The sequence below is a fragment of the Corylus avellana genome, chromosome 10 (genome assembly GCF_965113065.1).
Source record: "Corylus avellana chromosome 10, dhCorAvel1.hap1.2, whole genome shotgun sequence".
NCBI lineage: Eukaryota > Viridiplantae > Streptophyta > Magnoliopsida > Fagales > Betulaceae > Corylus > Corylus avellana.
In genome coordinates, this window is record NC_142499.1 from 12427163 (window position 1) to 12499251 (window position 72089).

Below are 72089 nucleotides of genomic sequence, written 5' to 3' on the forward strand. Positions count from 1 at the left end.
GTATTCCCGGTGGCAATTGCTTAAGTATTTTAATGCGGAAAAACTAATGATTTGTAGGTCGTAACTACCATGTATGGTTTACTTGAGATATTACCCCTTCTCAGCAGGGTTGGCACTATTTCAAGGGACTTGTAATACAATACCGGCGCCTTGATCATTGTACGCTACTGTCCATAACACTATTAGTCCGGCTGACTCCAACCTTGGGTGGCTCATGCTACTAATGACGTATGTCCTGTAGTGGCTGCCCGTTATGGCTACGCTGGTCACGAAACAACCATTGGATCCAAGTCTCATATATCACACACACTTTTGACTATAGAATCAAGTCTATATAGTAAGCCCATGGCCTTTATACTACACGTACCGGAGTACCACGTCATACAATGCATCTTATCAATAAGTTATTAAAGCAATTACCATGTTATTACAAAAAGTAGACATGTTCATATCATATGCGTGGTCAGTTAATTGACATATCCCACATTTTTAAAGAAAGTGCTCGTAAGTGTTTACTTACCTCGTTCGCTCGCTTAAGTCCTCCGACATCACCAAACCCTCCTATAATGAAATAAAAAACATCATTACGCGCAATACTAGAGGACTTCTACGAGTATGATACCAAGCCTTATCAAAAAAAGGGTATTGGACCCTAGGTTTGCATAAGTGGAACCAAGGGCCAGTGCCCTGCTCTCTGGTCATACGTACGGCCTCGAGAGTGTACGTTTGGCTAGTGAGTTCAGTATTCCAGCCAACAGCTCCAAACTGGGATTTGAGGCTCCTATTCAGTCTAAGGGTTGATACATCTCATCCTAAGCTTCCAAGTAAACACACGCGTCGTAAGAAAACTCAATATCTTGCAACACAAAGGATCAAAGAGGTGCTTTAAACTCTTTTGAAAACATTTCTTTGGTTTTAGGAATAGGAATACAAAAGCTTAACATAGTGTTTTTAATATGCGTAACATTAGGAAAGCAGTAAGAATAACATGAAAGCTATGGAAATGGGCAAAGGGTTACCTTGGATGATAGCCAACTCCTCGAAGCTCTTCCTCCCTTTACAGAAATCACTCATCACACTATATTAGGGTTTTCTGGGGGTGGGAGAGGCTTAAGAGATGAATGGGGTGTTATATAGGGGGTGTGAGGCATGGCATGCTCTGAAAAAGTGGATAATGGGTTAAAACTGTCTTTCAGGGTTTCAACGTACGTACAGGTACTATTACACATTGGGTAACAGAGTTCAGGTGTACGTTATGGGGTATTGCCTACTGGGTCAAAGACTGGTCAACGTACATACAGGTTGTCTCCTAGCGTACGTTTTCACTGAAGACAAGTGCGTACGTAAGGGTGATATTGGGCCTACGTACAGCCAGAAAGGGTTGAATTAGTTTTTGCTTCAAGGCTTTCTAGAAAATCTTGGTTATGTGTGAGGGCTTAGGTCTTTTGTTTTAAGACAATGTTTTCATGAAATTTTAACCATAATGAGTCTTTAATAAACCCAATTGTTTTGATCGGGGTATTACACTCCTTATAAGAATTTTGTCCTCGAAATTACTAGTTTTGAGGAACAAAGTCGCTCCATGTGGGGAGGGTTTTTAAAATAGTTTAGGGTATAAAAAGAGATTTTTGGAAGGAAACACTTAAAATAATAATAAAATTGAAACATGCACACCAAGTCCTATCACTACCGCATACATGTCAAAATAAATGCAAAGCATAATATGTCTAAAACACATCATGCACATCAAAATTGCCACCACCGAGGTGGACTTATAATGTAGCAAAATAGATGCAATCCTAACCAAAAAGTCTACGCCTATGAATGTAATGACCCCAATGGACAAGTCAATTAACTAGTAATTGATCCCACGGTTCGTCTCCTAGCCCTATCCCTCACGAGACAAGATTCAGGGATTTTAACCTCTCATAGACGAGAGGCGGAAGACTTTCTAAACTATAGGAATAGAGAGCATTACATACATAACCACACATTCATACACCAGAGTAAACAAAATACCTCATAATATAAAGATAATCATCAAATGTACTACTCATCAGTCCATCATCAAATAAGGTTACAACCCATAATATAATTGTCTTAACAAAAGATCACAGATGAAATTTTAAGTTTAAGCAAAGCTAAAGAGATAAGAATCTTGATCATGTCTACTCGGGTGGTTCCTCCATCAGTCCACATAGAATGTAACCAAACTGGATCCATATCCTCAAAAATGACTCGAATCAAATCCTGCGCAATCACCCACGTCTACTCCAAAGGCATCTTCATCTAAGCTAGCTAAACTGCGCAATTATTCGTAATGGAGGAGGAAAAACATAAAATAAAGGGGAAAGTCTAAAGACTTAGTGAATGTTAATGCATATAATGTCCATTCCTGCTTTTTTAATGAACTCTGGTTTTTATAAAGTATGCAACAATTCCATCATGATAGTTTTCCATAGATGTGATATAGATATATGATATATGCATATGATATAAGGTAAAAGTCATAGTTCAACAGTATGGTCTACCTGAGATATTACCTATTCTCAGCAGGGTTGGCAATGTCTCAATGGACTTGTAATACAATGTCAGGGCCCCAATCATTGTACGCTACCGAACATAACACTAGCGGCACGACCGAGTTCGACCTCGGGTAGCCCACACTGCTAATGATGTTTGTCTTGTAGTGACCATCCATTACGGATGTGCCGGCCACAAAACAACCATTGGATCCAAGGCCCATATAATCACAAACATTTGACCATAAAGCTAGCAGGTACAGTAAGCCATGGCCATTATACCACACGTACCAGTGTATCATGTCATACGATGCAATTTATCTTGCAACAAGTGTAAATTGTGAGAGTTGCAAATATGCATGTTTTGGTACAAAAAATAAACGTCCAGTCATGGAAAATAACAACGAGCATTATGTGAGTTAAAACTCACCGGGGTCGATTAAGTCCTTCGAGTACTTCTTCAACAAGTTCGGATCCTCCAAATCTGTGGAAAACCTTTTATTAGTCCTAGGTCTGACTAAAACAACCCTAGAGCATGAAAACAAGAGCTATCGGACGGCCAACCAAAATAGCGTTCCCTGTAATGCTTTTGACCGTACGTCTGCCCATAAGGTTTCAGGTAGAACCTTATTTTTTCCATTCGTCCCCCTAATCTCCCAAATCAATTTCTAAGGCTACCAAAAGGCTTTCTAAGACTACCTATCTCAAAATAATGTCTGCATGCAATAGAAAACACAATGGAATGCTAAGCCCAACTCTAAACAAGATCAATGGTATAACATGTCTAAAGTTTCAAACTAACATTTGAGCTGCTCAAGAAAGCATTAAAAGAGCATAACAACTTAGAAAGAAAAGTTAAGCGCAGAGGGTTACCTCATAGAAGCAACCTTTGAGAAAACACCTCTCATTCTCCATAAAACACACAATCTCACAAGAGCGCACTCAAAAAAAGGTTTCTGGGAGCCTGGTGGTGAGGTTGAAGGTGGAAAGGGCGAGGGTAGGGTTAGTATTTATAGAGGAGAAAAGCTAGAGACGCTCACCAACTCTTTTGAAAAGAACCGGACATCTGGTACTATTTACTCAGAGGTCCAAAGGCCGTATCGTATGTCTAGGTATTATCCAGAGGTTTTCCAAAAAGTAGCGTACCTCTGGTGGTCCCCCATCGTATGTCCTTGTACTTTTTACAGGCGTACGTACAATGGTCCCCCCCACATACTTCCTCTACTAACGATAGAAGTGTACGTCTGGTAACCTTAGTGTACGTCCGGTCAAAAAGTCTAAAATACCCAAAGTGCCCTTCTATCTGTTCCTAGTGACCCAAAACCCAAATTAACCCTATAACTAAGCTACCTAAGCTTAAGTAATTATTTGGGTCATTACATTTTCCCCTCCTTATAAAAATTTCATCCTCCTTATAATGTTATGCAAGTGCGAGGTCGAACCAACAGGAAATTGTGTTTTTGAAAGAGCAATTTATATCTAAGCTAATTAAATCCTAATCTAGTTCCAAAAGGGTTTTGATTTTTGAATTTTGAAAATTAAAGGATAAACATAAACTAAATAAAATAAACAAAGATATAAAATACTAAGGTTTGAGAATTCACACTCACCGAATCATAACAACATACTTCCATGTTTATCAATATTAATCTAAAGTTCTCACAATTAAAATCTTAGATATGTTTTACTATGCTTCAAACAATTAATCAAAAGCATCCCATGTATCTATTCATTGCACAAATCACAAATGGAATCCAATATCAATTAAATCATCAGATGTATCTGTAAATCACAAAAGATATCCAATCTTAATTGAAACACCAAATGTATCCGTAGAACAAATCACAAGGGATATCCAATTATTTAGGCAAATAAAATCAAGCAATCAATTATGTGAAATTATCTTAAATTATCAAGTGTATCCTTGAATCACAAAAGATACCAAAGAATCACTCCACACATTGAAAAGAAGTAAAACAATTGAAATATTAAACCCAATAAAATAAAATAAATAAAGACTTACATGAAAGTATTGATGTTCTTCATCGGTGAGGCTTCATCCCCAACCTTAGTTGGGAATTTAGCTCCACATAAAAATAAAACCCAAATCTAAAGAAAACCTAAACTAAAAAGAGAAAAACTATAGAATTTTGCTCTCTGGAATTCTATATCTTTTCTTGAATGCAAAGAGGTCTATTTATAGGCTTAGAAAAGTCCTAAAAGCCCTATTAAACCTAGATAATTTGGAGGTCTGTCTCCCAGTCAAAATAGAAGTCTAAAATCGGAATAGGATTTGTCCAAATTTGTGTCCTTTAATTATGAGGCGATTTTGGCACAGTAACGTCCGAATTTGGAAAATCCTATTTCACAATGAATTGTAATATTTTGAGTTAGATTTCCAATGCGGTTTGAATCACTTTAATCCTATATTTGAATAGAAAGTTATGGTCAAAATACTGAGACGTGTGCAGAATCTGAATTTGAATCAAATGAAATTTTATCCAATCTGATCTTTAATCCGATTTAACATTTTCTTGGATTTGGTTAGATTTAACCACATCATCTAGGTCTTCTCAAAGTATGCTTTCTTCCAAACTTTGCATTTTTCCCTTTAAAGTTGTAGTTTTTCTTTATTGACCTACAAAACATTAAAAACACAAAACTAACACAAAATATTAAATAACGACACAGCTAAAGGATTAACTAATGTAAATAAAGGGGTCCAAGTATGCAATATTTGACACTTATCACGTAGTATCATCAACAACATGCTCAATAGGTTCTTGGGCTATCTCTTCCCATCCATTAGCTGGCACTTCATCATCCTGAACAACTGCGGAAAATCACCTCGCAAGTCATCTAGCGTGTCATACTCAATGTTACCAATGCTATACCAGTTGTCATCAATCTCTATTCCTAAATCCATCAACTCACAAAATGAGTAGTTCCACATCCAGTCTTGGTCGATTGGCATAGGTGCCATGATCATGTAGAGAAAAGCAAACTCTTTCTTAATCAACTATTCCATTACTCAAAACAAAAATAGGTATACTATCCAAGTATAATCTTGAAGAAAAGACAATCACTCAAACAAATGCGGATACTCTGCATGTCTTTCTCCGCCTCCTATGATGCATCCTTAACACCATGGCTATGCCACAATATCTTAACGATAGGAATCGTTTTGGTACGTAATACTTGCTCCTTCTTGACCACAATCTTTGTCGGCTCCTCGACATAGGTCAATCCCTCCTGGATTCCTAACAGCTCGTATTCCACAATTACATCGGTGTTAGTGATGTACTTCTTCAGCATCGAGACATGAAAAACATCATGCGTCCCGACCAAATCTGGGGCAAGGCGACTTTGTACGCTAGCCTCCCTACTCTTTAGGGTGATCTCAAACGGTCCAATAAATCAAGGGCTAAGCTTCCCCTTCTTCCCAAATCACATCACTCCCCTCATGGGTGATATCTTGAGAAATACACGATCCCCCACTTCAAATTCCAACAGTCGTCTCCGGTTATCGACATAGCTCTTTTGCCTACTCTGAGCTGCACTCATCCTTTCCCTAATGATGAATACCTTGTCGCGAGTATCTTGAATCATCTCCAGCCTCAACGTCTACCTCTCACCAACATTGTCCCAAAACAAGGGTGATTGACACTTATGTCCATAAAGCGCTTCACAAGGCAGCATTCCAATAGTCACCTGATAGTTGTTGTTGTAGGCAAACTCAATCAAAGGTAGGTATTGGACCCAACTACCCTTGAAATCCAACACGCAAGCTCGTAGCATGTCTTCCAAAATTTGGTTAGTCCGCTCCGACTAACCATCTGTCTGGGAGTGAAAAGCGGTACTAAACTTCAGCTCCATTCCCATCTCCTTCTGTAGACTTTGCCAAAATCTTGAAGTAAAGTGAGAGTCTTTATTTGATACAATTGCCGATGGTCGGACTATATTCTGAACATATAGTCTAACCAACTTATCCATCGGATCCTTAACCTTCATGGGAATGAAGTGAGCACTCTTTGTGAGATGATTGACTACTACCCAAATGGAATCTTCTCCAGTGGGTGTCTTGGGTAACCCCAAAATAAAATCCATAGCGATCTCATCCTATTTCCACTTAGGTATAAGCAAGGGCTTGAGTGTCCCTGCTGGCCTCTGATGCTCTGCTTTAACCTGTTGGCAGGTTGAGCATTGTTCCACAAATCTTGAGATATCCCGCTTTATATTGTTCCACCAATATGATCCTTTCACGTCCCTATACATCTTAGTACCACCAGGATGTACAGTGTACTAGAAAAGATGAGCCTCGTTCATTATCTCCTTCCTTAATCCTCCGCCTTCTGGCACATATACTTGCTTGAAATGGGTGAGCAACCCATCGTCCTTAAGATAGAATTCCTTTGCCTTCCCTTCTTCAAGCAACTGCTTGATCTTGGCACACTCAGGGTCCTCTAATTTAGCGGCTTTGATTCTTGTAAGTGGCACTAACTGAACCACCAAATTAGCCAGATGTGCAGGCGCGCCTTCGCCTATTACTTCCAATCCCATCCCAGTGAACTTCCTGATCAACTGTGGTTGAGAAATTCCAAGAGCGGCAAGCTCCACCATTGATTTCCTGCTCAATGCGTCTACTACAACATTAGCCTTGCCACAGTGACAATTGATCTCACAATCATAGTCTTTGATCAGTTCCAACCACCTTCTCTATCTCATGTCAAGCTCATTCAGAGTAAAGAAGTACTTCAAGCTCTTATGGTCCGTGTAGATCTCGCACTTCTCATCATACAAGTAGTGCTTCCAGATCTTTAAAGCAAACACAACTGTTGCAAACTCCAAGTCGTCCGTAGGCTAGTTTTGCTCAGAAACCTTCAGTTGGCATGAAGCGTACGCAATAACATTGTCGTTCTGCATAAGTACACACCCAAATCTGTTCTTAGAGGCATCGCTATACACTACGAAATTGCCAGATCCCGTAGGTAATGCCAACACTGGAGCGGTTATCAAGCGCTTCTACAGGTCTTGAAAGCTCTTCTCATACTCGTCCGCCCAAACATAACGAGCGCTCCTCTTAGTCAAAGCAGTAAGTGGTCTTGATAGCTTCGAGAAACCCTCGATGAAGTGTCGGTAGTAACCAACAAGTCCTAAGAAACTTCAGATCTTGAATACACTGGTTGGCCTAGTCCACTCCACCACTGCCTTTACCTTCTCTGGGTCAACTGCTACACCTTCTCCAAAAATCACGTGTCCGAGGAAAGACACGTTGTCCAACTAGAACTTGCACTTCTCAAGTTTAGCATAGAGCTGCTTCATTCGAAGCCTCTCTAATGCCTTCCGAAGATGCTCCCCGCCGATGTCTTCAAGTAGATTAGGATATCGTCAATGAAGACCATGGTGAATTGGTTCAGATTGTTATGAAAGACTTAGTTCATCGTGTTCATGAAGGCAACTGGTGAGTTAGTTAGTCCGAAAGACATAACTAAAAACTCGTAATGCCCATAACGAGTCCTAATGTGGTATTTTTGTGTCCAAAAATATCAATAATAAAAGTAACCACTTACAATAGGACGAATCTCGTAGGATAGGGATATATTGAGGGTGTCGAACCTCAAGGACTGCAAGGGTTTCGTTGTCAAATTTATGAGATAAAAAATAACTTAATTAAAAAGAGATTGATTTTGTTTGTGAAATTAAAGTGCATGAAATTAAAAGAGATTTAAAATAAAAGAGAGTGTAGGGTATTGACTTTACCTCTATCCGCACATGGCTAATCATATTTAATCCCATAAATTCATCTATGCGTGTTCTAAATAAACAAGAAACTACCTTATTAAAGAATAAGCATAATTTATCTTCGGTTGGCACGAATCGTCCACCTAACCACTAAAATGCGGTACGACCCGTCTTTCCTAGGTATAAATTATCAAATTCTTTAACAGGATACATACAATCAATGAATAAGTGTAACCCATCTTTGGTTGGCACGGACTGTCTACCTAAATTACACTAAACTAGGGTGTAGTACAATCCGTATTCCCTAGGCATGGCCCATCAAATCCTATTAATCATATGTCAATTAAACCCATTGTATAACCATCGTCTTCATAATCACAGAAAACAAGAGTGATTTGAGATCAACAAAAGTAAAATACTTTCTAAGACAAAAGAAGAATTTCACAAATATTGATTTTGGAATTTAAGAACAATTACATTTAATAATTAAGAATAGAATCAAAAGGTGGCAATTCTCAAAGTTATACAATCAACATGCATAAACTACAAATCAAGAAATTAAATACAATCAAGCCATTGTTGTTGGATAGGGTTACACCAACACCCCACGAAAGGGTTTAGCCGCTCATGACTCCGCTAAGCCTCCAAGATGATTTTTGAATCTAAAACTAAGCACACCTTTCTCTTGAAGTTTAAGGCCAATTTATAGGGAGCAAACAAGTCCTAGAAGCTCTAGGAAACCCATAAAAATTGTAATTCAATCTCCTAGTCAAATTAGGAAGTAATCCTATTACAAATCGGAATAGAATTCGTCCAGATTTGTGTTCTTTTATTACAGAACAATTTTGGCATAGCAAACGTCCAAATTTGGAAAATCCTATTTCACATTATTTATAGCATTGTGAGTTAGCTTTCTTATGCTGCTAGAATCACCTCAATCTGACACTTGAGCAGAAAGTTATGGTCAAAATACTGAGATGTATACAGAATCCAAATTTGAATCCAATCCAATTTTGACTCCAATCCAATTTTGACTCCAATTAGAGAAATTCTAATTTAATCCTTTCTTGTATTTGATTAAACTCAGCACATCATATAGGTCCTCTATTACGATTGGTTAAGCTTAATCATATCTTCTAGGTCTTTTCGAAGTGTGCTTTTAAGCCCAAAATCAATGGAATTAATTGCATCTTTATTTTAAACCTGAAAACTATAAAACAACACAAAATCAGACAAATAACAATGTTAAGGAATTAACATATGCGAGTTAAGGGGCTCGAATGTGCAACATTTGACACTTACCATACCCCCAAACTTACATATTGCTAGTCCCTTAGCAATACAAAACAGGAATAACACTGAAAGACAAAAACAAAAAGATAAGTCCATCTTTCGTGGGATGTACGATTCCATTTAGCATATACAACAAGCCTTTTAAAACCCTAGGCATTCCCTAGAGGACGAGTGAAGTCTCGTGAGAGTTTTCCAGGAATGATACCCACAAACATTGTCATCATTATGTCATTCAAAAGAATAAAGCATCACAAAAGTAATGGTTCTCATTCATTAGCAAGCTTAAAATTATAAACTCCATCTTCAAAATTCCAAGAAATTTACAAGTCAAATTACTTACAACTAGCAGATTGAGATACATAAATTTTAATTAGTGCAAAGTGAACTAACACATAATTATGAAGCTTCAAAATAATTCCAATATAAATAAATCAACATCTCAGAATTTATTGAACTTCCTATCAAACGAAACAACCAAGGCAAAATTTATTTATTTATTTTTTCCTGTAGGCTTTGCAATGCTTAACTCCCTTAAGCTTTCTAATTGACCCATGTATCGAGTGTTAAGCCAATGACTCTTAAACCAAATGGTTTTAGGGCATTAGGTGTAAAGACACCCCTAAGAACTTACTAACTCGAGTCAATAAGGTTACGAAGCAAAGCTAGCCATTTTATTAATCAACACAAAAATTTCACTTTTTGACGTGAACACTCACTGCTTACTGAGGCAAGAGATCCGGTTACTCAACAAAAAATTCAAGCTTGATTTTTTTTTATATATAAATATATTTACTAGCATGCCAAGGTTATTCATCCAATACGTCACCCAACAAAATTCAAGATAATGAAAACAAACATAATTGGTCAAAAATTTCGTACCTCACAGATATGTGCTAGTGTGCTCAAGATAAATTTAAATTGAAACAAGAAGCATAGCATGTTGCCAAAAGTAAGTAACAAGACTCAAAATCCCTAAGTCATATGATCATGTGTTCACAACTTTAAGCCTACCAAAGAAATTCAACCCAAAATCAAAGCTCAACCATATGCTTAAGAATGACATAACAACAATAATGGACCGTGTTTTGTTTTTCCATACCCTCAAACTTGAATCATACATTGTCCCCAATGTATATATAGAACTAAAGAATAAGATCAAGAGTATAGGAATACCTGAATGAGCAAATGTGGGCATATCATACTCCCAAACTTGAATGCAAAAACACATATCCTGAAAAACAAAGTGATACTCCAACCAAATACCAATCACATGCACACATTGTTGTAAAAATATAATCAAAGAATGAAGCAACAATGGATAAAATAAACCTAGATGGAGATCATATACCCTGGTGGAGTGAGGAGTCGAGCGCACAGGGCCTGCGCTCGATCCTATGAGGTATTTCTCAATGTAATTCAGTGTCCCGAAGGATTTTACCTCGATCCTTTAGAAGTCCAATGAAGCTCTTCTATCCCTTCTTCTTTATGATCATGTAGCACTCCACAAGGAAGAGGACTCCTCTTAATGTCCCAAAATTGCTTCTCTCAGCTAAAAAGTCCTGATGCTCCCTATGACGATACTCAGGGTGTTTTTTCCGAACTGGTTTCATAATTAACCTCCTCCTATCTCTATGGGGCTTCTCAAAAACTGGGGCAGCCAGGGAACTTGCCAAAAAAATTGTCCACCACAATGAAGTCCACTTTAGTAACTTCTGAATGAAATATGTCCCTAGTGGGGTTGTCATCAGGTGATGGAGTACTTAAAGTGAGAGGCATAGGCTCTGGTGGGTTTCTCCATGATGGGGCTTCAGATAGAGGATCAGGAGGTCGGTTTTCAGCAGTTTCTCCAATGTCATCCAAGAAAAAACATGTATTCTAATCAGGTGCATTCTAGAAGGCATTGAAAATGTTCAGTCTAGTCTTTATATTCCCAAAGGAGATCTTCTTTATTCTGGCCTGACAATTGATACATGCATTGGCTGTAGCGTGTAAAGGATGCCCAAGGATGACAGGAATTTGCTTCTTTGGATTTGGAACCGGTTCTGTGTCCAAAACTATAAAGTCAACTAGATAGTAGAACTTGTCCACCTTGATAATGACACCTTCTACAATCCCACAGGGTTTCTTGATAGATTGGCCAGCCAATTGCAAGACAGTACCTTTGTCAGTTTCAATTCCCCTAAGCCTAGTTGCTGATATACCGAGTATGGAGGCAAATTAACAATAGCACCTCAGTCAAGGAGAGCTCTCCCAATCTCGGTGCTTCCAATGATACATGAAATTGTAGGCGCTCCAGGGTCCTTGAACTTTGGAGGAGTGTTATGTTGAATCAAAGAGCTCACTTGCTCAGTAAGAATGACCTTCTTGGGGATGTGTTTCCGAATCTTCCTCTTCTGAGTGCACAAATCCTTGAGAAATTTTGCATTTTCTGGGATTTGGTTGATGGCGTCAAGGAGTGGGATGTTGACTTTGACCTGCTTGAAGACCTCCATCATGTCTTGTATCTTTTCTCCTTGCTTACCAAACTGTGAAGGTGCCTTGAGGCGCTCGAGGAATGGGACCTTAGGTTCATATGGTACCTCCGGAGTGGGGGCAGATGATGAAGATGCCTCGGTGCTTACTTGCTTACCCTTGTTTTGATGCAGATTCTGTGGGGCCTCAATTTGCTCATCCTTCTTTCCTCCACATGATTGTCAACCAGTCTTCCACTTCGCAATGTGGTGACGGCTTGAACTTGCTTCAGATGAGAAGTGCTTTCTTCTACCATGTATAGTCCCCTAGGTTTGGTCATCGATTGACTTGGAAGCTTTCCTTCGTCCCTCCTGTTGAGGGCATTGGCAAGTTGTCCGACTTGAGCTTCTAATTTGGTTATCCTGCCGATTCGGGCTTCTTTATTGGCGATGGACTGAGAGTGAGAATTCACTGTCTAAGTCAACTCGCCCACCTTGCCAGTTATCTCGCCCATTTTCCAGTCAAATTGCTCATCGTTTGCAGCATCCGATCCTCAAAGTTATAATCTGACCAAGGAGGTGGTGTGGAATGGTATTGCTGTTGTGGGGGGCAATATATGGAAGGAGGTTGGTAGGGCTACCTATTGGATTGAGCTTGATTTCTCCATCCCAAGTTGTAAGTATTGGAATACGAATCATTACTCGGTTGTGAGAAAGCTGCATTGACCTGCTCATTAGAAATATCAGCATAATTTCCAGCAGTAGGGCAGTCATTTATATGATGCATATGACTAGAACAAAACGAGCATGGTTCAGGTTGTGTGTGCATGTGAGCGGAATTAGGAGCAAGGCCAGCAACCAATAATTTATCTAAATTCCTAATTATACAATCAAGAGTTTGGGTAGCGCCATCCGGAGAATGTGCTACTTCACAAAGACCATTAGCCTTTGATGCTTTAGGTGCAGGTGCCTTACGTCTAGTGGAGGCATGATGAACAGAATTGCTACTCAAATTTTCAAACAAGGCCCATGCTTCATCCTCACTTTTTAACATAAATGTCCCCCCACTGGATGCATCTACCATTTGTCTATGAGGCTCGGTCAAGCCATCATAGAAGCTTTGCACAAGCTGCCATTTCGAAACAGCGTGGTGTGGGCATGTTCTAAGAAGGTCCCTCAGTCTCTCCCAAGTCTCATGGAATTGCTGACTCTCATATTGGGAGATACTAATGATAGCTTTCCTAATGTCATTGGTCTTTCCTATGGGGAAGTACTTCTTTAGAAATTCTTGTTGCAATTCAGCCTAAGAAGCAATGGAGTTTGGTGCTAAGGAATTAAACCAATGTTTGGCTCTTTCCTTGAGTGAGAAAGGTAAGAGACGCATCCTTAGAGCATCCTTAGTGAATCTAGTCAATTTAATTGTAAAATAGATTGCTAACAATTCATTGAAGAAGTCATAAGGATTTTCATTGCTAAGTCCTAGAAAAGATGGTAGACTTTGTTTAATGCTATTCTTAATCTCATAGTGGGCTGCCGTAATGTCCGGCAACCTGAGACATGTGGGGGCAGTGTGTGTGGTAGGGAGATAGTGGTCTCTCAAAGCCACAGGGTCACCCATGGTCTCAGTGGGACGCTCTCCTAGCAAATTAGAATTCCTTTCGACTCTAAATTGTCTAAGAGTGCATTCAATTTTGAGGTCGCAAGTAATTAATGGCAAAGACAAAGAATGGTGACCTAACATAATCTAAAAAGAAAATAAAAACAAAAACAAACATAAAAACAAACTAAGACAAAAAATTAAAGCTCACAAACGGCCTGAAGATGGAACTTTGGCTGCAGGCTGCTGCTAATGCACTCGATCGCATGGCAGGGTGCCCTCAAGCGTATTGCCACAGATGGGTGCGAGCATAGGCTTGGGAAGGCTCAAGCGTGGCTGGCTGAATTAGTGCTGGAGTGCGTACTTGTGCTCGATCGTACTCGACCTGGGCTCGATCGCAGTCACATAGCCTTCCATTCGTTATCATACAGGATCACACTAAGCGTAGGCTCTTTCCAGATCTGATCTAGCCGAAGAGCTCTCCCCTTATCATACTGAACTTGAATAAGGCAGTAGGAGGCCAGTTCGAGATCGGTAATAGGGGAATCCTTGAGTACTCCTTTAAGTGACTAGTGGGAAACCTATTGAACGTTCAGCCAAAGAGCTAGGGTTGGGGTTTTAGGGCTATTTTTCAAATTAAGTTTTTCAAAAGGTTAAAAAGGGGTTTTTTATAAGTTCAAGTGAACGGCCATTTTTAATAAATTCTTTTTGGTATTTTAGGGCATCACAAGTTTGCTTATTAAGTCTTAGACAAACGTAGTATTTGCAGCTTGTCAAGTTAAATGTGTTAAGCGGACTTTTAAAGGAAAGAAGTCTAAAGTCTATTGTACATATACCAGGTTTGGTTAGAATAACTGTATTTTGATTATTATCTCCCAGTCTATGATTAATGATAGTACATGTTTGCCTTATGATTTTTAGATATCTTAGATCTGTCATTTTCACCTTCCATTTCAATTACTCTAAGTATGCTTGATGGGTGATCCCTTCAGTTAGTTACCAGTTAACTGAATTGGAGGATTTGCAAGTAACAATACTAAAATGGTGAAGGCCAGTTTTGGGAGCGTTACACCTTTTTTGGAGGTGGTTCGTGCTTAATTCCACACTGCTCAACCCCACACATTATATGCGTCACCATACATAGGATGCAAAAGTAGTGTCGCGCGCATGGCAAAAAGATGCATGTGTAGCGATAGCAACATCAAGTTACTTACGGCAACAATGTTGCACATTGGTAGCGATGCTTTGAAGGTTGTAGCAACGTCATGCGTGCACAGGCAGTAGCGTCGTATACAATGGTAGCGTCGCAACGGCAATAGCACTATCTACGCAAAATGACAATAGCAACCCCATGTGTGCAAAAATGGTGGTAGCATTGTGTGTGCAAGGGGTAGTGTCGTGTTTGTTATGGCGTACGCAGCTGCTGCACAGTGCAAATATGTGGGCAGTGTACGCAGCAGTCCCAGTAGCGCCTCGCAAACTACACCTAGCAGCTTCCTACCGTAGTCAGTGGTAGAGATATAATGGAAGTGTTTATCATGTTTGTTAGGTTTTTTGTGTTGGCAAATTCAGTGCTGAAACATATTTGGTTGTAAGTTTTGGTTTAGGATTAAGCCGGTGAAAAAGTTAATCCAAGTCATGTTTATTAAAGTTTGTGTATATTGTCAATATTGACCTAGTCGGACTAAAATGGTTATAACTTCTGACTTTGAGCTCCAATTGAAGCCAACTTGATGGTGTTGGAAAGGTGACTCAAAATTATATAAATTTACCGGGTCAAAACGGGTTGTGAATAGAAGCACGAAAATCTGCACGTTTTTGGAACCGACTTTGTGGTTGTAGGGCCACTTTATCAAGTCTAACTAATGTCCTTTGGAGAATGAATTTTGCAAGGATTGAGGCAATATGTCAAGAAAAAAAAAAAAAGGCTATTCCTTTATGTGCTAAGAGAGAAAAAAAAATATTTTTGTGCTTTCAATTGCTTCTCTCTTAGAATCTTTATTGTAAACCACAATCGTTAATAAACAACAACTAAAGCCTATGGGAGTTTCGGTAAAGGAGATCAAATAGAAGAATTGTTTCAGACGTTCTATGAAGGGCTCCTACGGTAAAAGTCAAGTGGGTCACTGTCTTATGCAAGAGATGTAATACCCCAATGAAATCAATTAATTGATAATTGACTCCATGGTTCGCCTCCCAATCTTACTCCACGAGGAACAAAACTCAAGGATCTCATCTTCTCCGAAGAGAGTCTGTAGCGGAAGATTTTTCATTTGTAAATAGAGATAGTCATAATTTAAATCCACAATAAACAAAAAGAGTAAGTCATCGTAACATAGATAAGTTTCCAAATGTCGCAGTCAAATATCAGTCACCAAAATAGGCTACACAATTACAAACCGAATCTAATTGTTCTGAAAACATAATCAAGCCTACATTTAACAAGATCAAGCATAAAGAAAATCTCAGTATGTCCTGGTGAGAGGCTCCGTTAGTGTCCCACATATACTTGAGTCACATGGGATTTAAGTCCTAAAAAATCATCTGAATCAAGTCCTTTACAATAACCAGATGCTTCCCGAGATCCATCTTCAGCTAAACTATCTATAACACTATATATATATATATATATATAAGAGTAATTCCACAACTTAGTAAGTATAAATGCACATGATGTACATGTCATTATATGATTAACTCAGTTTTTTTATAAATTACATGCAATAGTTTGAGGTCACAGTTCATCATTTGATAATATGATCATGAATGCAATATAGATATAGTACATGATGTAATATGATAATCATGTCATAGTTCAACTCCATGTGGTCTATCCAAGCCCTTAACTCCTTCTTGGTAGGGTTGGAGTTGTCCCGAGGGACCTATAATACAATACTGGTGCCCTAAATATCATACACATATCGTCTGATTACTAGCAACCACATCGAGTCTGACCTCGGGTGACCTACTCTACTAATGACATTCATCTATAGCAACCACCATACAAACATGACTGCGTCGGTCACAAACAACCATTGGATCCAAGGCTAAACATAAACAATAAACATATTTTGAGCATAGGGCTAACCCTTATAATTTTATCCCTTCGACGAATTGTGTTTTGTCATATTTTGACCATTGTTAGATCATGTCTCTTTTTTCTTTTTTATCCCTTCGACGAATTGTGTTTTGCCAGAGAGACTTGTTTAGAAAGATTCTCCATAAATAATTAGCTCATGTAGTCCCTATTTATCGTGTTTTAGTCACCTTTCAATGGCTCCCTTAATTATGTTTGAATAATTGCCCTCTTGAGTAATGGGAAGTGGGCTAGTCCCCGAAAATGCTCGTTCCTTCATTGTTGGGGCTTACAATTCACCTCATGACTCATTCCTTTGATCAAGCATTCTTTAGATGTCGATCAATCTATCACAGTCATGCTGGGAGAGTTGAAGATTGAAGATATGTTGCACAAAGACACCGTAATCATCGAACATTGATCTCAATTGCTTAGGAATGGCAAGTGACTTAGTAACCTAGTTTAATGACACACATTGTTTTAAAAGAAGAATAAGCACAAAGTGAGCAGAAGGTGTGATGTCCCGAAATATCAAAAAGGATTTATTAAAAACAATCGTTTATTTGAAACTCATAAACACCTCATTAATCTTTGGGGAAACTTCACTTTGGCCCCCTGAACTTCCACCCGATTTTACAAACCCTCCTTGAACTTTCAAATCTGTCATTTCGGACCCCTGAACTTTCAATTACTCTCAATTAGAACCCTTCCGTTAATTTTAGTCATTAAAAATACAAAAAAAAAAGACCAAAATGTCCTTGATTTTCATTTTTTTTTAAAAAAAAACAAAACAAAACATTTTGGAAGTTGAAATTTTATACAAAAGTAAAAGGTATGAACGTCATGTAACGTTTAAAATTTGATAGGGGGTCCACATTCAAAGTAATTGAAAGTTCAGGGGTCCAAAATGAGAGATTTGGAAGTTCAGGGGTGTTTGTAAAATCGAGTGGAAGTTTAGGGGGCCAAAGTAAAGTTTCCCCTTAATCTTTTAAAAAGCTTCTGAAGTGCCAATCCTTTTGATAAAATTTCACTTGAAAAATAGCCCTAAAAACTCAATTTCAACTTTTTGGCCAAACATTTGTTGGGGGACCACCAAACATTCATACCTAACCTTTAGTCCAAACGTTCGCCCATTAACCACACTAAACATTCATTGACCAAATTGTAAAACATTGGGTAGTGATTGAACGTTCAACTTACGACCCTAGAACCATTGTGTAATAGTACACTAAATATTCGCACCAATGTACTGAGCATTTGGTGACAATCTTAACTCATTCTCCACCTTTTCAGACATAGCACACCTCTCCCTCGCACCCCTAAACCCACCCCTACGCCAGAAACACTAACCCTAGAGTGAGAGGAGATTTTGAGACAAGAGGAGATTTTGGGGTGATTTGCCATCCTCAAGGTAACCACTTCTGCATGCACTTAGTTTTCATGTTATTATTGTTATTTTCATGCTCTTTACAAGTTTTAAGGATACCATGACGTGTTTGTATATATTTTTCCTTAAAAATAGAGAAAGGTTTTTCAAATGCTTTAAACACACCTTTTGTTTCTTAAGATTGCATGATATGTTGTGTTGTTATGCACTCACTAAGAGCCTATGGTGAGATTTATTACGCCACTATTTAAGGATAGGAGCCTAACATGCAGTTTGGCTTATGACCGAACATTGTCTGCATTCTGGCCAAACTTTCACCTCAGAGCTCGTACGTTCGCTCAATTGATAGAACATTCGACCAGTGTCCAGAATGAGAAGAATTAGGGTTTTGTGATCTTTTAGCTAGTTGTTCTCGATTAGGACCTTATGTGACTCTAGTAAGTTCTCTAGTACTACGTATAACGATGAACCATGTTTCAGTATAGCAGAAATTCAGAATATCGGAGGATTCAAGCGAGCGTACAAGATAAGTGAATACTTACGACTTATTTCCTTAAAACTGTGTGATATGTCTGTTAACTGAGCACCATATGTTATGAACATATTTACTTTTTACACAACTTGATAATTGTCATAATAACTAATTAATGAGATGCATTGTACGACATGGTACATCGATACATGTTGTATAATGGCTATGGGCTTACTATATATACTTGATTTTTATGGTCAAATGTGTGTTTGTTATATGGGCCTTGGATCTAATGGTTGTTTCATGACTGGCACAGCCATGTTTTAGTGGCGGGTCACTACACGACGTACGTTATTAGTAGCTTAGGCTACCCAAAGTCAGACTTAGGCTGCTAGTTATAGATGGTAGCGTACAATGGCCAAGGCACGATAGTTATGACCTATACAATGGCTGGGACACATACCGTACAATGGCCCGCTGAGAATGGATAATATCTTGAGTAGACCATACATGATATATATGACCTATTAAAGTATTAGTTTTCTAGGCGATTGTCATTGGGATTACACTTATACCTCTCGGAAACCAAAACTATGCTTTGTCGTGTAATAACTAAGGCAACACCTCATTTACTTGCTACAATGAAATACATGTTTATTTATGCCTATAACAAGCTCATTTCTTACTCGACTGTAAGATTTACTTGTCCTTAGACTTACGCAATTATTGCGGCTTGTAGGTTACCTATTTTTTAGGGGACTTCCTTTTGAGAAGAGGTCAATGGCATGTCTGCCGCACCAGGTTATGTAAGAGAACCTTTAAGAAAGAGAAACCAAAAATCCAGTTTGCATAAACTAGGTTTGGCTAGAATATCTGCATTTTTATTAGTAGCTCACTATCTATGTTCGATGATAAGGTATGCATACTCTATGATTACTAGTTATCTCAGATTTGTCAAATTTACCTTCCGCTATATTTACTTTGATTATGCTAGAAGGGCGATTCCCTGGTTAGTTATCACTTAACTAATTAGGGAAAAATGCCAATAACACTATCAAACTAGTCAAGGCTATTTTGGGGGCGTTACAGAAGGACATGAAAAACATAGAGTGTTGATCCTTTACTGAAAATAAACATGTGAAAGTCATGGTAGTGTCTATGACTCTTCATAATTTCATTAGGAAGAATGCAATTAAGGATTCTGAGCTCCCACCATATGATGATGATATGAATTTGCTACCTATTGAGAGCAGAGGGAATGATAAAGCACAAGAAGAACTAAGCATACAACAATCAAAGTCCAATGAAAATTAGATGAATATTGAGCGTGCTTGTATTGCTAATCCATTTATGACCCGATGATAGGATTACTTTTTGCATCATGCTTATAAAACGTCTATTAGGCATGTCTCTTAGCTACTACATTAAAAGTTTATTAAAACATCAATTATTGTGAACCATAGGAAGGAACTAACGTTATTGAATATTATTTGAAGGCCCCCGAAGTGACTTTTTATTATAGACAGTATTTTAAGGTACAAAAAAGACAAAATGTTGGACATCAACTACATATTTCAAGTTAAAAGAACGGGGAAATTAAATAACTTTGATATATATAATTTTTATTTTGTTCATCATTAACAACAACGACAAAAACCACTTAAGACATGTAATTACCAAACAACTAAACAGATTTTGGGTAGTAAAATTTTTTGGCAAAGTTTTACATATAAAAGTTGTATAGATAAAAGCTTTATTTTCAAACCTAATCCCGAACGGGCCAGAAGTGTATGAAAAAGATGCAATTTATAACAACATGAAATTAAAACAAGTCTTTTTAGTGTGTGTGGAACAAATTGCTACAACAAGAATATGTGTGAAAATGGTGCTCTTTCTCTTTTTTGTTTTCTAACTGTGATAATGCATTTAGATTGTGAGTATTGTGGGTATGGCTCTAGTAGCATGCTCCAACATAAAATAAATAAATAAATAACAATAACAATAACAAAAACAAAAAAAAAAGTATTGTTGATTCAAGATCGGAGCACGTGAAACAACTTGACTTAATTTGGGCAAGAAGGTAGTGATTGATAATGAGTTTATAGGTTTCTGGAATTATAAGTTCAATTAAACCTACCAGATTTTTTGAATAATTGAATGCACCATCACTAGTGATCATGTAGCATAGCCATGCCGTACTATACGTTTTGATGACCCTTTAACTTGTTAGGTTTAAGATTTAAGATCTCTCTCACACGCAAGTACGCGCCTATATGCATACCACAGATCCAATCGATTTTTCTTTTTTCTTTTTTAATACATTTTGGCCCTTGAATTTCTGGAAAACATGCAGCATCATGAATATTTAATTCAATTAGAACCTTAGTTTGAATGAAACGCATGATCACATTATCAACAAAAAAGATATAATAATAATAATAATAAGGGAAAATGCACTTTACCATCCTAATGTTTCACCCTATTTGCAATTCGGACTCCAATGTTTAAAAAATGTCAATATACCCTAACAAAGTATAAAAAATTTATAATGTGACTCATCCGTTAACCATTTCCGTCTAATTTAACTGAAAATTTCGCATATGTGGCATACGTTCATTTTTTTTTTTTTTTATCTCTTATTTCTAAAATTGCCCCATATTTTTTTGATGGAATTTCAAAAATACGACTAATTAAAAAAAACCAAAATAAAAAATAATAATAATAAATAAATAAATAAATAAAAATCTAGGGTGGCTCGACCAGCCCCAAGTGGCCAAAGGGGCTGCCGAGCCACCCTATGGCCCTTAGGAGTGGCCCCCAAGGAGGCAAATAGGAGTGAGTTTGATGGGAGTAGCCAAAACCACCCCCGAACCCACCCCTATTTGGTTCCTTGGGGTGGCCGCGCCGCCCTATGGATCGCGAGCTGCCCTCAAATGGCCAAAGGGGTAATTACATACAGCCACTCCCTTTTTTTTTTTTTTTTTTTGCTATTTATTATTGTTTTTTTTAAAAAAAAATATAAGGGTAATTACATCTTTTCAAAAATTTTCGTTATCTGATGGGTCACATTATAAGCTTTTTATACTTTATTGAGGTATATATTGTCAATTTTTAAACATTAGAGTCTGAATTACAAATAGGGTGAAACATTAAGGGAGTAAAGTGCAATTTCTCCTAATAATAATAATAATTAATGGAATCCATTACATCAATTTGCCACGTTACTATCATCCCTACCTAACAGTGCATGGCTGGCATGTGATATAATCGCCACCCGCCTATGGTATTAATCCTCGTGAATATGGCCTTCTTCACTCTCTCTCTCTCTCTCTCTCTGTGATATATATATATATATATATATATATATATATATATATATTTTGAGATCATAAGAAATCTATGTAAAAGAATATTAAAATGGGATTCATACCATCTAGGGTTGTTATTTAAATGGCCTAAGAAAATCTCTTAAATTATTAGATATGCTAGGTTCGAATTTTGCAATAAAAATCTTTATATCTATTAATACAACTCATATTTGTTCTCATTGATGCCCTAGTAGGGATGTGTCAAGCTATAACTTAGTTGAATTTGATGAAGTGCCTGCGGTTTTTATCGTCTAGGCATTTTCTATACAGCTTCCACCACATAGGTGCTACTATGATCATGCGACTCATGTCCAACTAGAATAGTTATAATTAGTCTTCCTTACCTACCTTTCTATTTAAAATTAATCATAATTTATCATCCATTTCACTTTACATTATTTAAAAATTTAAAATAATATATATAAAGCATCAAGTATTCATGAATAGTATGTATCGACTTGACTCAAAATGGAAAAAAAAGGATTGAACTAGAACCATACTAGATTTAATTGATGTAAAAAAAAAAAAAAAAAAAAAAAAAAAAAAAAAAAAAAAAAGGAAAGAAGTAAGAATGTTTTGTATAAAAAAGTGATAAAAAAAAAAAAAAAATTGTTTGTAATGATTATTTTATTTGAATATGAATAAAAATGAATTTATGTGACGTAAAATGTAAAAATGTTGAGATTGATTTTGAAAGAAATAGTAAAGTTTTTTTTTTTTTTTTTTTTTTTAAGTCTTTTGGCAAGCATACCCACAAAGTTTAGATGCAGATATAGACATTCAATATGAAGGAGAACACGTGGTGCTTTCCTGTAAAGCCACAGTACTGGGTGAGACGATTGGATAAGAAAGAAAACAAGTCAAACTAAATATTAGTTAAACAAAAATCCTAGTTATTACCTAATTAAATAACATATATAATAATTATAATGTAAATGCACACTCTCTCTCTCTCTCTCTCGTACATCAACATCGAAGCTATAATGTGGAAAAAGGAAATTTGGTAGGAGGTTGCGTACCACAAGTCCACAGCATTTATGTGACCGGCCTTAATGGCCTTCAAATTAGGCAAAGATATGGGCCACCAATTTAAAGAAAAAGCAACCCAATTCCCATAGCATTACAATTTAGACCACACTCTCTAATTAATTCTACCTTTTCATAAACCAAAATCAATGTCAGCACTGATAATGAAGCCATAATAAAAAATAAACAGAGATGAGATGTAGCAGTGAAGGAGTTTCAATGGAATTAAATTCAAATAAATGCAAATCAAACGGCGTGGTAATTAATTTATAAATGCAGCAGCGCGCAGCAGATTTATTAGATTTCAGAGGAGAAAAATATAGAATGGGCTTGACGTGTAGGTAAAGTTGCTTATTATAATTAGGGTAAAGCCTATTTAATTTTCTCAAATTACTATTTTAATGACAATCTACTCTCAAAATTATCAATTGTAACAATTTACCTCTCAAACTACCAAAACAATGACCATGTACTCCAAATTTTAACAAAACGATGAAATTATCCTTACTAAAATAAAAACAAAAATACTAAAATTTAATATATTTTTTTTCAAAATTTTAAGGGTATTTTTGTCTTATTGAAAATTCTATAGGGATAATTTCGTCATTTTGCTAGTATTGGAGGGTACATTGTCATTTTTTTAGTAGTTTGAAAATAAATTATCATAATTAATAATTTAGTGGATAAATTATCATTAGAGTAATAGTTTGAAAGGGTTAACTCAAGTGAACTTTACCCTTATAATTAATTATAATACAAATGTGTGGTCCATGTTGAATGTATTTTGTACAATTATTAATCTTAGGAAAAAACAAAATGACACAAATCTTAACGTTAAGGCATTGGGATACTTGAAGAGAGGACCATCTTCAGCCACGCAACTATCGGCCGGGTTCAACCCCATCCAAGCCCACCATATAAGTCCACTTTTTCACACTAATTAATGATGGGCATGTGAAGGTGGATATCCCTATTTTTCCTACATATTCACTATTTAAGAATGGAAAATGCTAGGGATATCAGATCTTTTACAAAATAAGATTATATTCATTTCAAATAAAATTTAGAGTATCCCGTTAGTGTATTTTAGATGGTTAAAATTGTCATTTTTATTTCATCATTTTCAATTATTTACCAAGAGATGAGTACCAAAATGGTGTGAAGTTTATTCATTGAAGAGGATAAAAAAAAAAAAAACTAATTAAAAGAAATGCTAGAAATACTAATGAATAAGCTCCGCATCATTTTGATACTTATTTTTTGATAAAAAAAAAAAAAAAAAAAAAAAAAAAAAAAAAAAAAAATTGGTGCCCATAATATTTCTCTTGAATAATATATTGTCCATCAGAAGTTCACCATTTTCTCCTATTCGGTATCTACTATTTACTCATCTAATTAATTAATATGTTTGTCCATTGTAATGCATTGAACTTGACTACCAGGAAAAAAGTGTTCTATAAATTACAGTCACTTGAACACTTTTCTCATAGCTACCAATTGCAAAAACTCTTAATCTTAAGAGAATAATGGACTTGGATATAAAATTATGATAATTTTAGTTTACCAACAAGTGAGATCTAGATTGATTAATACCTCGATACTTTGGGTGATTGCATTGAGTATTTGTGCGAATGCTTGAACTTTGAACTATAACATTTCATTTTATCTAAGCATGAACATATACATAACCATTGATAACTATTTACATTATATCTTCCTACTACACATTACATATTTTACACTTGTCCTCAAAATTTACATAACTACAACCATACACAAAAGGGACACGTATTGCCATCCAACCCAAACCTAATCACAATAAGTTGTTAGTTGGATTAAAAAACACTATACAATTCAAAGAAATGTAAGGGCCAAATTGCGTAGCTTCTTAAACCCATTCCTCATTATGGGATGCTATTGCTGTTAAATTAACATTTTACAAGTGAAAATATGAATTCACGACTCAATAAGTCAAAACCAAAACAAAATTATGCGTTATGTGAGTCACATTTTATTCTAGTAAAGCCTCTTCTTTGTAGAACTAAAAACATTAAAATGCTAAGTTTTATTCCCAAAACCATGTGACAAAAATCTTTCTAAGTACTTTTTTCTGCTTGAAAACTCAATATAAGACATCCATGCATTAGTCTTTAATCTTGATTTCATATTTCTAAGACGGTTTTGTGCATTCTGCAAGATATTCTAATGGGTATTGCTACTTAGTAAACTCTTATACGACCGCTACACAACACAATTACGATAATGTGGCAGTGAAACTCAACCTTTGGATCAACAAGAGCTTGTAAAAATAAAAATCAATGACAGTATAACAGTCATATAAGAATCTACTAAATATCATTTCTCATATCCTAATAGCGTTGCTGCCCAACCAATAGAGAGACTTCTTCTTGCCCGAACCCAAGCAGACTTTGGTCCAACCAAGAAAGGCATGGGAGAATTGATTTGATGAACGCCGGGTTCATTCCTTAAATGAACTAATGGAATTCAATATGTAAGATTTATATTATATAATTGAGCTCAAGTTTATGCAAAAGTTTTTTAAGCTCAGTTAAAACATGAATTTTTTTATTAGCTCAAGTCATTACTAATGGTCATAATAGGCTATTTGCTGCTCTAGCCACAAATTAAAAGTAAATCCGAATTGGATAAATGGATCTTTTTCCGGGTCAGATGAATGGGTACATCCAATCGTCACTAACAAATTCGGATATTGCATCAACCTGAATAGATCCAAATTTGACACATTTACAGGCCTAATGGAAACAACACATGCGAAAATGTTTCCCTTCTTCCGTCTCATCAATATCAATGAAAGTCAACATTTGTATGCTACCACTAAATTTGATGCTAACTCTACAATAAATAAAATCTTCATGACAGCCTCGTTTTGAAAAGTGACCCCCAGCCTATACATTATACAGCGTAGAATCTTGTCACTTAAAAACATGTATTCTACTACTTTCTATTCGATGTGGAGGAAAGGAAAGGGAATTAGGACAAAATTAAACAAAAAAATAGGTGGACCACATACAACTAAAAAACAGTGCTGCAAGCAAAAGATACACGAACTATTAGGAATTAGTCAAATTAATGATTCGGCCCAGCCCATCAAGAGAACCAAAATGGCCACAAAGAATTGCACTAAGAAGCATCACAAGAGGTTCCGGAAGGTCTGCAGGTAGAACCACCAACATGCCAACACCGTAAAAGGATGGATCAGAGAAGCCGACAAGCAACCAAACACAAAATGAACAAAACTGGCGAGAGAACACCGAAAGGCAATGTCTCCACCAAGAAGTAAAGCAACGAATAAACAGGGAGACAAAAGCCAAAATATAAAAACAACAAAAGCAATAAACAAAAGAAAACACCATAAAAACAATAGAAAGATACATAAAAGAAACTAAACCCAAAAAGCAGCAGCTCCTGCAATGGAATGGGCAGAGAATGGGAGGCACTGAGAGGCGTGTGACGCCAATGCGCCGGCGTGTGAAGACCATGTGCCGGCAAGTGGACATCAAACGACGAAGCGGCGGATAACAGCAATAAGATGGAGTGCTGAAAAGGACGATGAGCAGACACGTGACAAGCTATAAAGGACCAAGAAAAATATATCATACTTTAGAAAAGACCTGATCTAAGAACCACATCCTTCCAGATGAGCAACAAGATGAGCAAGGCTGAAGACAGAGGTAGAAGCAGTCCCCAGAGGCACTAGAGGCAAAGTTGCTGCAGCTGGGGAAGACGCAAAACACCGGGAGAACACCAAAATCACTAGGAGAAACCAAGCGAAAGAGAAAGAGGGAGAACGACCCTCCTCCCCTCCACAAGGCGGTAGAAAAACCTCACAAGGAGGTGGCGGCTCCAAACCTAGGGTTTGAGAGCTCTCTCTTTCGAAACGAAAGAGTATTCTACTACTTATAAACAAAGAAAATACGTAGCGTACAACCACATTAACAACATTTGAATATTTTTCTTGGAGAAAAATGAAAAGGAAAAACTAAATACAAAGGGAAAGGCGAAGCTGAATATACAAAAGAACATTTCCAAGAAAAAAATGAAAAAAGAAAACTCGTATAAATGAGCTCATTGCATCGCTTTAAAACCTAGCCTCCTGTTACCGTGCCTTCAGTGAAAAATTGCATCTGCAAAAAGATTCAAATATTAATTGAATGATGTGGGAGTATACTTAAAATGCTTCTTTCTTTTCCTTTTCTGGACGGCTGAGGATACTTGATCACCGTAACTAACAAGCATTTACCCATTAAGAGAATAGGGTGGTGACTTCTGGTTCCGTTGTAAGAGAATGACTCAATTCTCTTGAACACTCCATTTCTGGAGCTGTTTCAGGCTATCTTTGCCGCATTTCCTTGACCTCTTCGTGGATAGATTGGAAAAGAACAGTAGGAATATACCTCTCCCCAAAGCTTGGAAATATAACCTTCAGTATACAAGTTAGAGAGAACTATCAATTTCAAAATAAAGTGCTGATAAAATAGAGTTAAAAATGAATGTCTTTGATCGATTCATGAGTTGGTGAGAAGATCTGTGATGCTGAATGTTGCTATATACAATCATGCTATCACTGATGTTCTAAACTACTAATGTTTAGTAATATGTTCAATCACTGCCAAATAATTATAAAATGTGCTCACTGTAATAAGTTTTCCAGCATTCTCAGGCCTTCTTGCTAAACTAATTGCAGCAGCTGCAGCAGCGCCTGATGATATACCAACCTGGGTGCAGGTATGAAATATTAATTATCAAAATCAACTTCAAGAGAGGGGAGAGACCCCTTTTTGTAATTGCAGTAACATTGTTATAGCTAGCAAGAGCTCAAAATGGAGAATTGATGATGAGGTTTAAATATCAAAGAGGAGGTGGGCAACTTAGAAAGAAGCTTCCTACAAGTAAAAGTGCTAAATGGAGCTCAGTTATTTCCCCTAATGGGAATCTCCGAGACATCAACAGAAGATGAAAGAGGATTTTACGGGTATGTTTGAGTACAAAACTAGTTCCACCAAATGTGATTATTGTGCACTTCAATCAAACTGGATACAAACCAAAGCTTGGTCAAATTTGAACTGGTCCATATTCTGAGATTGGTTCGAAACCACAATAAAGTAGATCTCTGGTTTGGTAAACGTTGTTAAAAAATACTTGCATATTACCAGCAAACCTTCCTCCAATGCTAGTCTCCTTGCCATCTCAACAGCTTCAAAATTGGTAACCTACATTTTGCCAACAATTTCATATGAGATACATCATGTAACTATATTCTGAATAAAAGCACTTCATGGTAAGAGACAATACAAATTAAGCAGCAAACAGATCTATTTAATTATCCAGTATTTATCCAGATGTTGATCCAGCTTGACCATCCAGGGGACTGAAAGTCAAAAATCTATATTAATGATGACTCTTATGAGATGAATGAACTGCCGACATTCCATTGAACCCGGAATCGGATCCTCTCCATTCCATTTCACTTGAAATGGAGAGGAGCCGGTTCACAGCTAAGATGTCATAAAATAAACTCAGTGATCTTGATTTGTACACTCCTGGCTACGAAAATAAACAAAACATAATACTAATTTTTTCTATTCCAAGATAAAAGTTCATAATCTTTTGGTTCACTCAATTCAGAAAACAGATCCTAGGATTTCAGCATGGTTAGAGAGCATTTTTGTTGGATAACTAAAATCGGCGGTTGATGAGGGCCAGGAAAATTTACAGAGAAAGTGAAATGGTTTTGAAGCATGTGGACCAATAATATTAGTGTTTTGGCATCTATTTTGAAATGCAAAAGGCTAGCCTTCACAAGTGCTAACAATCCCATGGGCTTCATTTTGGATAACTTAGTTGGAATTTGTATGGTTTGAGAGTAGTTAAGCCTAGGCCCTTGCTTCTAGTAATCAAAAACCTAAAATGATGGGAAAAATAGCGGTTACAATAATAAAAATGATTCACTTATTCACGCCTAAGAGCTGGCAAATTTTCAAGCATATGAGGTACTATGGAAAGCAAATGAGTTTAACGCACAGTATAGGGACGAGAGTTCCATGTTAGAGCACTAGTAGTAATTTTCCTTAAATGTTTTTCTAAAGTTAGATAACCAAATTACTTTTTACTTCCCCATTCAAATACAGTCATCAATAGCTTCCCTTATCTTTTCCCTATACCATTTAAATATTCTTTCAAACTCAATGTGACGGGAAAGAGAGCCTTTTTGAATAAAATAAGAAAATTTTGGGTAGCACTGCAGCTTTCCCTTGGTTTAGGAAAGGGAAGGGAAATTTAGGGGGTTTTTGGGGATTTTCCCTAAGTTTAGGAAAGGGAAGGAGGTTTAGAGAGTCTGGTGCTAGCACTCTTATAAAGTAGAAAGAAAAAAAAATCAGGAAAGAGAGTTCCATTTTATAAAACAGAAAAAAAATAAAAATAAAAATAAAAAAATAAAAAATCATGTATTTTCATGTATCTCATTAAGATCTCACTAAATCCAATCATTGCAAGCTGATTACGAAAGCTCTGCAGCACACTAATGAGAAGTCAAATCAAGGAAGACATAGTAAACATCTACCTTTCAATTGTCAGAGGACACAAAAAACTTTCATGCATCTTGTTTATAGATCAGACACCCAAATTGAATTAAAAAACTCTGCAATAAATTGATGACAACTCAACTCAAGGAAGACTTAAAGAGAATCCAGAAGCACAAATAAAATTCAGAACATCTGATGCAACCTGGAATTTGTTTACCCTTTTTGAGCTTTTCCTGAAATATGACTAGTAGTAATGTAAGAACAGCAGAAAGTTGGGGCTCTTAAGCCTTGGCTCATGTGGGGTTGGGGTTGGGTATATGCAGATCTTAGGTTCAGAGTGTTATGTACATATATCCATTGTGCAGGGGTGCAACCATGCAACACTTCTCAGTTTGGGCTCACATTCTGAGATTTGCAAGTTCTTTTCAAGACTGGGAATTAAAATCAGTTGATTCTCTATTTGATTTATATTTCCAATATCCCATTCTGTTCAGGGGCAGATAAAAGCTGAACCAAAATGGTATTTTGACGTTGCTCAGTTGATTAGCTTTTACTACATGACTCTGTTCCAAGTGCTGTGGTCCTTGGTAATTGCTCTTTTTCAGGTCCAATAGGAGATGCCAAAGAAGGCTGCGGAAGTATTGTTTTACTGTAAAGGGAATTCCGGCCACTGTAAAAGTTGTTTTATTTGGAACTCATTTCCACTTAAGATTGTATGACTCATTCGGAAAGAAAGGAACAACCGAATCTTCGATGGCAATGAGCTCCCCACCAATGTGCTAAATATTCTAGTCTTGAGGTTTTTGTTTGATTGGATGAATGCACTTGGCAGTGTTCCTGCTTTCTAGAAATTCTTTATTTATTGAATTTTCATTCATAACCCTTTGGAGAACCTATTGTATACTTGAGGTTTCTTCTCTTTCTTCTAAAATAGATCACCTATAAAAAAATATTAAACAATGAGAAAAATAAAGTGAACAAAAAATCTCTTTACCTTGATAACCTCGTCAAGCAATTTAACATCCAAAATGCTTGGCAGATAACCTGCACCAGAACCTTGTATGTCAGAAGCAGAAAGCCGCAAATGACAAAGGAAACTTGAATTTTTTTTTGGGACGAAAAGAAAGGACGAAATATAGTGGTTTCCACCTGGGCTTTCCCCTGAGATTACACTTCTCTCTGCAGGTTCAACACCTACAATCTAAACAAACAAAAAAATAACAAGCTCTCATCTATGAAACAAGAAAATAAAGAACAAAGGAAACAGCATGCGACTTTATTAACCACTCAGCAAGCCCAGATGGAGAACCTCATCAAATCAAAAAGTACCAATGATTCAAAACATAGTCCTTTGCAACCTTTCAAATGATACAAGTTAGAAACTTCATAATTTGAGTTCTAGTTTATGAGATATACCACTTGGAACTTTCGAGTTGAAACAAAATTATATTTATCATGAAAAATATATTGTTAGAGAGGGGGTATTGTAATAAAGGTTAGAGGCTACTCCTGGAATGAAGTCATACCACACAGATATACTAGCTGATTGTATTGTTTCTCTAATATATATACTTGAACAGTGAGGGATAGAGAAAATACTTTTTCTCCTCTCATTTACAAACTCTAGTTTTAACACTATATTAGAGTATTGATCCTAGAGTTAATTCTTTCAATTATTTTTCCTCTTTTTTCTTATATTAGTTATTCTTTCTTTCTTTCTCAGTTAATTTTCTGCTTCCCCTCCACTGCCCAGTGGGTATGTTGGGCTCAGTCCCGATGCTCACCACTGAAGGCCGATGGGATTCTCGATGTCAGCAGTCAGCACGACTCGCAGGTGAGTGATAGGCTGCAGATCTTTCTATAGCTGCTGCAGTTGGTGGTTCAGTGGCTTGTTATTTCTTTTAACGATTGGCCAATCATCATGATATACAACCCGCAATTTTTTCATGGATCTGGATTAATCTTATGGAGATTCTGTTGGTTTAGTACTGATTTTATATGTTTTTTTCTTTGCTGGTACCGCATGGTCCAGCTTTGATCTGCTCTCAATAAATTGCTAGTAGCGGTTCAAACTTTTTCAGTAGATTCAATAGTTGTGTTTGCTGGTTCTGGGTGGGTCAGTTTCGATTTGGCCCCCCAACTAATTGCCAATAGTTCTTGGGTTGGCCCACTTGTTTTGCTGGCTAGTTGATTGGAATCTTGGGTAATTTCTGACTAAGTGCTATTTGTTCTATTTATGGAATGTTATTATTGAAAAAATTGAATGTCGTTTGGCTGGTTGGAAGAGGCTTTTTTTGTCTAAGGGTGGTAGGTTGACTTTGATTAAAAGCACTCTCTCCAATTTGCCTACTTTTTTTTCTTTTTTTTTGTCCCTTTTCCCCATTCCCATAAGTGTGGCTAACCAGAGTGAGAAACTTCTTATGGACTTTTTCTGGGGTGGAGTTGGTGACAAGTTTAAGTTTCATTTAGTCAGCTGGTCGAAGATTTTGTTCTCCAATGTATTCCAATGGTTTGGGGGTTAGAAATCTGATTCAGTTTTACCGAGCACTTATGGGTCATGGCATTACGCTACAAAGAGGGAGGCTTTGTGGAGATAAGTGGTGGAAACAAAATTTGATAGCATGAGGTTGATGTTCGAAGGAAGTAGTAGGGCCCTCCGAAGTAGGAGTGTGGAAATATATTAGGAGGGGGTGTGAAGTTTTTCTAGGTTTGTTAGATATGGGGTGGGAAATAGGCATAAGATCAAGTTTTAGCATAATGTGTGTGGTGATTTGCCCCTAAAGGCAACTTTTCCGAAATTGTTTAGTATTGTAAGTTGTAAGGAGGCGTGGGTGGAAGATCATGTACAATTCTGATGTAGATCGGAGTGCTTACGATTCATGAGGAAGACTCGAGCAGATGTCAGTTTGAAGGGACCCCAAGGAGTCAAAACACGATCATAGAGTCCGGACATGACATCCTGTCCGGACATGGGGAGTAATTCGGAGTTTCTGGAATTTGTGTCTGGACATGGATCCCGCATGTTCGGACAGGTCATCAACATTGAAGTCTCAGGAAAGCCCGTCCGGACGCACCTATATTATTTTTACGCACTTTGTTAGTGTGTGTCCGAACAGGGGGGATTATGTCCCGTCCGAACAGGCCTCGTAGGTTTACCAATCCAACTCTATTTCGTACTATTTTTAGGTTTAGGGATTGGGGGCCTATAAATACATGTATTATAGACCCTAGAACAGAGTTTTTGATTATTATTCAGTTTTCTTCAATATGAATACTCAAAAGTTGAGTTTCTTCATTATTTTCCTTCAACCCTAGAAAGCATCTAGCGTTTAGAGAAGATTTCTTCGATTATTTGATCGTATCAAGGTCTTAGGAATATTTATCCCTTCTTCTTGCTGTTATTCTTGCAAATCACAACATCATGCTGCATCAGTTGGTATCAGAGCCCAAGTTGCTTTCCATGGCTCCAGTCACAAGGGGAAGGGGCAACCGCTGTGCAAACTTGAACGAAGTGTATGAGCGCGAGGAATCAGTTCGTGAAGAACGTTGGCAACACATGGAGGAACAATTCAAGGCTATGAGGGATCAAGTGGAAGCCCTCACTACCTGATTATCCAACATGGGTGGTCACAACGGATGTCATCATCAACCCCCACCGCACGTTTCGGAGGAGGAAGATGAACATAGCGATGGGAATGAATTTGGGAATCCTTTTGCGGAGCATCGAGTGCACGGACATCAACCCCCTGCGCAAGCTCATGCCAATCAGTGGGAGAACGAGTTCAAACTCGATATTTCGGAATTCCAAGGGGGTCTACAACTTGAAGAATTTCTGGATTGGGTAGCGGCAGTTGGAGAGGTTCTCGATTTCAAGGGGGTGCCTGAGGATCGATGAGTTTCTTTGGTCGCAACCAAATTCCAAGGAAGAGCTGTTGCGTGGTGGCAACAATTGAAGCAATCTAAGGTGCGGCTGGGCAAGGGGAAGATCAACAGTTGGGAGAAACTGTTGAAACACATGCGGCCTGCCTTTTTACCTCACAACTACACCAGAACCATGTATCAACGGCTGCAGAATTTGTTCAAAGTTCGTTGATGAGTACACGGAAGAATTCTACAAGTTGTTGACACGGGTAGATCTGGCCGAATCTAACGATCAACTTGTGTCCCAATATATCGGAGGCTTGCGACAACAGATCCAAGACTCTTTGAATCTCTTTGATCCCGTCAATGTTTCGGAGGCCCACCAAAGGGTGTTGCTATTAGAGAAGACACTCACGCGAGGACCCTTAGGCCTATTTGGCCATGGAGGCGGTGCAGGCAATAACCGATCGAGTGGGCAAATCACGGCTTGAAGTACTACTCAACCTCTGATCCAAAATAGGGTCCCAACAACAACAGGACAACCAAGCCGGGCTGGGGCGACTAGTGGGCCCAAATGCTTTCAATGTGGCAAATCGGGCCACTGGATGGCGGATTGCTGCAAGGGAGATAAGTATGGTAAGGGTCTACTTATTGACTCAGGAGAAACCTTCGATGAGCAAGGTGACAAAGAAGAAGAAGAGGTAACTTTTGACGACTACAGGGAGGTCGATGAAGAGTTTGTCACCAGAGATGATGGTCCTCTTTTGGTGGTTAGGAGGGTGTGCTTTACACCCTGGAAGGCAAAGGGTGACAATGGACAGTGCCACAATCCATGCACGATTGGGGGCAAGGTCTGCAAGCTCGTCATTGATTCAAGCAGTTGCGAGAATGTCGTAGCAGAAGATGCGATCCGGAAGTTGGCCCTAGAGACAAAGAGACACCCTACCCCCTACCGCTTGGAGTGGCTCAAAAAGGGCATCGAGGTAATAGTATCTAAACGTTGCCTTGTGTCTTTTTCCATTGGTCCAAGTACAAAGACAAAACATGGTGTGACGTGGTTGCCATGGACACATGCCACTTGTTACTAGGGAGGCCATGGCAATATGACAGAAGTGCTCATCATGATGGAGGAAGAACACCTATAGCTTCTTGGTGGATAATGTGAAGCTAACACTCCTACCAAGCTCAGGAGATGGATCTAAACCTTCAAAAGGGGCAGGCCAAACCCTCTTGGCAAAGCGGGAGTTCATCATGGAGATGCTAGATTCAAATTGTGTGTACATACTATATGGCAAGGAGAGCAACACCATGGAGGTTGTGCCGGAATCGGTTAGAGGGTTGTTGGAGGTTGCATAATGGGTTCCTTTTCAAAGGCACTCAACTTTGCATCCCCGAAGGCAGTCTACGGCTGAAGATTATCTACAAGCGCCACAATGAGGGTAACATGGGGCGGGATAAGACAGTCCAACTGGTGTCGGAGCAATTCTATTGGCCGAGCATGAGGAAAGAGGAGGAGAAGCTTATGAGGAGCTGTCGAGTATGTCAAGTGTCCAAGGAGACGACTACTAATGCCGGGTTGTATATGCCCATCCCTATTCCGAAAGGGCCTTAGACCAATGTGAGCATGGACTTCGTATTGGGTTTACCCCGGACCAAAAAAGGTAATGACTCCATCTTTGTGATGGTTGATAGATTCTCTAAAATGGTGCATTTCATTGCCTGCAAGAAGACCTCCGATGTCGTGAACATGGCACAATTGTACTTCAAAGAGGTCTATCGACTCCATGGACTACCATTGCCCATAGTTTTCAACTGCGACACAAGGTTCCTTACCCACTTTTGGTGGTGTTTGTAGTTGCTGTCTCACACAAAACTCGATTTCAGCAGCGCCTACCACCCACAAACGGACGGACAAACGGAGGCCGTCAATCGGTCGTTGGGGGTATTACTTCGGAGCTTGGTGGGGGAGCATCTCAAGTCATGGGATCAGAAGTTGTACCAAGCCGAATTCGCCTTCAACCGGTCAACCAACCGGAGTACCGGCCTTAGCCCATTTACCATCATTTATGGGAGTAATCCTCGTGCACCGTTGGATTTGGCACCTATTCCCTACTGGAAGCGAACACATGCTAAAGCTGAAGACCTAATTGCCAAGATACATGAGGGCCACAAGCTGACCATCAAAAATTTACATGAGTTGACGGCAAAGTATAAGGCGGATGCGGACAAAAAGCGACGTGCCCTAGAGTTCAATGAGGGGGATTTTGTGTGGGCTGTCTTGACAAAAGATAGGTTCCCTGTTGGAGAGTACAACAAGCTGGCTGCCCGCAAGATTGGTCCAGTAGAGATTGTGGAGAAGATCAAACCGAATGCCTACCAGTTGAAGCTGCCTAGCCACATCAAGACATTTGATGTCTTTAATGTCAAGCACCTTGTCCCGTTCACAGGTGACTCTTCTGACGAGGATACGAATTTGAGGGTGAATTCTCTTCAAATTGGGAAGGATGATGTAGATCGGAGTACTTGGGACTTCATGAGGAAGACTCAGACAAATGTGAGTGTAAAGGGACCCCAAGGAGTCAAAACACGATCGCAGTGTCCGAACATGACATCCGTGTCCAGACATGGGGAGTAATTCGGAGTTTCTGGAATTTGTGTCCGTACATTGTCAGATAATGGGTCTCAATTCAATTATGATCAAAATGGTGATCAATCCACTGTAGTTGTATAAAAAAAAAAGTTGTATCTCAAAGTTCAAAAGGCAAATGTGGGGGTCAAGGAGGCCGATGTGCTCATGGAGGTCATGATTCTTAGGGTTGTCGTATTAAAGATTGTGAACTTCGTAGATGTACTCATTGTGGATAAAATAATTCATTTTGTGGATTACTATTGGAATTTATATGGAACACCATCTAGATTTACCAATCAAACATTTTATCAAGAAAATATTCCTTAGTCATCTAGACCATCTTCTAGTTCTGGTCAATCGTCCAATTCCAATCTGATTACTAAACCAAAGAACGAGTATGCGCAGGTCATGCGAACAAAACATGCAATTTCTTCATCCACAAATACTTTTGCTCAACTAGGTAATGCATCTACTTGTCTTCTCTCATTCACTTATGATCCACGGGGCATCTATTCTAACGCTTCCTAATATATGATTGGTTCATCTAGTACTTTATATGATCATCATCTTGTCAAATCATCTTACAGTGTTACCCTTGCTAATGGTTTCCTAACTAAGGTTGAAGTTTTAAGGACCACTCAGCTTAGTCCAGATATGGATTTATTATTCGTTTTATATATTCCTAGCTTTCCTTTTAATTTATTATCAATTAGCAATATCACTAAAAATCTTTAGTATTATATAACCTCCTTTTCTTTTCTTTTTTTGATAAATAGTATTATATAACCTTCTATCCATTGTTGTGTATATTTGAAGATCTAAAGCAATGAAAAAGATTGATAAGAGGTACAAAGTTGGTGACCTTTATTGCCTTAACTTTGAGCCTCCTCTCACCCGAGCCCTCCGGTAATTATTATCTTCTTTCCAATTACTCACCAAAGCTAGATATTTGCAGCCAGATTTTGAGAAAGAGGAGGTGAGGAAGGTAATGAAAGCTACAAATGGTGACAAGGCACCGGGCCCTCCGACGGTTTCTCTATGGCGTTCTTCCTAGCTTGTCGGGATGTTTTAAAAGGGGGTGTCATGAAGGTTATTCGTGAATTTCATGCTAGAGGTAAGTTTGAGGGGAGCCTTAATGCTTCGTTTCTCACCCTCATTCCAAAGCAAGAGCGGTTGACCTCAATGACTTTCACCCAATTAGTCTTGTAGGGGGTATTTACAAAGTTATTGCTAAGATTCTAGCAAACAGGCTTAAGATGGTATTGAATAAGATTATCTCTAAGTCGCAGAATGTATTCATAAGATGTAGGAAAATCCTTGATCATGTTCTTATTGCCAATGAATACCTTGTAGTAGATGAAGATCTGGTGAGCTGGGTGGTATATGGAAAATGAATTTGGAAAAAACTTATGATCATGTTAATTGGGATTTTCTGTTGTATATGCTGAGGAGGTGTGGCTTTGGGGGAAAATGGTGCACTTGGATAGCTCATTGCATTTCTTCAGTGCGCTTCTTGGTTTTAGTGACCGGCACTCCAATATGTTTTTTTAGTAGCTCCCATGGACTAAAACAAGGGGACCCTTTGTCCCCTTTGTCCCCTTTGTCATTTGTCTTTGTGATGGAGATGTTGGATAGAATGATTTCTACTGCTGTGAGTGGGGGACTGTTGTCTAGTTTCTATGTGGGTAATGTTGGTGGGTTTGTTTGCTCTCACATTCTGTTTGTTGATGATACTTTGATTTTCACTGGTGCCGGGAGAGGACACTGGAGGAGATTAAGGATATTCTTCAAAACTCTTTTATTTTTGGACCATTGCTTATATGATTTTCTTGTTCTTTTTGCTCCTTCTAGCTAGCTTGTGTACTTAGGGGCACCTTACACTTTTAATTTTTTTTTTTTTTTTTTTGATAAGTAATAATGCATTAAAGAGCGCAGAAAGGCGCAACCCAAGTACACAGGGAGTATACAAGAGAGCAGCTAAGTGGGGGAGAAAGAAGAAGAGAACATAAAGAGAAAATCAGGAAAATTAATCACTAAAGGAGCAAGCCAGCCTGCAGTCCATGTGAAAAGCGTGTACAAAAAGAAATGAACAAGGTCCTCAAGGTTCCTCGACAAATCCTCGAAGCATCTCGCATTCCTTTCCTTCCAAAGGCACCATAAAAGACACAGAGGAACCATCTTCCAAACCATGGCACTACGGGTTCTACCGCCCGACCACCAACTAGCAAACATCTCCTTAACACTTCTAGGCATAACCCAACACAAATTGAATCGGGAGAAAATAACATCCCACAACTTGCGCGCAACCCCACAATGAAGAAAGAGATGATCCACAGACTTCCCATCCGATTCACACATACAACAACGATTAATCACAACAATACCTCTTTTCCGAACATTATCCAGAGTGAATGATTTCCCAAGGGCGGCCGACCACACAAAAAACGCCACTCTCAAAGGAGCCTTAGTGCGCCAAATACTTTTCCAAGGGAAGTAGTTGGATTCTTTGGAGGCAAGCTTCCTATAAAAAGAGCGAACCTCAAACTTCCCTTTTCTCGAAGGGATCCACCACATCCGGTCCTCCCCAACCCCACGAATCGATAACGAATACAAGAACGAGAAGAAAGAGGCTAAAACCATCTCCTCCCAATCATGAATTCTGCGAGTAAAAGTAACATTCCAGTGAACCATCCCATTTATGCACTCCCGAATATCCGCAATGGAAGCATCCTTATTGCTAGCAATATTAAAAAAGCCTGGAAAAGCATCCTTGAGGGGCATCTCGCCACACTATAAATCCTTCCAAAATTTGACTTTCCCCCCCGAGCCAAGATCCAATCTGAAATGGAACTGAAACGACCTCCAACCCCTACAAATGTGTTTCCATAACCCCAACCCATGCGATCCACAAGGAAATTTAGAACGCCAACCACCCCAATGCACCCCATGCACCCCTTACGCTTTTAATTATATGTGTCAATTACTTACAAAATAAAAAAATAAAAAAATTAACATTGTTGTCTTAGTCACCCTTCGTTATCTGCTTTGGAGCATCAAGTCATGAGTCTCATTCATGTGTCCTCTTTACCTTGTAAATTGTGAGTTTAGTAAACATCATCATGTGTCATTTAAATCCCAAGTTGATAGTTGTGTTTCAAGTCCTTTCAAATTGATTCATTCTAATGTACAAGGACCAACAAGTGCTGATTCTAATGAATTTCATTCTTTGTGACATTTGTGGATGATCATCCTCGTATGGCATGCCATTTTTTATGCAAACATGTTTTGAGCTGTTCACCATCTTTGAAATGTTTTGTAATGAAATTAAAACCCAATTTGGATCTATTCACATTGACATTCTGACAATGTTAGAGAATATACATTCACTCCTAATTATTTGTGAGCCAAAGGCATTATCAAGTAAACCTTTTGTGTTCACACACCGCAACAAAATAGCATAGCTGAGCATAAAAATCATCACTTATTGGAAGTGGCCCCCCAACCTTTTGTTCCGAATGCATGCTCCTAAGGAGTTTTTGGTGTAATGTTTTCCTTACTACTTGCTACCTTATTAACAGGATGCCTTCTTCTGAGTTACATGGGGTATCACCTCACTCTATTTTGTTTCCTTCCTCTCCTGCTTTTTCTCTTCTTCCAAAGGCTTGTGGGTGTGTCAATTATATTTACAACCTTGGTCCTCGCTTTGATAAACTTGATCCTTGTGTTACTAAATGTGTGTTTCTCTGTTATTCCAAAACCCGAAAAAGGTATCATTGCTACAATCCTGCTCTTAAGCAATACTTCAATAGTGCGAATGTTACCTTATCTAAATCTACACCATATTTCTCCCATACCGGCTCTCCTACTGATTGTGATCTTGTATCACTATCATCATCTATTCCACTTCCTTCGTTGCATGACTTATGATCACCCTCCAACATTGCTCCATCTTCTCTCTTGGATACCTTGCATGCGGCTCGTACAAACCCATTGAAGGATTATTCTCATCACTCAAGGGCACCGTCTCTAGTGCTTCCCCCCATCTTCATTACTGTAGCTCCCCCAACACCCACCCCCCCCCCCCCCCCCCCTCCATCTTCATAACTGTCTCTGAATCCGATTTTACTGATTGTGTCAAACAAACATGGCCTTAAAAAGGGTACATACTCTTGTGTCACTAAACAAACTATTAGTCACTTTCTTTCTTCCCATTCTTTGTCTCATTCACTTTCCTGATTTAACTCCTAATTTTCTCTCTTTGTTCTTAGAGTAATGCTAGATAATATACTTCTATCCAACATTCATCCAACAATGCTAATATGTCATTCCCAATTAACCTTTGGGTTAATCCTTGTTAAATTATAAAAAAAAAATGATCCAATAGTTGGTTGGGCGTGCCATGTCAGCATTGTTGATGAATGTTAGATAGAAGTATAGTATTTAGCATTTCTCTTATTCTTAATACAATACAGGAAGCATTTTCTGATCCAGGTTAAAAGAAACCTATGGAAAAAGAAATGACTACACTACATAATAATGGCATATTAGATCTTGTCTCCTTTCCATTTGATGAACAAATTATTGGTTGCAAATAGGTATACATGGTCAAGTTTAATCCAACTAGTTTCGTTGAACGCTTGAAGTCACATTTGGTTACTAAAGGTATACATAGACTTTTGAGTATTGACTATAAGGAGACAATTTTATTTTTTTTGTTGTCAAGATCCCACATTTATAGCTGTTAATTTCTCGTCATTAATCATGATTAGTCTTCATTTCATGTTGGATGTTAAAAATACTTTCTTACATAGAGACTTACTAGGAAGTCTACAGGGAGTAACCACTTGGGTTGCTACAGTGTTTACAAGGTAAGGAAGGTTTTGTATGGCCTAAAACCTTCCTTCTTGTAGTGTGTGTATGATGTTGCAATTACAGGGAATGGCTCTGGGATTATTGCAGCCAAATGGGCACCTTAGAGTGGAAGGCTTTATTGATACGGATTGAGTAGGCTCTACTACGGGTATAGTGCTTTTTTCAAATGGTAATTTGGTTATAGGGAAGAGTGAGAAGCAAATGGTACTAGCATAATCTATTGTAAAAGCCAAGTATAGAGCGACATCTTACACTCCTAGCGGCTTAATGTGGTTACAGCATTTCCCTCAACACATATTAATTTGAATTTAACAGAAACCAACCAAAAAACTAGCAAAAATACAGAGAGAGAGAGAGAGAAACTATTCCACAGAACAGAAGTTCTAGTATGCATTTCATATAAAACTTTTCTAGAAGGTTTGATGAGTTTTTCCAGCATTTTTAGTCAACTGAAAATCATTGAAAAAGTAATATAATTTATCAACATATTGAAACAACAAGCAATCAGATTCCTCAAAAAAGAAGCAATCCTAACCTTCACTTTTTTGTTCATCATTTTCAGGTAACGGCCAGTGCCTGTAACAGTACCACCAGTTCCAATCCCAGCAACAAAAATGTCAACACTACCCATAGTATCCTCCCATATTTCGGGCCCTGTAGTTTCGAAGTGGATCTGTAATTCATGCATGCAGAGCTTAAGAAAATTTGAATTATATTATCCAAATGGTTTTTAGACAAAGGTGAGGTCAGAGCTCCAATCCCATATTGATCTCTGTTTTATATTTAAACAATAAAGCAGTTAGGTTCAACAGAAAAGTTATAAGCAAAATCTCTGAGGTTATAAAACAGACATATAACCTTGGTATTAGCGGCATTATCAAACTGTTGAAACATGTAAGCATCTGGCATGCTGAGAACAATTTCTTCAGCTTTATGAACAGCCCCTTTCAGACCTTTCTCTGGGTCAGTCAAAACAATCTCTGCACCAAATGCACGTAAAAGAACCCTCCTTTCAAGGTTTATGGATGCAGGCATGGTAGCTATAAGCCTATATCCCTTAGCTGCTGCAACAAAAGCAATAGCAAGTCCAGTATTTCCACTAGTTGGTTCAACTAATATAGTCTGCACAATTACAGAAACAAAACATAAGGCTATCACCAACCTCTAATATTGATCAAATATACCCAATTCCTTTATATTGGTAGCAAAGAAATGACTCACCTTCCCAGGAGTAATTACCCCTCTCTCTTCAGCATCAGATATCATACTGTAACCAATTCTGAAATGTCAAGAATTAACAACAATGTCAGACCACAAATAAAGTACTAAATCTAAATTCAAAGGGTGGAAGACTTGAGGAAGGTTACCTATCCTTCACACTTCGGCAAGGCTCCATAGATTCAAGCTTTGCAGCAATATTTGCAACGCAGCCTTGCGTAACTTTGTTGAGGTACACCATTGGTGTTCTCCCAATTAACTACATCAACATGGAAAATTGAAAATAAAAAATACCCTTAATTAGTAAAAAAACTTGGAGACATGAGCAACTATTAACCTTCTCAAAATGAATAACATATTTGAAGACATCCCGAGATACACATATGTATCTCAATGGCATTTTTCCGACGTGTAGGGGGGAAAAAGTTGACCTGGGTGACGTCATCGGCAATGTTGACGGAGTCGAGCTCACTTCTGGTGGTGCAGACGGAGGTTGCTTTGGGGCGGAATCTTCTGGGAGCCCAAAAGGCGCCGTTAATGGCTCCCAAGGACGCGAAACGGAGACGCTGGGTTGGAGCTAGGAATGAGGGACGAGGAGGAAGAGTGAGCAGAGGAGATGATGATAGCATTTTCACCATTTTAGTCTCAGAAAAAACCAAAGTGATCTCTTTGAGGGGGTTTTACATGGGTTTTGCTTTTGTCAAATTATCCTTAAATTTATTAAAAAACAACCATTTAAAAATTAAAATTATTAAAAAAAAAAATTGGGTAATTTTGTTCATATTAGCCCCTTAATTTTTTTTTTTTTTTTTTTACCAATAGATATTTTTATATATTTTTAATTTTATTTATTAATAATTTGAAGGTTATTTTGAAAAAAAAAAATGGTTAAATACCTTATTCCCCTTGGTTTAACAACTTTATTTTTTGTGCCCTAGGGTTTAATTTTTATCAGAGATGGTACTTGTAGTTTACATAAAAACGGAAATGGTAAAATAATTAATTATATGAATGCGTATCAATTTGTTAATGGTATTGACGTGGCGTTCCATCAAATTTTGGACGAAATTTAGATTGAGATACCATCTCGGTTTTTATGTAAACCACAAGTACTTCTTGTGATAAAAATTAAACTCTATAGGGCAAAAAATAAAATTGTTAAACCACAGGATGAATAAGGTATTTAACCCAATAAAAAATTCAAAACGCAATTATAGTATCTGAGGCCTCAATATCACTTTTTTAAAGTTTTGAGGAATAATTGTAAAATAAGTGATATTTATGAGATCAAAGTATATTTTTACTTTTCTTTTCTTTTCTTTTTTCAGATGAGTGAATTGAGTTCTTCTATTTTATTAAAATCAGAAAAAATTGGTTATTTTTCTCTTTGTCCTTAGCCCATGCGCTAATTAAGTGTATGAGCCCTAGTCTATTATTTGCAAGTAATTCACTCTCATTTCTTAAAATTTTTTAATTTTATTTGTTTTCAATTAATGTCTTTCTCCTACTGTCATTTCTTAATTTCAGGAATTATGGGCTACATGGGATGTGGAAGTAGAATGAAGAAGAGGGAGAAAGTTAAAAAAAAAATAATAATAATTGTTTTGTTTGAAGTGGCATATTTCATGTGAACTATGAAATATGCCACTTCAACCAAAAATTGTGAAATGTGTATCAATTCTTTCAAAATAGAAAATCAATCTTCCAAATTAGAAGTTTGGTGGGTAGAAATAGTTTGGTGGGTAGAGATAGTTTAGAATTATATTTATATATAGAGAGAGGTTCATATATATATATCTAAGACATTTTATTGAATAGAACAAAAAAATCATTTTATTAAAAGATAACTTTACTCGTAGCAAATCTGACAATTTAGGGACGATCAGACCATAACAAGTTGGTCATCCCCATACACTATCATACCCATGGAAAGTAAATAACTTCTATGGAGGTTATGATAAGTAACAAGATATAACTCTCGGTGAAGAGTTATATCATGACTATAAATAGATATCATTATTCTCTAACAATTCTTTCTCTCTGACTTATATCACTTTGTCCTTCATAAGATTTCCACCTTAATGGGAGACTTCCTACAAATAATAGATCATATGTAAATTATTCTTCAGTGGTATTAGAGTCAAGGTTATGGATGAAGACAAAGAGAAAGAAAGTTCAGAGGAAGGGGAATTTAGGGATTACATGCAGAAAATTTTGCAAACCATCAACATATAGTTTAAGGTTTGGCTTCTTCTATTGCTTTTTTATAATTTGCATCAATTGGTTTCTGATCTAGAAGAAGAAGTTCTTAAAATTACTATGGGTGGGTTGCTATACACTGAAAATATTGAAATATTGAATAAGTCTTACATGTTGGAAGAAAAATATTGGAAAAACTTATTTTCTTCTACTTTTGAAGCATATTCTTCAGTTGATTTTCAAAGGTAAAGTTCTCCTCCTCCAGGTTTTGAAATTGTTAGTGAATTATCCCCAACCAAAGGTACGGCCTTTGGATCTTCAATGAAAGAGATAGTTCTAGAGTTGAAGGATCTGATTTTTTGGTCAAAAAAAGAAAAAATTGTATTTTTTTCACTATTTAGAGTCAAAAAATGAAGAGGACAACCCTTCTGGTCAACCTACGTCGTTTTGACCAACAAGGAAGGCACAAAACGTGCCCCTGAACTAGCCCCTGCAAACAACGTCGTTCCATTTAATTGCAATGACGTTGTTTTAGCGTCTGATCCAGAGGCGCATAAGCCCTCTCCACTAGACGACGTTGTTTCGGTGTCTCCAAGGGGGTGTGCACTCCTAATGTAGACCGGAAAGCTAAGAATTCCATAAAGAGGAGCAAGGCAAATGTGAGGGTAAAGGGTCTTCAAAAGACTGTACCAGCCAGGGGTGACAAGATAAGGTCACATGCTCGTAAAGGGGAATTGTTGAAGCAGCTACGAAAGCTGCCATTCGAATGGTATAGAGAAAAGGATACTCTTGGAAGGTCTCCATAGTAAAACCAGAGGTGTTCGTTCGCAACCCGTTCAAAGGCCGTTCGAACGGCCATATGTTATGTTATGTTTCAGTTTTCAGTTTTCGTACTTAGTTTTATTTTTATGTTCTAACCGTCCGAACAAAGGCATGTTCCGTTCGAATGGCCAACTGTTTTCATAGTTAAAGTCTAGTTTATTTAGGGACCGTCTGAATGGGGGAATGTCCCATTCGAACGGCCAACGTATAAGTCTAAAATGACTTAAATTCGTATTACTATTAGGGTTAGGAGTTTGGGGTCTACAAATACATGTTTATAGCCCCAAGAACATAGCCTTGATATTATTTGAGTTTTGTTCAATAAGATTACTTAGAGTTGAGTTTGTTCATGATTTTCCTTCAAACCCTAGAGAGTATCTAGCGTTTAAAGAAGCTTTCTTAGATCCTTTGATCGTATCAAGATCTAGAAATACCTATCCGTTCTTTATTGCTATTCTTCTTTGCAGCCTACTAAGTCGCGTTGCATCAGTTGATATCAGAGTTCTAGTTACTTTTCAAGAATGGGGAGGGGCAACCGTTGTGCAGACATGAACGAGGTGTACATGGGCATAGAAGTAGCACGTAAAGAGAAATCGATGATTCATTTGCAACACATGGAGGAACAACTCGAGGCTATGAGGGATCAACTCGAAGCCCTCACTACCCGATTATCCAACATGGGTGGTCACAACGGACGTTGTCGTCAACCAAGACCACGGTATGCGGGGGTGGAAGACAAATTTATCATTGAGAGTGAACCTGTCAATCCTTTTGCAGGGCACGGAGTGCGGAGGAGATTTCATACTACACAAGCTCATGCTATTCTATGGAAAGCATGTGTCAAGCTCAACACCCCGGAAGAGTTCCTTGTGACATAAAAAATAGAAAAATCCAACAAAAAGAAGGTGCCTAGAGAGGCGGCGGAGATTATGAGTCAATCAATTGTGGAGGAGGAAGAGGAATATATTGAGGAATAATTTTCAGTAGATTGGGCCTCTCCACCAATCTATGACACCTATACCGACGAAGAGGAGTCGTTAGAAAAGGTAAATCTCTCGTATACTATTGACAATTGTGCTAATGAGAGTTTTATACATCATGTGCTTGATGAAAGCCTTAAAAGTGAAGTCTTTGATTTGGAAGTTGATTTCTTTGGGGTAGAAAATATTTTATCAAATTCCCTTGATGTTAAGAGTTGTGATGATTTTTATACAATGAATAATTTGTTATTTAAAAGGGAAGAGGTCATTGATCCTTTTTGGGAGATATTCATGGTGCATGAACGGGAGAACATGTATGTAGTGACCCAAATAATTAATTAGGCTTAGAACATCTTAATTAGGGGATTAATTGGACTTTGGGTCACTAGGGACACCTAGAGGGGCATTTATGGCACTTTTGGATTTTGGAGCTACAATAGACGAACGCTTGTGTGGGGGACCACACACAAGCACTCGGCTGGCAACTGTACACGAGTGCTCATGTGGGGACTAGGACGAGCACTCATTGACTTTTATTGACCGCTGGTTTTTACTCGCGCGTGACACCTACACCTCTAACCCCCCTAAGCTATAGTACACGAGTGCTCGCTCCTGTAGTACCACGAGCGCTCGATCATTTCCTGTTATTCACCATTTTGCCCTCAGCCTCTTCCCCTAAAAATACCTACAACCCCATTCGAGTTTTTCAGCCTTAGAAACCTTGGGGAAGCCCTGCTAATCAATTTTGTGGAGAAGGAGGAATCTTCTTGGAGGAACTTGCTTGAGGTAATCTCTACCTTTCTTTCATTGAGGTTTTGTTAAGTTGCTTATTGCTTTAGTAGCTTAGTGCTAATACTTAGGGGTTGTAAGCTTCAACTTGTTTAGTCGTTCTTTCCATTAGACGTAATCATGTTATTAGAAGGCATCATGTTGGTTAGGAATTGCAAGAAACCCTTTTTTGGCCTTAGAACTAGTCGGAGGAAGGCTCGGGAAGCAAGTGGGTCAAATGAGGTTCTACCTAAGCCTCACTAGACGAATGCTTGTCCTTAGGTCGAGCACTCGACCAGGGTCGTTCAGGGAATGGCCTTTTTGGCCAAGCACCCAACGACCCCTGTTTTTGAGTCTATGGTTTGTTTTAGTGGACTTATGACTAATGGGAGGTTTTTCACAGATTTGGAGACCCCGGAACCCTTGGAAGGAAAATCGGAGAACCTATTCGACCCAAGTGAGTTTTAACTTATATAATGCTCGCCATTTATTTTCCTGCATTGCACGACTATTTTTGTGTACTAAAACATGCATATTTACAACTTTCACAGTATATTCCTTGCTGCACATGAACTCTAGCTTTTTGTGAAAAATGTGCTGCTTAACAAAGATAATGGCATTGAGACTTGTAAAAGCATGCATGAAAAATATGGACAAGATTAATTGTATCGTATGACATGGTACACCGGAAGGTGAGGGATAACGGCTATGGGCTTACTATACGTGTTAACTTTATGGTCAAATGTGTGTGTTGTTATATGGGACTTAGATCCAATGGTTGTTTCGTGATTGGCACAACCTTAACGGGCGGTCACTACAGTACGTACATCATTAGTAGTGTGGGTCACCCGAGGTCAAACTCGGTCGGACTGCTAGTGTTATGGATGGTAGCGTATAATGGTCGAGGCACCGGCATTATATTATAGATGCCTTGGGACAGTGTCAACCCTTTTGAGAAGGGGTATGTTGTGCCAAATACTACCAAAATTAATAGATAATATTTAGTACGTTTTAACTCGCCAGTGCATAAGATCAAAACAATAGTATAGTGCAGCAAGTACGAGGTCGATCCAACGAGGATTGTGATTTTGTTTTGAATTAATTAAAATATCAAATTCTCACAGATTTGATATTAAGAAAAATAAAAAGATATAAAGATAAAGTAAAGGTAAAGGCAAGGCTTTGATATCCACCACTAATTATATTCAACTAATATAACAATATGCCAATGCTTTGATCATGTTATGCATATCTAATGTTTGTCAACCTAAGGGCATGGCATATACTCCTTATGCTAGAGATCTCCCTAAGCAACGAGTTAGGCATGGCGTATACTCTAACTCTTTTCTTTTCTAAGAGATTTAGCATGGTGTATACTAAGTTGTTCCTTAGGAAAGCATATACTCTATGAAAATCGACAAACACATGAGGCCTAGGGCATGGGTGTATACTCCCAGTTCCCCATGTTGATTAACCCAAGAACTGCGGTGTGGATTCTTTTGTTACTTTTATTAAACCCAGGACTCGGCCATCCAAGTTGATTTAACTAACTAGTCCATACCACATGCATATGTTGATCAAGCACACACATATGAGGAATTCATGCAAGCATGTGTCAATCAAGTTAAATAGCACAACAAGATCATCACAAAGGCGCCAATATTGAAATATTAATTAAACATAACTAGGACTTCAATCTAGCCCTACTAAAGAAATTAGCTACACATAAAGTTGATGTTAAACATCTTCAAAAAATAAAATAAAAGAAAGGAAAAGAATAAACCCGAGACTTGAACTTGAAGAGCTCCTATTCTCTTCCGTACAAAGCATACATATTCTAGAGGCTTAAGGGTCTATTTATAGGCTTTAGAAGTCCTTAACAAACTAGTAAACCTAGGAATTTTGTAGGGTTTTAAAACCTATTACAATTAGGAGTTGGAAAACCCTAATATGGAAATATTAGCATCATGGCCGCAGCTTTGAGGTGTCTCCTGCGCAGGGGTGCGATCGATCGCAACCCGTGTGTGCTCGATCGTACGTCTGCGATCAATCCTCTTTTGTTATGCGCTTGATCACTCATGGCCTGCTTCGTGCTGTGTCTTCTCTGGTACTGCGCTCGATCGCAGGTAACCTGCGATCGATCGCAGTGTCAGGGCCTCCCATTTTTCCCCTCTTCTCACTTTGAGCCCAAATCTTCCAGATTTACTTCATTTTCTTCCAAAAGACTACAAAAGTATGGAAACCACAAAAATGAATTAAAATGACCTGATTAACTAAAATCAAAGGATTAAAACATGCAAGTTAAGGGTTGAAAATATGAATATTTTAGCACTTAATAGGGTAATATCTCGGGGAGACCATACTGTTGAATTATCACTATCACTCATAATTGTAAGTGTTAGTTCTTGTGTTGGCTTAATTTAGTTTTAAAATGCAGAGGCTACTGTTTACGGGCTCAAACACTGATATAGAATGCTCAGAATCCAATCTCCACTGTTCATAATGTAGATTCATGTGTTATGAACATCCTTACGAAATTTCAGCTCAATCGGACCACAAACGCCAATCGATCGGAGCTATTGATCAAGACTGGACAACATTTCCAGAATGCAGTTTCACCCATGTCCGGACATGCCTTCCCTGGGTCCGGACCGCATTTCCAGAAACTCAAATTTTGCTCCGTAAAGCCCAGTCTGGATGGCCCATTAACATGTCCGGACACCCTGTACCTTTTAGGCCAAAAAATGTGATTTTAAGTGGGTTAGGTCTAGAGTTTTGTCGGGGGTATATATACATCATTATAGAAGAGAGAGGGATGAATTTTCACCCCCAAAGAGTTCGTCGGAGGCTGTGCTAAGAGATCATATGTAGTGAGCATTAAATTGAATTTCTTAGAGTTTTAGTTATTCCTTTGATAAATCTACGGTTGAGAAGTCTATTGGAAGGGTCCGGTAAAGGAGAATCATGTTGAAGAAGATTGTGAGCAAGGAAACGAGTTGTAGGCTTGTCGATCTTACAGAGCCAAGGTCTTGCAAAGGGTTGTAAGTGTTCTTAGTGTTTGTAATCTCTGGATAATCTTTTGATAGTGATTTTCTGGGTTTGGCTGCCCCGGAGAGGTTTTACTTTTAGATCGGTTTCTAAAAGGTTTCCTCTTCGTAACCAAAATATCTGTGTCTGCCTCTTTATTGCTTTATATATTTTGGGTGATTGAATTGTTTATTGCTTCATAATATTAATTTCGCATAAATTGTGATAAACAAGTTTTTGGAGTCGACATGGCGTTTTTCAATTGGTATCAAAGCGGGTTCACTCTGTTTGGATTAAATTCTTGAGTGAGATCTGTTGACTTCTGTTTGCTATGAATACTTCTCAAGGGGAATATGATCTTATAAACTCCTTCAACAATTTGTTGGAAAAATTCACTCTTTTGAGACATCAATACACAAATTGTTTGGGATAGTTTCAAGATCTTAAACATGTGAATGAATCTATTGTTACTAAATTGTCTGAATCACATGCTTTAATTGATTCTTTAAAATCTGAAAATTCTATTTTAGGTTCTAAAGTTGATTTGTTAGAGAATAAATTAAAAGAGTCAGAAACTCAATTGGAAAATTTCTCTAGCAATTCCCTTGAGAATATGTTACATACTCAGAATTCTGATTATGATAAATCTGAGTTAAGTTTTGATTGTCATGTTGCTTTGTCTTCTAACAATGATTCTACTTCCAAGACAATATTTGTTGAATCAGAAAAAGTAGAAGACTCTTTGGTTAAAAGAGAAACAGCAGCTGCCTCGACCTCACAAGGTAAGAAAGTTAAGAAAATTCATATTGAACCTTATGTATCTTACCCCAAATATAGAGTCGTCCATCCTCCTAGGAATCTACCTCCTAAAAGGTTTATCTCTACTTGTCATCATTGTGGAAAAGTTGGTCACATTCGACCCAACTGTTTTAAATTGAAACTATGAGTGCATAAAAATAAAAATTCTGTTTCTAGGAAAGATTATGAGGGTTTGGTAATGATGATGGGAGGTGTGTCTAGAGTAGACAAGTTTGAAAATGTTCATGTCTCTACACCTTCATTCAAGAAGGTTTGGGTTAGGAAGGATTATACCATTCACCCATTGAGGGGGAGTGGTAGTGATCTCACCTAAAGTTAGGTGAGTCAATAACATGCCTAGGATTGATTGTTTTGCTTCTTTTTGAATATCCTAGAGCGTGTTATTTTTCTTTGCTTTGCATTTTTTTTTTTTTGTTTTTTTTTTTGTTTTCTAGTTTATGCATTGCAATTTTTTTTTGTTGTTACACTTTTTGTGTGAAGAGTGTATACATGTTTGTTTTGAGATTCTTGTTATGAGGCATATTCATAAAGGATTTTTCAAGAAATTCATATGTTATGATCTTTGAAAGGCTTATAGATGAGATGTTGTGTGCGGACCACCAAGATTTTTGTCTACTTGCTAATCAAGTGTTCATGAATGTGAAATGTCTTGTGAAGACCTAGAAGTAGTTATTAAACCAAATCATTATTTTGTAGTGGGACCTATAAGATGTGATGAAAGTTTAATGCTAAAGGACATTCATATATTGCCTGTTGTAATCTCAATTCAAGCATGTTGTTTTTTTTTTTCTTTATGCATTGCATTTTTGTTTGTTTTGCATTTGTTTTCGTTTGTGTGCATTTCTTTTGTGAAAAATTTTAAAAAGACAAAAATATGTTACTTTGATTGTTTTCTTTTCTTTCTTTTGTCTTATGCACCTAGATAGTCTATTAATTTCTCATGTTGCTTTTTATGGATTTAATTCCTTGCGTCTTGGAATGTTCTTAATATGCATGAGATGAAAATTTGTGTCAATGGACTTGTTTTTGTGGTTACCTAAAGCCTGAGCTTATGTGGTACATTTTGCCTATGCTTTATCTCTTGTGCACATTTAAGCTTAAATTGAGGTTTTGTTTCACTTTATTTGTGAGGTCTGTTAGGTAACCATATGAGGTTTTTGACTAGTAATATTTTTCAAATTGACCATATGCTAGTTGAACCTAGGGCTTAAAAATTCCTGCTTTCACTTTTATGGTAAGCATCAAAAGTTTAAGGACACTTTTTATAACAACCTAGATTTTAAAACTCTTATTTAAATAATATTAAATAGATTAAAAATATAATTAATAAATTAGAACAATGATATGTGGATTAATGATGTTAAATAACTATTTAGTGTTAAAGGTATATTACATTGATTTTTGACCTCTTATGTATATTACTTCAATTCTAAAAATTTAGCTTCACTAATATGTTTATGGGCATAATCAAACCCAATCTAGTGAATAAATTATTTATATTGGTGTTTAGCGAAGTCATAAATTAATTTGAAGCTTTTCAGTTTTTTAGCCTAAAAAGCAGTGTCTTAATTTTCATACTGTCTAAATGAGATTAAAACTGCTAAAGAAAGATACCAAGGCTAGCCACCTTTGTTGAAAGCTTAAAGTCTTCTAGTAATGATGGTTATAGTAAATATCATGATTATAATGATTTAATAAGACAAGTGGCCAAGTGGGAATGCAAATAGTTAAAGCCTAAGTTGAATTGGAAACTTTGTATAGGCCAAAAATAGACTCAAAAGAACTCGGATGAAGTCGAACTAAAAATATAAAATGTTTGTCTCGGAGTCCTCTATCTACTCCCAAAATTTCATGTCAATCGGAGTAGTTTTGGACATTGAAAAATGGATCGGAATACACTGCAATCATTTTGAACGAAAATACTATTTGGTATAGAGCATGAAATATGGACTAGGTTCATTCTTTTGGTTAAATCCATCTCAACCCTTAGATCAAAGGTTTAAAAATAAATCCTAACCATTCATTCTCTTATAAATAGAGCCTAAGCTATAGTCACTTTCACTTGCTTTTCATTTACAATCTTAGAACAAGTAAAATTGTTTGCTCCTCCTTTCATTTTATTTCTTAGTTCTAGTCAAAAACCATATAGCCTAAAATCTTTCTTGTAGTATTCAAATATTTTTCTAAACTAGCTACCTAGAGAAGATTTGGTGGAGTTTTACTTCTAAGGATTTTTGGGTAAGTGTTTCTTGTATAAATATCATGATTTATTGCTTTTATCACTTGTTCTCATTTAATTGTTTAAAGACCCAATAAGCGTATAATGTAAAATAAAGTAATGGATACAAGTGAATTAATAATAAAGAGTTAGTGGACAAAATCAATTAAGGACTTATAATATTATCTATATATTATTTACTTTACAGTATTTACATTCAGTCATTTCTTTTATGTCATTTAAATTTCTGTTCATATTTCTGGCGGTAAGGACCATTTGATCTCATCCCCGAAATATGCATTATTTACATTCAGTTATTTCTTTTATGTCATTTAAATTTCTGTTCATATTTCTGGCGGTAAGGACCATTTGATCTCATCCCCGAAATATGCATTATTTACATTTAGTTATTTCTTTTATGTCATTTAAATTTTAATTCATATTTTTGGCGGTCATCCCCAGAATATGAATCCAGTATTTACATTCAGTCATTTCTTTTATTGTCATTTAAATATTAATTCATACTTTGGTAGGTACGGACCATTGGTCTCATCTCCAAAATATGAGTCATGTTTTATATATATTATTTATAATACTAGTTTGTATTTAGTGATACTGGCCATTAGCCTCGTCACCAAAAATGAATTCAGGCATAAAGCTAGTTATAAGTAACTATCTTAGATTAATATAATAAAATGAGTAAGTAAAGATGAAGTGACGGATAATAAATAAATATAAAAAGATGAGGGTCTTTAAACAATGATATTATTGGAGAATGAACTAAGTATTGTTTGTATGTATGTATTATATGCAGAAGTGGAGCAGAATACTACACTAAGGAGTGTAAGTATGAATATACTTACTGAGTACTAGCTTTGTTTTATTGTTATAGGAATTCTTATTTTGTCTTATTGATATAATTTTGCAATACAACTGCTGCATAATGTGTCTAATAAAATGGGCTGATAAGATAGCCACCTTAAGAACAAGCTGGGTGGATTGCCGCGAGGAACTGTCGGTATCTCAGTGGATGGGGGTATATAACCGTCCAACAGGCCTAATATATAACTAAGCTGGGACGGTGTAGTTGCCAGCACCAAACACGTAAACCTCTAAAGTGTGAGGGACATAACGGACGTAAGCGGGCTGAGAGCTCATGAGAAGAGGTCTGAAGAAAGATTATCATAAAACACAAACTAATCTGTCATTACGCTGCATTCACAACTCATTCATTATTATATATTTTAGTCTTTAATCTTATTTGTTCAAACTAGTCTTTTTAGTCTTTATATCTAGGAAAATAGATTACTCACTTGTTTGCCTATGTAAATATGATAACGTCATCTTTACATAGATCTTGATGCAAGGATAGAAAGTGAGGACGATGGTCCTTTTACTGGTTTTGATGGTTGATAGACCATCTGCTGCAGGATTTATGCTTACTCTATGGAGCAAGTCTCATTTATGTTAATCGCTTTTATTATGTATGGTGATGTGTGTAAACTTAATAGATATTACTATGTTAATTTAGGTGCCGTCTGTAGCATATATTTGGTACACCTAGTGTGTACATATGTTGTAATGAAAACCATGCTTCTATTTTATTTAATAATATATCACCTCGAGGTATTTCAGTCAACTCAACTGTGTTGTGTAAGTTATTCCTAGGTCATAGAAAAAGAAAAAAATATACGTACTCCGCTGTAAGATTGTATTTTCTAAAGTTGCAGCGTCACGACTTCGATATTTGCTAGTTCAAATATCAGGGCGTTACACTTTCTCAAAGAGAAAAATAAACAAAATAGTGAAACAAATAAAATCAAAAGATCATATTCCAAAAGGAATTTATTTCACTGTGTCAAACTTGTGCAAAATGTTTTACAAAGAGAAATGTATAGGATAAGAGTGGCTAGGCCCTAGTATGATAAGGTTTGACTTTTGATTTGATGTGCTTGTCAAAACCTCATGGTGGTGAAACTTTCTCCTCATTTTGTAAGTTGACCATTTTTCTCTTTGAATGGCTTACACACACACACACACACCAAACAAGCATTGGTTAAATGGAACTTTGTGTCTTTTGCTTGGGCTAAGCAATATGAGTTCCTTGCCATTTTTAATCTCATGTATATTTTGCATATTTTGAGCATGTTTGGGATATTCATTGTTGAAATACATGAGTCGTTGATGTGTGTATCATGTGTGTTCATTTGACTTTCGAGGGGGAGAAACATGTTTTGCATTTCCAGTTTCTTGTTGTTAATTCAGTCATACATTGAGGGGGAGTTTTGCTGATGTTTCTTTGTGATCATGCATTCTACGTCATTTTTTTTATCATGAGTTTTATTTATGTCTTTTTGTTCCACATATGCCTTGATGTATTTTGTGAAGTGTTTCAGGAAACATGAAGACCTTTTTACATTCTATGACAAAAAGGGGGTGTAAATATGGGGAGATGATGGGATTGGCTCGGCATTTTGGTTTTGTCACTGAATTGCCAAAGGGGGAGTTTGTTAGTTCTTGTGTTGGCTTAATTCCATTTCAAAATGCAGAGGCTACTGTTCACGGGCTCAAACACTGATATAGAATGCTCAGAATCCAATCTCCACCGATCATAATGTAGATTCATGTGTTATGAACGTCCTTGCAAAATTTCAGCTCAATCGAACCACAAACGCCCATCGATCGGAGCTGTTGATCAAGACTGGACAGCATTTCCAGAATGCTGTTTCACCCATGTCCGGACATGCCTTCCCCGGGTCCAGACCGCATTTTCAGAAACTCAAATTTTGCTCCGCAAAGCCCTGTCCGGACAGCCCATTAACCTGTCCGGACACCCCGTACCTTTTAGGCCCAAAAATGTGATTTTAAGTGGGTTAGGTCTAGGGTTTTGTCGAGGGTATATATACATCATTATAGAAGAGAGATGGATGAATTTTCACCCCCAGAGAGTTCGTCGGAGGCTGTGCTAAGAGAGATCATATGTGGTGAGCGTTAAATTGAATTTCTTGGAATTTTAGTTATTCCTTTGATAAATCTACGATTGAGAAGTCTATCAGAAGGGTCCAGTAAGGAGAATCACGTTGAAGAAGATTGTGAGCAAGGAGACGAGTTGTAGGCTTGTCGATCTTACAGAGCCAAGGTCTTGCAAAGGGTTGTAAGTGTTCCTAGTGTCTGTAATCTCTGGATAATCTTTTGATAGTGATTTCCTGGGTTTGGCTGCCCCGGAGAGGTTTTACTTTTAGATCGGTTTCTAAAAGGTTTCCTCTTCGTAACCAAAATATCTGTATCTGCCTCTTTATTGCTTTATATATTTTGGGTGATTGAATTGTTTATTGCTTCATAATATTAATTCCGCATAAATTGTGATAAACAAGTTTTTGGAGTCGGCATAGCGTTTTTCAGTAAGCATGTATTATATCTATATCATTCATGGATAACTGTCATGACTGAACTGTTGCATTCTTTACCAAACGGAGTTCATCACTAAAAAGGCATGGGTATTATGTGCATTAACTTTCACTAAGTCCTTGGACTTACTCCTTACTTTTATGTTTTTCCCCTCCATTATGAATAATTGCACGGTTTAGCTAGCCTAGAAAAGGATGCCTATGGACCTGACTTGGGTGATTGCTCACAACCTGATCTGAGTTGTTTTTGAAGACATGGACCCTGTTTGGCTGAAATCCATGTGGGATGATGGAGGAACCACACATGAGGAAATGATCGAGATTGTCATCTCTTTGGGATTACTCAAACTTAGGATTTGATCTTTTTATCTTTTTGTAAGACAATTATCTTATGGTTTCTAATATGTTATGACGGTTTGTTGACTGATACATTTGGTGACTTATTTATATGAAGAGGATATTATGTGTACTATGGTGTATGAACTTGTGGTTATTAGTTATTGCTTTCCATACCTATAGTTTAAAATCTTCCGCTGAATTGTCTCATATAGGAGAGGTTATGATCCCTGAGTCTTGTCCCATAAGGGACAGGGCTAGGAGACAAGCAATTAGAAAGCTTAAGGGAGTTAAGCATTGCACAACCTACAAAAAAAAAAAAAAAAAGCATATCTTGCCTTGGTTGTTTTATTTGATAGGGATTCCTACGAATTTTGAAGTATTTATCTTGAAATTAAATTGAAACCTCATGATTGTATGCTAATTTCACTTTGCACTTATCAAAACATATGATGTCTCAATTGTCCATTTATGAGTGATTTGATTTTGGATTCCTTTTTGATTGAGATGATGGTGTTTGTCTTGTTAAGTTTGCTTATGAGTAAGAACCATGGTTTGTATGAAACTTCATTCTTGTTAACAACATAATGTTGTAATGTTTGTGGGTATCATTCCTCTTAAGCCATCACGAGACTTCACTCGTCCACTAGGGATGCCTAGGGGTTTAACAGGCTTGTTGCATATGCTAAATGCAATCGTCTCTCCCACGATAGAGGACTTATGTTTCTTGATTTCATTTTATTTTTCGTTTTGTTTTACTAAGGGACTAGCAAAATGTAAGTTTGTGGGTGTTTGATGTGTGCCAAATATTGCATATTTGGACCCCTTAATTTACATTGGCTAATCCTTTAGCTGTATCGTAATCTAATGTTTTGTGTTAGTTTTGTGTTTTTAGGTTGTTGAAGAAAAACTGATGCTTTAAAGAGAAATATGCAAAGTTTGGAAGAAAGTTGGAAAATCAACCTTTCAAAGTAGGATCGAGTGCACCAACCTGCGCTTCAGCGCATGTGAGCTCGATTCCAGCTGGGTTGTGCTCGAGTGCACCCACGCCCACAAGACAACATTAGAGCCCAAGCGCTGTGCCGCAGAGGAAGGAATGCAGGCACGAGTACAATCGAGCGCACTGGCCATGCGCTCGTGTGCACTCGCGCGGTCAGATGGCGGCAAGACTCCTTTTCCGAGCTAGATTGGGATTTCAGACTTCTATTTGGATTGGGAAACAGACCTCCAAATTTCCTAGGTTTACTAGGATTTCTAGGACTCTCCTAAGCCCTATAAATAGACCTCTAAGCCTTGAAGAAAAATGGACAATCCTGGAGAACAAAATTCCACAGCTTTTCTCTTTTTAGTTTAGTTTTTCTTTAGGGTTAGGTTTTATTTTTGATAGAGTCATGTGGGGCTAAATTCTCAACTAAGGTTGAGAATGGAGCATCATCGTTGAAGAACAACATTACTTTCATGTAAGTTATTATTATTCCGATTTTATTGAGTTTAATATTTCAATTGTTTTACTTCTTTTCAATATGTGAAATGATTCTTGGATATCTTTTGTGATTCAAGGATACACTTGACGATTTGAGATAATTTCACATAATTGATTGCTTTGTTTTATTTGCCTAAAAATTGGATATCCCTTGTGATTTGTGATGAGTGCCAAATATTGCATATTTGGACCCCTTCATTTGCATTTGCAAGCCTTTAACTTTATTATTTTCTGATATTTTGGTTAGTTTTGGTGTTTTAGTATTTTGTAGGTTGCTAAGGGAAAAATGTGCCTTTAAAGAGAAAAATGCAACTCATTCTATCAATTCTTGGGATTAAGACACTTTAGGGAGCATTGGTAGCAAATTTGGATCGAGCGATTATTTGTACCCGACGAATCCTACTAAAAAGGCCATATCTAGAGTTGTAGAACTTGAATTGAAGTGATCTTGGTGTCATTGGAAAGCTCACTCAAAGATCTATAAAGTCATGTTTCATAAGAGTAGGCTAATTCCGAAGGTAGTGCGATCGAGCACACACGCGCCTATCGAAAGTGGAAAGTGATGCATGAGGGCGATCGAGCGTACCTCGAGTGCGATCAAGCGCACCTCGAGTGCGATCGAGCACACTCGGTCAACCTGGTAGTGCTGAAACCCTAAAATTAGCTTATAAATATCATTATTTTCTATTGTAAACATACGGAGACGCGCCCGGGGCACCGTGCTTTGTCAATTTTCGTGTTTTCTGGGTTTTTGGAGCTTTGAACTCCAATTCTTTTGTAAGTATTTGATTTTATTGAAGTTAATTTAGTTTTTTATGATTTATTTTGTCATGAGAGGCTAGATCTTCAACGAAGGTTGAAGATGAAGCTTCACCATTGATTAGTTTTATGTTTATATGTTTCGTTTGTACAACTTCGTCGTTTAATGTAATGTAAGTTCGTTTCAATTCAATTGAGTGACAAAATTGTGATTGATTGTTGTTTATAAATCGTGAAAACATTGGATATTCACTGTGTTTCATCCAACAGATGCATTGCATCTTTTGGTTTACTTTGGATATCCATTGTCTTTTGTGCAAAGCATGGACACATTGGATCTTTTGAACTAAACTAGATATGCATTGCTTTTCGTAAATACAGATGGATTCATTGATTTTTTCAATAGGATTTTATAAAAACAAAAGAACATGCATGAGATTTTATTGAAATTCGGATGTATGAACAAACATAATTATAAGTGATTTGATTTGGTGAGGTGGATTATGAAAACCTTAGTGTTTTTATCATTTGATTTAATTTTAGTTTTTATTTAGATTACCATTTTGCACACACAATGCGAAACTAGGTTAAGATAGGATTAGTTTAGACAGAAATCTATTTTTGCAACGCAATTCCCTGTAGATCGACCTCACATTTGGATAAGCTGTACTACACACGACTCATGCACTTGTAAGTAATTATAATTTGCACATCAATTTGTTCTACGGATACATATGGTGTTTTGATTGAAATCGGATATCTTTTGTGATTTACGGATACATCTAATGATTAAATTGAAATTGGGCTCCTTTTGTGATTTGTGCAATGAATGGATACATGGGATGATTTTGATTAACTTTTAGAAGCATAGTAAAGCATACATATGATTTAATTTATGAGAACTTTTGATTAATATTGATAAACACAGGGTATGTTGTTATGATTCGGTGAGTATGCATTTACAAACCTTAGTACTTTCTTTTGTTCTTATCTTATTTATTTATGTTTTATCTTTTAATTTTCAAAACTCAAAAATCAAACCTCTTTTGGAACTAGGTTAGGATTAAATTAGTTTAGTTATAATTTGTTCTTCGAAAACACAACTCCTTGTGGGTTTGACCTCGCACTTGCAAAACATTATATTGCAAACGATTCGTGCACTTGTGAGTATATTAAAATTTGCACAACAACTAACATACCAGCTGTCTTCATGGACATGATGAACAGAGTCTATCATGACTATCTGGATCAGTTCATCGTGGTTTTCATTGATGATATCCTCATCTACTCAAAGACGTCTGAGGAGTACGAGGAGCATCTACAGAAGGCATTAGAGAGGCTTCGAAGAGAGCAGCTCTATGCTAAACTCGAGAAGTGCGAGTTTTTGGATGGATAATGGACACATAATCTCTGGAGAAGGTGTAGTAGTAGACCCGGAGAAGGTCAAGGCGGTAGTAGAATGGACTAGGCCAACTAGCGTATTTGAGATTTGGAGTTTCATAGGACTCGCTAGTTAGTACTAACACTTCATCAAAGATTTCTCGAAGCTGTCAGGACCACTTACTGCACTGACTAAGAAGAATGCTTGCTATGTTTGGACGAACGAGTGTGAGAAAAGCTTTCAAGAGTTGAAGAAGCGCTTGATAACTTCTCCTGTATTGGCATTACCTACAGAATCTAGCAATTTTGTAGTGTATAGTGACGTCTCTAAGAAGATATTAGGGTGTGTACTTATGCAAAACGACAATGTTATTGCCTACACTTCATGCCAACTGAAGGTGTACGAGCAGAATTATCCTACATACGATCTGGAACTGGCAACAGTTGTGTTTACTTTGAGGATTTGGAGACATTATCTGTATGGTGAGAAGTACGAGATCTACACGGACCATAAGAGCTTGGAGTACTTCTTTACTCAGAAGGAACTTAACATGAGGTAGAGGAGGTGGTTGGAGCTGATCAAGGATTATGATTGCGAGATCAATTATCATCTTGGCAAGACTAATGTAGTGGCAGACGCGTTGAGTATGAAATCAACAGTGGAGCTCGCCGCCCTTGGAATTTCCTAACCCTAACTGGTTATGGAGTTCGCTAGGATGGGGCTAGAAGTAGTAGGAGAGGGTGCACCTGCACATTTGTGTAACCTGGTGGTTCAATCAGAGTTACTCGCAAGGTTTAAAGCTACTCAACTAGAGGACCTTGAGTGTGCTAAGATCAAGCAATTGCTAGGAGAAGGAAAGGCACATGAGTTGTCTTAAGGATGATGGGTTGCTTACCTACTTCAAGTAAGTGTATGTTCCGGAAGGCGGAGAACTAAGGAAGGAGATTATGAGTGAGGCTAATCATTCTTCGTATACCGTGCATCCTAAAAGTACAAAGATGTAGAAGGACGTGAAAGAGTCGTATTGGTGGAACAATATGAAGCAAGACATTGCGAAGTTTGTGGAACAATGTCCAACCTGCCAACAAGTGAAGGCAGAGCATCAAAGACCGGCAGGAACGCTCAAGTCGTTGTTGCTTGTACCAAAGTGGAAGTGGGACGAGATCGCCATGGCTTATATTGGGGATACCCAACGCACCCACAGGAGAATATTCCATTTGGGTAGTAGTTGATCGTCTCAGGAAGAGTACTCACTTCATTCCCATGAAGGTTAAGGATTCGATAGACAAGTTGGCCATACTATATGTCTAGAATATAGTCCGATTACATGGAGTACCATCGGCATTCGTTTTAGACAAAGACTCTCACTTTACCTTGAGGTTTTTGCAAAGCTTGCAGAAGGAGATGGGGACGGAGCTTATGTTTAGCACTGCTTTCCACCCACATATAGATGGTGAGTCGGAATGGACTAACCAAATTATGAGGACATGTTTCGGGCTGGTGTACTAGACTTCAAAGGTAGTTGGATTCAGTACCTACCTTTGATCGAGTTTGCTTACAACAACAGCTATCAGGCAACTATTGGAATGCCGCCTTACGAGGCGCTTTACGGAAGTAAGTGTCAGTCGCCCTTGTATTGGGATAACGTTGGGGAAAGGCAGACATTAGGACCTGAAATGATTCAAGATACATGAGACAAAGAGCTTATCATCAAAGATAGGATGAGTGCAGCCTAGAGTCGGCATAAGAGTTATGTCGATAATCGGAAACGTGTTAAGTGCCAAAATATTCATATTTTTAGCCCTTAACTTACATGTTTTAATCCTTTAGTTTTGGTTAATTTATGCTATTTTACTTCATTTTTGTATTTTCTTTGTTTTGTAGGCTTTCGGAAGAAAATGAAGTAAATCTGAAAGATTTTGGCTCAAAGAGAGAAGATGGGAAAAATGGGAGCCCCTGACACTGCGATCGATCATAGGTTCCCTGCGATCAAGCACAGTACCAAAGAAGATGAAGCACAAATCAGGCCATGAGCGCTTGAGCCCACAACAGAAAAGGCTCGATCGTAGGTCTGCGATCGAGCGCACACTGGTTGCGATCGGTCGCACCCGTGCGCAGGAGACACCTCAAAGCTGCAGCCATGATGCTAATATTTCCATATTAGGGTTTTCCAACTCCCACTTGAAAAAGGTTTTGAAACCCTACGAAATTCCTAGGTTTACTAGTTTGTCAAGGACTTCTAAAGCCTATAAATAGACCCTTAAGTCTCTAGAATAAGGAGGCTTGGAAGGAGAAGAATTGGAGTTCTTCAAGTTCAAGTCTCAGGTTTATTCTTTTCCTTTTTCATTTATTTATTAAAGATGTTTAACATCAACTCTATGTGTAGCTAATTTATTTAGAAGGGCTAGATTGAAGCCCTAGTTATGTTTAGTTAATATTTCAATATTGGCGCCTTTGTAATGATCTTGTTGTGCTATTTAACTTGATTAACACCTGCTTGCATGAATTCCTCATATGTGTGTGCCTGATCAACATATGCATGTGGTATAGACTAGTTAGTTAAATCAACTTGAATGGCCGAGTCCTGGGTTTAATAAAAGTAACAAAAGAATCCATACCGCGGTTCTTGGGTTAATCAACATGGGGAACCGGGAGTATACGCCCATGCCCTAGGCCTCATGTGTTTGTCGATTTCCATAGAGTATATGCTTTCCTAAGGAACAACTTAGTATACACCATGCTAAATCCCTTAGAAAAGAAAAGAGTTAGAGTATACGCCATGCCTAACTCGTTGCTGAGGAAAATCTATAGCTTAAGGAGTATATGCCATGCCCTTAGGTTGGCAAATATTAGCTATGCATAACATGATCAAAGCATTGGCATATTGTTATATTAGCTAAATATAATTAGTGGTGGATATCAAAGCCCTACCTTTACCTTTACTTTATCTTTATATCTTTTTATTTTTCTTAATATGAAATCCATGACAATTTGATATTTTAATAAATTCGAAACAAAATCACAATCCTCGTGGGATCGACCTCGTACTTGCTGCACTATACTATTGTTTTGATCTTGTGCACTTGCGAGTTAAAACGTACTAAATATTATCTATAAATTTAGGTAGTATTTGGCACAACAAGACGCCTGCTAGAGTTTGACATAGGCGATCATGTTTTCCTCAAGATATCTCCCATGAGGCATGAGGGGAGTGATGTGATTTGGGAGGAAGGGGAAGCTTAGCCCCCGATTTATTGGATTGTTGTGCAAATATCTACCTAAGTTAATAGGTAAATAATTGTTCGTTTTACCTGCAAGTGTACAAGGTTAACTTAGTAGTATATGGTGCAAGTACAGGATCATTCCCACAAGGATTGCTGAATTTTTGTTTAAAAATAAATTCCTTAAGTAAAACAAAGATTGATTGTCTAAGTGATAATAATAAAAGGTAGGGCTTTGATATCCACCACTAATTATATTTAGCTAATATAACAATATGCCAATGCTTTGATCATGTTATGCATATCTAATGTTTGTCAACCTAAGGGCATGGCGTATACTCCTTAGGCTATAGATTTCCCTAAGCAACGAGTTAGGCATGGTGTATACTCTAACTCTTTTCTTTTCTAAGGGATTTAGCATGATGTATACTAAGTTGTTCCTTGGGAAAGCATATATTCTATGGAAATCGACAAACACATGAGGCCTAGGGCATGGCATATACTCCCGGTTCCCCATGTTGATTAACCCAAGAATTGCGGTGTGGATTCTTTTGTTACTTCTATTAAACCCAGGACTCGGCCATCCAAATTGATTTAACTAACTAGTCCATACCACATGCATATGTTGATTAGGCACACACATATAAGGAATTCATGCAAGCTGGTGTTAATCAAGTTAAATAGCACAACAAGATTATTACAAGGGCGCCAATATTGAAATATTAACTAAACATAACTAGGGCTTCAATCAAGCCCTACTAATTAAATTAGCTACACATAAAATTGATGTTGAACATCTTTATAAAGAAAATAAAAGAAAGGAAAAGAATAAACCTGAGACTTGAACTTGAAGAGCTCCTATTCTTCTTCTTACAAAGTATATCTATTCTAGAGGCTTAAGGGTCTATTTATAGGCTTTAGAAGTCCTTGACAAAGTAGTAAATCAAGGGATTTCGTAGGGTTTCAAAACCTATTACAATTGAGAGTTGGAAAACCCTAATATGGAAAGAAAGACATTCTGGCCGCCACTTGATGTGTCTCATGCGCACAGGTGCGATCGATCGCAACCCGTGTGCGCTCGATCGCAGGTCTACGATAGATCCTTCTTCTATCATGCGCTCAACGCTCTTGGCTTGATTTGTGCTTGATCTTCTCAGGTACTACGCTCGATCGCAGGTACCCTGTGATCGATAGCAGTGTCAGAGAGCTCCCATTTTTTCCATCTTCTCTCTTTGAGCCCAAATCATCTAGATTTACTTCATTTTCTTCCAAAAGCCTACAAAGGTATGAAAAACACAAAAATGAATTAAAATGACCTAATTAACCAAAACCAAAGGATTAAAAAATGCAAGTTAAGGGCTGAAAATATGAATATTTTAGCACTTATCATGGATCTTTCGAGATCACTCATGCAGAGTTGCCTTACCCCCATACTTGCTGGGAACACATGATGTTTTCAATGTCTTGATGTTAAGAAAGTACATCGCTAACTTCGACGTCATTGTGTAATATGAGACATTGGGAATCAAGGAAGGATTGACGTACGTTAAGGAGCCGGTGAAGATCATGGATCGAAAGGAGCGAGTGCTACGTACCAAGACGATTCCTATTGTTAAGGTATTGTGGCATAACCATGATGTCGAGGAAGCATCATGGGAGGCTGATGTGGTCTTTTTGTGTCCAAAAATATCAATAATAAAATTAACTACTCGCAATAGAAAAAATCCTTATAGGATAGAGCTATATAGACTTATAGAGTGTGTCGAACCTCAAGGACTACGTAGGCATTGTTATCAAGCTTTTCAAGATTAAATATAACTCAATCTAAAATAGATTGTTTTGATTTTGTTTTCTAAAAATAAATACATAAAAGTAAAAATAAAGATAAAAAGTGATGAGAGATAGAATAAGGGTTGATTTCACCACTAACCACATAACAATGGTCAACCATAAATTAATAAGGGAAAATCATATTATGCATATAGGGCTCGTCTCACTCGAGTAGTCAAGAAAATACCATCATTTAAGAAATAAGTATAATCCATCTTTGGTTGGCACGGACCGACCACCTAAATACTAAGATGCGGTACGCTCCGTCTTCCCTAGGCATGGACTATCTAATTCCTTAATAGGCTACATACAATCAAGGGAATGGTATAACCTATCTTCGGTTGATACGAACTATCTACCTCACTTACATTAAACTAGGGGTTAGTACAATCCGTCTTCCATGGGCATGACCTATCTAATCCTCTTGATCATGTGTTAGTTAAAACCATTGTATAACAATTATTCACATAATCACAGAAAATATGAAGGATTGAGTTCAATCAATATAAAAGAGTTTCTAAGACAAGAGAAGAATTTCATCATGATTGAATATAAACATTAAAAGCAATTCTTACAGTTATACAACTATCATGCACATAGAAAAACCCAAATTAATATACAACATGGTGCTGGGATGGCCAACTGCCATGATCTTCATGGGCTACATCAACACCCTATTTCGAATTTAGCTGCTCATCATGGTGCTGGGATGGTCTCCTGCCATGATCTTCTCATCTTCAACTTGTTAGGCCTTAAAGAAGATAATTTATGTCTAAAACTAAGCACACCTTTCTCTTGAAGTTTGAGGTCTATTTATAGGGAGCAAACAAGCCCTAGAAGCCCTAGGAATCCCAAAAAAAATCGTAGGTTAGTCTCCTAGTCCAAATGGGAGACTGAAAACCTTTTCTAGGGTGGATTTGTGCTCTTTCTAGACTTTTCAACACAAGTGTGCTCAATCCCACTTGTGGTGCGCTTGATCCCACATACGCACGTGGGCTAAGGTGCACTCGATCCCACTTGTGGTGCGCTCGAGCGCACCTACACACGTGGTTGTTTTGTGCTCTTATCTTGTGGGGAAATTTTAGCATAGCAAACATCCGAATTAAGAAATTTGTATATAACATTTAATTATATCATTTTAAGTTAGCTTTCGGCTGCCATTGGTTTCATGTCAATTCGATACTCGAGTAGAAAGTTATGGTCAAAATACTAAGACATGTGCTAGGTCTTCTCAAAGTGCATTTTAGGTCCAAAATCAATGGTATTTCTTGTATCTTTATTAAAAACCTGAAAACACTAAAACAAAACAAGATCAAACAAATAACAATGCTAAGGAATTAACATATGCGAGTTAAGAGGCTTGAATGTGCAACATTCGGTGCTTATCACACCCCCAAACTTACATATTGCTAATCCCTTAGCAATACTAAACAGAAAATAAACTGAAAAACAACAAGATAAATCCTTCTTTCGTGAGATATACAATTGCATTTAACATATGCAACAAGCCTTTTCAACTCCTAGGCATCCCTAGAGGACTAGTGAAGTCTCGTGAGGGTTTAACATGAATGATACCCACAAAAATTGTTACTACCATTTTATTCCTAACAATGAAGCATTATAAAAATCATGGTTCTCATTCTTTAGCAAGCTTAACAAAACAAACATCATCTTCATAATTCCAGGAAATTAAGAATCAAGTTACTAAACATGGCATTATGAGATATCACAAGATTCAATTAGTGTAAAGATAACTTAACACATAGTCATGAGGTTTCAAAAACTAATCTCAATCATGCATGGTTCAATACTCAAAATTTGTTGGACTCCTCATTGGATTAAACAACCAAGGCAATTTTTTTTTTTTCCTTCTTTCTTTCTTGCAAGCTATGCAATGCTTAGCTCCCTTAAGCTTTCTAATTGACCCATGTATCGAGTGTTGAGTGCCAATGACTCCCAAATCAAATGACTTTAGGGCATTAGGTGTAAAGACACCCCTAAGGACTTACTAACTCGAGTCAAAAAGGCTACAAAGCTAAGCTATCCATGTTATCAATCAAACCAAACTTCTCACTTTTTGACACGAACACTCAATGCTTAATGAGACAAGAGGTCCAGTTACTCAGTGAAAAACTCAAATTGATCAATACTATTCGCGCTTTTTTTTTTTTTTTTTTTCTCTATGCCAAGGTCATTCCTCCAACAAGTTATCCAACTGCATTCAAGACAATGACAATAGACACAATTGATCTCAGATTTCATACCCCACAAACTAAATGCTCGTGTGCTTGTGAGAATCAAATTGAAACAAGTAATATCTCATGTTGCCAAAGAAAGTAACAAAACTCTAAATCCCCTAGTCAAGTGATCATCTGTTCATCGTGTTAAGTGTTATGTGCTAAAATATTCATATTTTAGCCCCTTAATTTACATTTGTTAATTTCTTAGTCTTGTTATTTTGTGCTATTTTATTTCCTTTTTGTGTTTTTCTATGTTTTTGTAGGTCATGGAAGAAAAGGAAGCATCTCCAGAAAGTTCAAGAATAAAGGAAAAAATTGGTAAAAAGCTAGAAGTCTTGGAACAAGAGGAAGCACCCAGATGCAGTGCGCTCTAGCGCACTATACCTAGGCTCGAGCACATATGCGCTTGAACGCCCAATAGTAGAGATCAATCGTAGGTGTGTGATCGAGCAGTTGAACTAGGACTTTAAACCTTTTCCCTTTCCTTCCCAAACTAGGTTTCCCAAAGTCCTAGTTGAACTAGGACTTGAAACCTACGAGTTTACTAGGGTTTCTAGGATTTCTAGGGTTTTTCTAAACCTATAAATAAACCTCTAGGCCTCTAGGAAAAAAAACACAATCTGGAGGAGAGGAATTGGAGGCTACTTCCAGAGTTTTTTTTTCGGTTCTTTTTGTTTTTTTTTTTTCTCTTTATTTTCATTATGTTTAACCAACTCTTAGTTAGGGGCTAGATTGAAGCCATAATCATGTCTTTTTAGGATTTCAATATTGGCGTCTTTGCTACAATCATATTTTTGTGTATTTAACTTGATTATTTCCTGCTTAATTGAATTTCTCATATGAATGTGTCTAATCAACATATGCATGTGGTATGGATTAGTTATTTAAGTCAATTTGGATGACCGAATCTTGGGCTTAATAGAGTGAAAAAAGATATCCTTGCGGGTTCTTGGGGTAATCAACATGGGGAACCGGGAGTATACACCCATGCCCTAGGCGTCATGTGTTTGTCGATTTCCATAGATTTATGCTTTCTTAAAGAACAACTTAGTATACACTCATGCTAAATGCTTTGAGAAAGAAAAGAGTTAGAGTATACACCCATGCCTAATTCGTTGCTTAGGGAGATCAATAGCTGAAGGAGTATACACTCATGCCCTTATGTTGGCAAACATTAAATATACCGGTATGATTGGCGCATTGGCATATTGTTATCTTAATTAATCTAATTAGTGGTGGATGTTGAATCCCTAACGTTTTCATTTATCTTTATCTCTTTTCATAATATCAATTTTGGCATTTTAATTTAGAAAATCAATTCTAAGCAAAATCAACAATCCTTGTGGGAATGATCTCGTATTTGCCGCACTACACTATCGTTTGATCTTCTGCACTTGTGAGTTAAAACGTAACAAATATTATCTATTAGTTTAGGTAGTATTTGTCACAACAAGTTTTTGGCACCGTTACCAGGGATTGGTTAATTTTGTTTAGAATTTTTTTTTTTCTTAGCTTATTTTTGTTTTTAATTTAGTTTTCTGTTTTCTGGTTTTCTGCAATACTGTGCTGTCTACGGAGGTGCGCTCAAGCACCCATTCCAGGGCGATCGAGCTTAGGGCTGGCAAAATGTGTTTTTTGTATCATGTTCGTGTCTGACCCAATTACAACCCGACACGTTTAAGCCTAACCCGAACACGACACGTTTAGCTAAACATGTCGAACCCCCAACTCGAACACGACACGATCTACAAACGGGTAACACGACATGAACCTATTTATATAAATGGGTCGTAATCGTGTCATGTTACCCGTTTATAGACCAATCCGACCCAACACAAATGACCAAAAAAAAAAAGTGAACTGTCAGATAGTCGCAGATAGAGAGAGAGAGAGAGAGAGAGAGAGAGAGAGAAAGAAAGAGGAAGGAAGAGAGCATAAACTACCATGAGTCAAAGCACGAACAAGGCTAGCTCTTCGGCCACTGTAATCTTCGAAGGTCTCCTTTACGGTTCGCGGACTGGAAGCCATTTCCATGTGAGCAATCAGAGATCCAAAAATGGTGCGAATTGGATGTGAATTTATGGCTGCAAATTGCAGTTTGTTAAGTGCTAAAATATTCATATTTTTAGCCCTTAACTTACATGTGTTAATCCTTTAGTTTCGGTTAATTTATGCTATTTTAGTTCTTTTATGTGTTTTCCTTGATTTTGTAGGTCATTGGAAGAAAAAAAAGCAATCTCAAAAGTTTCGGACTTAAAAGAGCTATTTTGGGAAGATTGGAGGCTCTGGTAGTGCGATCGATCGCAGTGGAGCTGTGATCGAGCGTACTACAGGTGAAGACCACAAAGCGCAAGGCACCTGCGATCGAGCGCCCAGTACAAAGAGGATCAATCGCAGACCTGCAAATGATCTCGCACAGGCTGCAATCAAGAGCACCCGTGCGTGATGGGCAAGTCAACCGCCAGCCTTGATATGGAAAGTGTGATTTATAGGGTTTTGTAACTTAGTGCGAACTAGGGCTCAAACCCTATGATTTTTAGGGTTTTTAGAGTATTCTTAAGGCTTATAAATAGACCCTTAAACCTCTAGAATAGATACACAATTTCCAAGGAGAAGAATTGGAGCTCTTCAAGTTCAAGTTTTGGGTTTATTCTTTTCCTTTCTTTTATTTTATTTTATTTTATTTTATGAAGATGTTTAACATCAAACTTATGTGTAACTAATTTATTTAGTAGGGTTAGATAGAAGCTCTAGTTATGTTTAGTTAATATTAAATATTGGTGCCTTTGTGATGATCATGTTGTGGTATTTAACTTGATTAATTCATGCTTTCATGAATTCCTCATATGTGTGTGCCTGATCAACATATGCATGTGGTATGAACTAGTTAGTTAAATTAATTTGGATGACCAAGTCCTGGGTTAATCAACATGGGAAACTGGGAGTATACACCCATGCCCTAGGCCTCATGTGTTTGTCGATTTCCACAGAATATATATTTTCTTAAAGAACAACTTAGTATACACCCATGCTAAATCCTTTAAGAAATAAAAGAGTTAGAGTATACACCCATGCCTAACTCGTTGCTTAGGGAAATCAATAGCTTAAGGAGTATACACCCATGCCCTTAAGTTGACAAACATTAGATATACATAACATGATCAAAACATTGGCATATTGATATATTATCTAAATATAATTAGTGGTGGATATCAAAGCACTACCTTTTTATTATTATCAACTCAAAACCAATCTTTGTTTTATTTTACTTTTGGAATTTATTTTAGACAAAATTTAGTAATCCTCGTGGGAATGACCCCATACTTGTACTCTATACTACTATATTGACCTCATGCACTTGCGGGTAAAACATACAATTATTTGCCTATTAATTTAGGTAGATATTTGTAACAACAAGTTTTTGGTGCCGTTGCCGTGGATTGCGGCAAATTTTGTTTAGAATTATTTTCCTTTAGTTGTGTTATTTTGATTTAGTCTTTTTTTATTTTCTGTTTTTTTCCGTAGTTACTGTTCTGCCTCTGGAGGTGCGCTCGAGCACCCAACCAGGGCGATCGAGCGCACCTTGTGGTGCGATCGATCGCACATCCAAAAAGCAGCACAGTTACTACACTATTTATAGATCTGATTTTTTTTTTTATTTTGTTTCATGCAAGGTCATTCGAGTTTGCATATTAGTAAGTTTTTATTTTTAATTTTGTTTTTATTTTCCTTTTAATTTTAATTTCTTTTTGTTATTTTATTTTTGTTTTCACACATGTAGGGCGACATTCTGACACCCCGTAGACCATGTTCATGTTGCCACGACCCTTATTACCATGTTAGAAAATGTCCTACAATGAGACAAACTTCTAACCAACCTTATGGGTATATGAACACATCATTCTCTAGACCAAGGAATGACCGCTATTTTGATTCCTGTTACCCATCATTGAGCCAACAGTCCAATCTCTCATGGCAAGCTCAAGCTCCCAGAATTCATGCTCTACAAGCTCATGGACTGCAACATCACTCATATCAGCAATTTTATGATCATGAATATTCTTCTCAATCAGCTCCACAACAACAATATCTAGAAGAACCACCTCCTCCAAAAAGGTCTGCCTTAGAAGAAGCAGTTGCTGCCTTAGAAAAACAGTATGCTGACTTTACAAAACATGTGGTGGCTCATCTTAGCCGCATGGAGGAAAGAGAGCAATCATTTGAATGGATGGAGGCCCACCTCAAGCAAAAATCAGATACACTTAAAGAAGAAGAAGAGTGTCAAAGTCAGTTGGTGGCCAATCCTAATGAGCATTACATGGCGGAAGAATGCACATACTATCTTGCGTAAGCTGTCACACTGAGGAGTGAAGAGGTGGTTGAAAATCCAGTGGAAGAGGGAAAGGAGGAGCAAACTGAAGTTTCACAGAAGCCACATCAGGAAAAAGAAGAGATCACTAAGATTTTTTCAACATTAGCTCTTATTCCTAAAACACCAAGAGGCCAAGAGAGAAGTCTATTAG

General features: G+C 37.4%; 1 protein-coding gene across 2 annotated transcripts; it reads right to left on the minus strand.

Moving 5' to 3' along the window:
- Window positions 1–25731: 25731 nt before the first annotated feature.
- Window positions 25732–42744, minus strand: LOC132191497 (S-sulfo-L-cysteine synthase (O-acetyl-L-serine-dependent), chloroplastic). Of its 2 annotated transcripts, XM_059606536.2 has the most exons (11): window positions 42508–42744; window positions 42226–42335; window positions 42080–42137; window positions 41717–41980; window positions 41394–41531; window positions 30646–30697; window positions 30491–30540; window positions 28126–28185; window positions 27610–27690; window positions 27216–27395; window positions 25732–27099 (listed from the first exon to the last, which is right to left on the minus strand). In XM_059606536.2, the coding sequence occupies exons 1-10, from the start codon at window positions 42712–42714 to the stop codon at window positions 27306–27308; spliced, it is 1110 nt and encodes a 369-aa protein (XP_059462519.1). In that variant the 5' UTR covers window positions 42715–42744; the 3' UTR covers window positions 25732–27099; window positions 27216–27305. The 2 variants fall into 2 exon arrangements, with proteins under 2 accessions (XP_059462519.1, XP_088367057.1); XM_088510931.1 differs by having other exon boundaries at window positions 30491–30697.
- Between the last annotated feature and the right edge of the window lie 29345 nt (window positions 42745–72089).

Excerpts from the sequence above, each read along its gene's own strand:
- LOC132191497 (XM_088510931.1), bottom strand. The coding sequence starts at position 42,714 with ATGGTGAAAATGCTATCATCATCTCCTCTGCTCACTCTTCCTCCTCGT. Across the intron at positions 42,138-42,225 it reads TGCCGAAGTGTGAAGGATAG|AATTGGTTACAGTATGATAT; the intron begins GTAACCTTCCTC and ends TTGACATTTCAG. Across the intron at positions 27,396-27,609 it reads ATGCTGGAAAACTTATTACA|GTTATATTTCCAAGCTTTGG; the intron begins GTGAGCACATTT and ends TGTATACTGAAG.